Raw genomic sequence first — 71,290 nt, 5'->3', positions numbered from 1 at the left:
CCCATGGCTCACCAAAAGCATCCAGGAATGTTTCAAAGCCAAAAACAAGGCGTACGCCCAATGGAAGGGAGGGGCCCTCACCAAGGAGGACTATACCTCCATTGCTCAAGACTGTAGGGGGGCTGTTAGGAAGGCTAAGGCAGAGATGGAACTGGGACTAGTGACCCGGATCAAGGATAACAAGAAGTCCTTTTTTAAATACATAGGAGGTAAAAAGAAGGTACCAAGTAACAGGGGACCTCTGCAGCACATGCTTGGTAATCTGGTGGTAGCACCAGGTGACAAAGCTAATCTCTTTAAGAGTTTCTTTTCTTCCATTTTTCTGAGCAAGGACAGGGACATCCCCCCCACTAGGATCTTGGATGGACCCAGGAGAGATGCAGCCAGGCCCAGGGTCAGTGAGGACCTAGTCAGGGAACTTCTGGAGGGACTAGAGATGTTAAAATCAGCTGGTCCTGACGATCTCCACCCCAGAGTGCTGAGGGAATTGGCAGAGGTCATTGCGGGACCTCTGGCACAGCTTTACGAGCACTCGTGGTGCTCTGGTGAGGTGCTGGAGGACTGGAAAAAGGCCAATGTGGTCCCCATTTTCAAAAAAGGGAGGAAGGAGGACCCAGGAAACTACAGGCCTGTTAGTTTCACCTCAGTCCTGAAGAAGCTCTTTGAGAGAATTATCCAGGAGCACATCTGCAAGGGACCAGCAGGGGAGATTATGGTTAGAGGCAATCAACGTGGGTTCATTCGAGGCAGGTCCTGTCAGACCAACCTGGTTGTTTTCTACTACCAGGTCACAAAAGCCCTGGATCCAGGTGTTGTGGTGGACGTAGTATTTCTGGATTTTAGGAAGGCATTCCAACACTGTCTCTCACCCCATCTTTTTTAAAAAATTAGGCGACTGTGGTGTCGATGCCTACACAGTCAGATGGGTCACAAATTGGCTGGAGGACCGCACCCAGAGAGTGATAGTGGATGGGTCATTTCTGACCTGGAGGGACATGGGCAGTGGGGTTCAATATCTTCATTGGTGACTTGAACAAGGTGGTGAAAAGCACCTTGTTCAAGTTCTCAGATGACACTAAGATGTGGGGAGAAGTGAGCACACTAGAAGAGAGGCAGAGGCTATAACTAGATCTGAACAGGTTACAGGGGTGGGCGGATGAGAATAGGATGAGTTTCAGCACTGACAAGTGCAAGGTATTGCACCTGGGGAAGAAAAACCAGCAGCATACCTACAGGCGGGGAAACTCCCCTCTCGTCAACACAGAGGCTGAAAAGGATCTTGGAGTCACTATTGATTCCAAGATAAACATGGGCCACCAATGTGGGGATGCAGTCAGGAAGGCTAACCACACCTTGTCATCCATCCATAGATGCATCATGAGCAGGTCCAAGGAGGTGATCCTCCCCCTCTATACGACATTGGTCAGGCCGTAGTTGGAGTATTGTATCCAGTTCTGGGCACCGCACTTCAGGAGGGATGTGGCCAGCATCGAGAAGGTCCAGAGGAGGGCCACTCACTTGATCAGGGGGCAGCAGGGTAGGCCCTATGAGGAGAGACTATGGGACCCAAACCTGTTCAGCCTATACAGAAGAAGGCTGAGGGGGGATATGGTGGCCACCTACAAACTTGCCAAGGGGGACCAGCAGGCAATGGGAGAGTCCCTGTTGCCCTGAGCACTACCAGGAGTTACAAGGAATAACAGCCATAAGCTGGGAAGATCACTCAGCTAAATCTGAGCGGGCGCAAAGCTTTCTCTTGTGCGTGGATGACCTCTACCTGACTCAAGAAGTCTATGGGCCAACGAGAGGCAAAGCGCTGCTTGACCTGGTACTGGCTACGGGGGACAACCTAATCGGCGACCTAGTGATTGATGGGAAGTTGGGTGACGGCGACCACGAGCTGATCACCTTCACCATCCACCGTAAAGCTGGCAAGTCAGTCAGCAACAGTGAAGTCCTTGACTTCAGAAAAGCCGACTTTGACAAGCTCAAGAGGCTAGTCAGTCAGGCCCTCAGGGACCATGACCACAGGGAGTTCAAGAAGAGTGGTTGGTTGCTTCTCAAGGAAGCGATCCTCAGTGCACAAGCTAAATCTATTCCAACACGAAGGAAAGGCAGCAAGAAGGCACAGCAGCCCCCCTGGCTCTCCAGAGACCTAGCGGACCTACTGTGGCTAAAAAGGAAAGACTACAAAGGATGGAGGACGGAATTCACCTCCAAGGAGGATTACTCCACGCTGGTCCGGTCCAGCAGGGAGCAAACCAGGAAAGCCAAGGCTGCAACTGAACTCCAACTAGCTTCAGGCATCAAGGACAACAAAAAGTCCTTTTTCAGATATGTGGGGAGCCGGAGGAAAAGTAAGGGCAATGTTGGACCCCTGCTAAACCAGATGGGGCAACTGACAACTGACGCCCAGGAAAAAGCCAACCTATTAAATAGGTACTTTGCATCAGTCTTTCATCAGTCACATGGGATGCCCATGCCTGCTATGGGACAGGGAAATCTGGGTGAGGGGGATCCCCTACCCTCCATCAATGCTGACCTCGTGAAGGAACACCTTGAGAAGCTGGATACCTTCAAGTCAGCTGGCCCTGACAACCTGCACCCCAGGGTACTCAAGGAGCTGGCGAGCGTCATAGCCCAGCCCCTGGCACGGATCTTTGAAAACTCCTGGCGCTCTGGTGTAGTGCCCGAAGACTGGAAGAAGGCCAATGTGGTGCCGATCTTCAAGAAAGGGAGGAGAGTGGATCCGGCTAACTACAGGCCCATTAGCCTGACTTCTATCCTAGGGAACATCTTAGAAAAGTTTATTAAGGAGGCCATCCTTGAGGGACTGGCCCAGGCTAACATTCTAAGGGACAGCCAGCATGGGTTTGTTGTGGGTAGGTCTTGTTTGACCAATCTCATTTCCTTCTATGACCAGGTGACCTATGACCTGGACAAGGGAGAAGAGGTTGATGTCATAAATCTTGACTTCAAAAAAGCTTTTGATCTGGTATCCCATGATCACCTCTTGGCCAAACTGCCCAGTTGTGGCTTTGGCTCCACCGCGATCCGCTGGCTGGGAAATTGGCTCCGTGGTCGGACCCAGAGGGTTGTGATTGATGGCAGTCACTCATCGTGGTGCCCTGTGACCAGTGGGGTCCCTCAAGGCTCTGTCCTGGGACCCATCCTGTTCAACATCTTCATTAACAATGTGGACATTGGAGTCAGGAGTGGACTGGCCAAGTTCGCCGATGACACCAAACTTTGGGGCAAAGCATCCACGCCAGAAGATAGGCGGGTGATCCAGGCTGACCTGGACAAGCTCAGCAAATGGGCAGACGAGAACCTCATGGTGTTTAACACTGAAAAATGCAAGGTTCTCCACCTTGGGAGGAAAAACCTGCAGCACCCTTATAGGCTCGGCAGTGCTACGTTGGTTAGCACTACAGAAGAAAAAGACTTGGGGGTCATCATTGACCACAAGATGAACATGAGCCTCCAATGCGATGCTGCGGCTAGTAAAGCAACCAAAATGCTGGCGTGCATCCATAGATGCTTCTTGAGCAAATCCCGGGACGTCATTTTCCCCTTGTACTCGGCCTTGGTGAGGCCACAGCTGGAGTACTGCGTCCAGTTTTGGGCTCCACAATTCAAAAAGGATGTGGAGAAGCTTGAGAGAGTCCAGAGGAGAGCCACGCGCATGATCAGAGGTCAGGAAAACAGATCTTATGATGACAGGCTGAGAGCCATGGGACTCTTTAGCCTGGAAAAGCACAGGCTCAGGGGTGATCTGATGGCCACCTCTAAGTTTATCAGGGGTGACCACCAGGATCTGGGGGAACGTCTGTTCACCAGAGCGCCCCATGGGATGACGAGGTCGAACGGTCACAAACTCCTGCAAGACCGTTTCAGGCTGGACATAAGGAAGAATTTCTTTACTGTCTGAGCCCCCAAGGTCTGGAACAGTCTGCCAGCGGAGGTGGTTCAAGCACCTACATTGAACACCTTCAAGAGTAAATTGGATGCTTATCTTGCTGGGATCCTATGACCCCAGCTGACTTCCTGCCCTTTGGGCAGGGGGCTGGACTCGATGATCTCCCGAGGTCCCTTCCAGCCCTAATGTCTATGAAATCTATGAAATCTAACTGAGAGTAGGTTCAGGCTAGACATCAGGAGGCACTACTTCACAGTCAAGGCGGCTAGGAGCTGGAACCAACTTCCTAGGGAAGTGGTGCTCACCCCTACCCTGGGGAATCTTCAAAAGGAGGCTAGACAATTGCCCTTTTCTGCTCATGGCAGGGGGTCGGATTTGAAGACCTGCTTAGGTCCCTTCCAACCCTACCAACTATGAAACTATGAAACCTGGGACAATTTGCTGCAGAGTACAGCATGTGTGGACTGGTGTTCCTAGGAACAGATAGCAGCTGTACAAATATGTGCTGCTGCTATTTGTACCATGGGAAGCATGTGTCCCTGCACGTGCATGCTCATCAGGATGGGCCCATAATGTGTGGAGTGGAGATAAACTCTTCTTGCGTTACGGCTGCTCAAAGTTCTGTCAGTCTCCAGGTGGGGGCTGGAGGTTCACCCAGAAGATTCTGGTTTCCCTTCTTTCCTTCCCTTCCCAATGAAACAGATACATCTCTCCTTTCAGGCACATCTTTCCCTAGTGTCTTGCAAACACTGAAGGAAAAGGCATATTTACTTATAACAAATACTATGCCTGGTCCCTTCCAACCATCAGATTCCTGCAGCATCAGAAAACAGTATTGCACCCTACACAGACTTCACTGTGTAGATCTTATTTCAAAATTTCATGAGATCTTCCCTTCATCCATAGCTGAGGGAGCACACATCCCATATACTCGTCTTAACCTGCCTTTCCATTTCTCCTAATCATTTTTATGCTGCCCAGTGGAAGACTGTCTGCTTCAGTGAAAGGGTCAGCAACACAGAGGCTGAATGTTGGTAGTAAGCACAGTAGTTGACATTCATTGAGGAACCTGCATACAGACACAATTGTGAAAGGAGTCTGAATAGTCAGACAAACAGTTCTGGGATCTTCCTGGATGAAACATGCCATGGAAATGTGAAGTAATTTTGAAATATGGGAATGACTATACTCTGAACTATAAAGCTGTACTCTTCCATGGAGCAACAGTAGTCTTGGCAGTGGAAAGTGTGTGGCAGGGCACCTTTGGGTGCCTACCATTTTAAGGGCAGAGTCAGGCAGCTACCAGATGCCTGATGGTGGCAGCCATTGTGAGAGCATGGGATACAAGCTGTGGGGTAATGCAGGCACAACTGAGGATAGGGTAAGAATCCAGGATGACTTTGACAGACTGGTCCTATGGCTGAATCAGATGTTGTTCAGTAGGGACAAATGTTGGGTCCTTCATCTGTAGGAAGAACCTTCACCATAACTATAAGATGGGTGGCGGCAAGGTTCCCTCTAAGGTGTGTGCATGTGCGGCCGCACACAACTAAAAGTGTAGCCGTGCACAGCTTTTTCAAGGCCATGCACCAGGAAAGGCTGTGGCGGGAGCCTAGCGCAGGCTCTGCCGGCTCCAGGACACTGCTCTGCTCCTCCACATTGCCTCGGGGAGCCAGGAGGCATGTGGAGTCAGGGCTGGGGAGTGGAGCAGTGTCCCGGAGCCAGCAAAGCCTCACTCAGGGCAGGCAGCAGCTCCTCCCTGAGGTGTGGCAAGGCGGGGATGGAGGCTGGAGCAGGCAGCTGGCGCAGGCTCTGCCAGCTCTGGAGAAGTCCTCCACTCCCTGGCCCTGATGGGGGAGAACGGAGCACTTCCCCAGAGCCAGGGAGCCCACATTCAGTCTCCGGTTCTAGCCCGTAATCCCCAGCTCCAGCCCCCAGCCCCAGCCTCCAGCCACCAGCTTCCAGCTCCAGCCCCGGGCTCCCAGCTCCAGCCCCAGCTCCAGCCCCTGGCCCTGGCTCCTGGCTCCCAGCTTCCAGCTCCAGCCTCCTGCTCAAAGGCCCAACCGCTGGCCTCCGGCCCTCAGCCCCCTTCCGTAAGTGTCCCATGTCAGACCAAAGCAGCATGCTCATGAACTGAGGCAGCGCGCTCACTGACCACTGCTCTTTAGAGGGAACATTGGGTGGTGGTCCACTGGTTGACACTGCATCTGAAAGGGATCTGGGGGTGGCAATCGACCAGAAGGTTAATATGAGCTAACAATGTGATGAAATTGCCAACAGGGCAAATACAACTCGGGTGTGCATCAGTCGATGTGTTGCGAATAGATCCTGAGAGGTGATCCTCCGCCTCTATTCAGCATTGGTGAGGCAACAGTTAGAGTACTGTGTCCAGTTCTGGGCACTGCACTTCAGGAAGGATGTGGATAAGCTCGAAAAGGTACAGAGAAGGGCCTCCCATATGGTTAGGGGGCTGGAAGATAGGTCCTATGAGGAGAGACTCTGGGAACAGGATTTGTTCAGTCTCATAAGAGAAGACTGTGAGGTGACTTGATAGCTGCCTACAAGTATGTCAGGGGTGAACACCAAGATCTAGGGGAGCAACCGATGGAAGGTGCCTTTGACCCCCACCCATCTTTGGGTGGGCTTTGGAGGCAGTTGTACGAGCAGTGGGGCCAGGCACGGCAACTGGAGTGCCACCTGAGCCCAGCAGGGATGTGAGAACCCAGAGACTCCAGAGAGGATAGCATGGGGAACATAGTTGTGGGGCCCTGTGCAGAGTAGGGCTGAATGGGAGCAGGCCTGAAGGGCAGTCCCAGGGGCACATTGAGTAGGGCCAGACTGGGAATAAGGCTGAAGGGCAGTGCAAGGGCCAGCCCCATGAATAGTTGATCATGAAGAGAAAACCCCAGGGTGGAGCATAGTGTAGAGGCCCTAGAGGAGTTGTAGTAGGAACCTCATGTATGGGGAAGAGCCCAAGCCATAGTTGATGCCTGAGGCCGTAGTTTGGGCCAGAGGCTGAGTAGGGGGCTCAGCCAGAGAATTAGGGGCAAGTCCTGATCCTGGCAAGTCCTCCACTGCAAGGAGGCCAAGTGTGGGATGAAAGTAAGACTGGTAGTTTGAGCACAATGACCTGCTGCTCCAGAGAGGGAGTGAGAACCACCGTGAGACCCAGGAGCACCAGTCATGGTGCCGGTTAGGATTACATCATGTGCATGCCATCTGTGAGGCATGGGCTGCAGTGCAGGGGAGGTCAGAGCCACAGATAGCACCCCCTGGCATCAGGGCTGGGGATGGACAGCTTCCCGCATTATACCATCAGTTTATGAGAACAGCATGTGAGAGTGGGTGGACTGCCCCATAGAGACAGGTGGGCAGGCTGGCATGAGACCTGGCCCTGGGAGATGTCCCCTGTCACAAAGTACAAGCTCCAGAAACCCCAATCAGTATAATAGCTCACATTAAAATAGTATCTAAGGGGCCTCCAACCATGTTATGAACTACCCCAAAATATCCTGATGGGAGGAGAGGGCACTTCTTTGCCTCATGCTTACTCATTCCTCTTGGCTAAGACTTTCCAAAAATGTGCACATTTAGAGAATGGATACTTGTCCAGCAGGAAGTGGACTGAAGCTAACATTCATAAAGGCCACCAGATAGCTGACTAATGCTAACATCAGTCACTACTAATCAAGAAAAAGTTTTATCCAGTAATGTTAGTATCCTCCATCTCCTCACAATCCCTTTAATCATCCAGTCTCCCTTACTGTTACACACAGTTGGCCAGGACCCCATGTTATGCTAATCTAAATAGGTCCACAGCAGTTAATGGAATGACACTGATACATGTCACAAGATGATCCAGCCCATTATCTCAACATGATCCTGTCAAGATGAGCAGACTTTACTGGCCTCTTTTGACAGGGACAACAACTGGACAACCTCATTCTGTAGATTGTCTGTTTTTTGTCTAGTTTATTTCAAAGCCACTCCAGCAAACCAAACAACCCCACTCTTGCCTAATGAAACATGTCATGGAATCACGGAGGCATGGGCAACATTTCAATGCGTCACTGTCACTCAACTGCCAGCTCGATGCAGCAATGGTAATACAGTCTTTCCAGGAATCTTGAGATAAGCCAGCTTCCTTTCTTCCAGGAAGACTGGGTTTTTTTTCTTTCATGTGAAGGAGTTAGACTGAGAAGAGAGGGGAGTTTAAAGTGCCATTTGTTCTCAAATGTCAAATGCTTCTCTTTCTCAAAACCAAGCAGGGCTGATTGATATAGATTTGACAATTGTCAGCAAAAATGACATGGGGACCGCTGCAAAAGTGCTGGGTGATGCTTGCATATAGCTATTATGGTCCAATAAGAGAGCCTGTTACTTTACAACAAGTAAAATAAACTCAATAATATCATAGTGAACTATAAAATAATATTCTACATCTTTATTGTCATTTTTATCCCAGGACCTCTGAGCCCTTTCACTCCTACAGTGAGAAGTAGATAACATATCTTGAAACCCACAGGTAAAATCTACCTATCTCTGGAATAGATTACAACAGCACTTTCACAGCACAAGACAGTTTTGCAGTGAAACTTCAGAAGGGGGATCCTCAGGTGGAATTTGGCCAGAATCCCAATGTTCCTCTTCACTAAGTGCTAAGGAGCACTGAATTACCAAAACCAGTCATGGTCAGGCCTCTGTATCTCATTAGAAAGACAGCAACTCTAGTACTAGGTCACCAGCAGCAGACTGAAGGAGTGTTTTCCTATGGATTCAGAAGGTGGAAGGACAGCTACTGACCCATAATCATGGAATCATAGAACGTTAGGGCTGGAAGGGACCTCAGGAGGTCATCTAGTCCAACCCCCTGCTCAAAGCAGGACCATCCCCAACTAGATCATCCCAGCCAAAGTCTTGTCTAGCCAGGTTTTGAAAACCTCCAAGGATGGAGCTTCCATCACCTCTCTGGGTAGCCTGTTCCAGTATCTTATTACCCTCCTAGTGAGAAAATTCTTCCTAATATCTAACTTAAACCTCCTTTGATGCAACTTGAGACCATTGTACCTTGCTCTGTCATCTCCCACCACTGAGAACAGTCTAGCTCCATCCTCTTTTGAACCCCTTTCAGTAGTTGAAGCCTGCTATTAAGCCCCCTCTCAGTCTCCTCTTCTCTAGACTAAATAAGCCCAGTTCCCTCAGTCTTTCCTCATCAGTCATGTCCCCCAGCCCCCTCACCATTTTTGTACCCCTCTGCTGGACTCTCTCCAATTTGTCCACATCTTTTCTGTAGTGGTGGGCCCAAACCTGAACAGAGTACTCCAGATACGTAGCCTTCCTTAGCTTGCCCAGGAAAATGTTGTGGGAGATCGTATTAAAAGTCTTGCTAAAATCAGGATATACCACATCTGCCAGCAGGGCCACCTGGGGATGGGGGGAGGATGAATCCGGGTGACCACCCCAGGCCCTGTGCTTTAGGGGCATCCGCAGCACTGGATGGAGCGGCTGCAGCAACTCTATGCTGCTGTCACTGACCTTGCATCCAGCCACTTGTTACCCTCCCCCCCACCCCAGCTGGCACCGATGCAGTGGCAGTTTCTTTGGGTCAAGGGCATGTGGGATCGGAGTGGGGGCAGGGCCTTGCATGGGCTGATTTTTCCCAGGCCCTGCACCCTGTTCAGATCAGCTCTGCCTGCCAGTCTCCCCACCTCCACAGAACCTGTCATTTCATCAGAGAAGGCAATCAGGTTGGTCAGGCATGACTTGTCCCTGGTAAATCCATGCTGACTGTTTCTAATCACCTATTTCTCCTCCAAGTGCATAGAAAGGTTAGAAAGGAACTGACATGTTCCTTATAGACCCATCTTAGGAACAAAATTAACCTGACTATGCAAGATCTGGTATGGTTACAATGCAAATTAACATAATCTACTCTCTACAGGCAACAGTGCATCTATCTATCTTAGGTGCTAATGTGGCCTCCATTATTGTAGACCCCTAAACACAATCTTGAGCAGCTGGGGAGAATTTGAGGGGCTGAAGCAGTGAGAAAGAATTAAATTAGTGTTGGAGTAGCATACACAAGAGCAGGTGGTAAGTTAAAGAGTAGTGTTATGGGGAGTGCGCAGTGGTGACAAACTTCAGCTCTGTCACTTCCAAGCCTCCCATATCCATTCCCCTCTTTAAAAGTGTTCCCACTGACTCCGTTAGTGCCTATTCTGTTCCTGCCAAATCTCCCCAGTTCCTCAACCTAACACTTGTTTCAGGGCAGACACAAGAGAAAGGAAAAGGAGGAAACAATGTAGAGGTAGCAAAGGGGCCAGCTAATGAGCACAAGCTGATGAATATGTGATATGTGCGAAATTACTTTTAAAAACTTTTAAATTAAATGCCTGCAAGCTGCTATGATACATACAGGTTTCCCTCACTTTATGCGGGTTCTATATGTGTGAATTTGCTCCCATGTGATGACCCTTTTTATACCAAAAATTTGTTATATGTGAGGTAAATTCACTCTTATAAGATCGGTGTGGTGGAAGCCTGCAGTCAAGGGCTTTGTGCAGTACATTGTGGGAGTGACACGCACCAGAATATAGTCTCCTGTATGGATCTGTGCTCCTCGCTCACTGTCTGTGACACGTGTTTCTGTAGTTGCCATCCCTATTATGATAGTGCCCTGTGCTTGTGTGTGCTGCTGTTGGCAAGTAGTAAAAGTGGTAGAAATGGGTCTGAGGGTTTGTACAGTCGAGGTTTTGGAACATATCCCTGTTTGTTACATTTGTAAAGTGGGTTCCCCTTATGTGAATTTGAGTTATGCACCGTTTTAAGGGACCTTTCTGTTGCCGGCACAAGGTGCCCGAGGGAGGCAATAATTGGGTTTGTTGCCCGGTATGCATCGCGCTAAATAAACACACTGGGGGAGAAGCAGACAAAGTTTATTTGAGCTCAAGTAAAAGGCACAGGGAGACTGTATTGTCTCAAATCCTGTGCACCTAACCCTGCAACAGCGGGATCTTTATACCCCGGTCAGTTTCACTGTCAGTGATTTTCTACCAGCTGGCCTGCCTCTTTCTCCCCTTTCCCTCCTTCTTTTTCTCTCCAAGCAGTGCCCTTGCATTCCACAGATAAGTTTTAGCTTGCCTGCTTTCCAGAAGGACAGGAGATTGCAGGCGCCAAAGAAAGGGTTACAAAGGTTGGGCAAGGGGGGGTTTTGGCTCTTCTGAGCCTGGAGCAGAAGGACTTCCTCGACATTCGTGGTTTTCCATCCCTCTGAGTTACCCAGGGTTATGCCCAGTGACACCAACATTTCAATCAGTTGATTTGACCTCCTGTACGAAATACGATTTCATCTTATATTCCCATACAGAGCCTAATAACTTGGTTTCAACAAAGCATTTCTTAGAAAAACATCTCTTTCGTGTATAGAGGCAGCATGATAAGGAGGTATACCCAAACTGTGTCTTTAATGAACACAATTGTTGGTGTTATGGCTCAGGATCTCGTACTGTTTGTGTCTGACATTGTCTCATATATCTGATGTATCAGAGACTTAAAGCTGGAATTTAGCTTGACAGCCATTGTTTGTTAGCCCTTGGATCTTTCACTGCAACCTATGCTCCAGAAATAATTTCTGCATTTGTCATTAATTATTATTTTGACCTTTCTTTTCAGTTGGTTTTTGTGCTCCAGTTAAGCAAAACCTATTGCAGTAGCAGGATTCTTCATGACTCATGGTCACTTTTCCCAGTTATTTGAATTCTCTAGAGGCTTACTTTTCTCCGTAAGGAGTCAGCTGCTGCTTCTGCTGAAGTGCATATGGCACAGCTGAGACTCTCAAAATCAACATGTTCAATGTGGCAGTTTTAATCATATTGCTGTATTTCAGCTACTCAACAAGGTTCTTAGGCAGCTTTTCTCCAAGTTCTGGCTCAGAACTGTGCCATTTAGTTAGCAATGAGCATTCAAAAAGCACAAATGTAACTCTAATCAGAAAAATCAGGGGAGCATTGTTAACAGATGCAAGCAAGGTGCAATGCTGCAAAGAAAAATAGTCAGCATTTTCACCTTGCTATTTACAGAGGTCCATTTGAATAAATCAGCTAGAATAAATCAAATCTGACGACTCATAGGATGTGTCAGTCCTGATCAGCCCAGGGGCCAATCTACTCCAATATGGTTCTTCCAGGAGCAGCCATGCAATGCCTGTGTTTAAGGATGAAGCAAACTCCACACCACTGCTACCATCATCATGATGCACTAAGACAAAAGGTCCCATCTGAGTGAACAGTGTTCCCTCTAGAGAAAAAAAATGATCCTACTATTTGAGGGCTATATTGTACCTACACTTCTCAGAGTGCCAAAAGAGCTTTTTGCACTCTGAGTGTAGGAAGCAGATGGAATATGGCTGCCCCTCCAACACAAAGGCAGGGAAGCTCATGCATAGGGAACCTACCAAATTCATGGGCCCCAGCAACCAATTACATGACTGTAACACAACTGGGGGCCCCAATTTCACGGCCACATCATGGCCGGGGCTGCCATTTTGAAGGTGGAGCAAAATGCGCTCCTGCCACCACACTGGCTGAGGGCCGCTGCAAGTCCCCACCCCAACAGGCACTGATTGAAAGCCCTAGCTTTCAGTAATTATCACCCTCTTCACAGGACATAGGGCAATAATTACTAAGAAAACAGTTTAAGAAGGAGACTTTTGGGGGGCTTTCCCCTGCTCCCCTCTCCCCTTCTGGAGACAGAGATGGGAAGTCCCCCCCCTCCCCCTTTCAGGAGATGGGCAGTCTGCCTTTTTTTTTCCCCTTTGCTCCCTTCTCCCTCTCCCTCCCACTCTTCTGGGAGACAGCTTCTTGCCAGCTCTTTGAACATAGCTGTTTCCCCACACTCTTTCACAGGGAACTGGCTATTTCATGGGAGACTGCCAATTCCATGATTTCCATGAACTCATATATGTATTTGGTAGGTCCCTACTCACGCAACAAGAGGGGCAGTGGTTGAAGGGAAATACAAGTGGAAGGGACTTTGGAGGTTATCAAATCCATCCACCTGTGATTACAAGTAACCACGGAACAGAATTCTCTTCAAAAAAGGTTGATTCAGGAGAACATCCACTCTAGCCCCTTCCACACTCCACAAGCCTGAAACACCCAACCAGAGCACAGGCTGTTACCTTTTTGTAGGATGTTGCCTCTAATGAATGCGCCTTGGCAGCATTATGGCTGTCTCAGCAAATGTAGGGGCACAGATATGCTGCACCTCTCTCTCCATTCCCTCAAAGTGGCCACACATCTATGATGTAACTCTTAAGACTGCACAGCCCTTGGATTAGTGCCAATATTGTGGTCAGGGAGTAGCCCAACCTTTTTCTAGTGTATTTGGAGTGAATTCTACAGGATGATTGCATGCTATGAAAATAAGTATATTCTTTAGTGATTACCTGCCACCACCCACTCCCTGTTTTCTAATATCCAAACAAAAGGAATGGTCTGGTCTGGTTGGTTTTTATGTTGCCTTTTGCTTTTTAATAGAATACCTAACCCCCCCTCTGACTCTTTTCTTTTCCAGCCTAAACAATTGCTCTGTTTTAACAAAAGGACAGAAAAAATAATCCAAAGAGCTTTCCTTAATACATAGTCAAGGAAACATATCACAGGTAATTTTCCACTTGCTAGTTACAACCTTCTAAACTAACAAAATAATCAAATGTATGAAGACAGGGCAAAGACTACAATTATGATCCTAGGTCTCAGATAGACTTTTGATGGATGTAATAACACCTGGGTCTTAAAGGGACTTGAATGATAATTGTACTCCTTGGAATCATTGGTTTCAACCTTGAAAAGGCTTCAACATTTAATCCAGCAAAGGAAATCTCTAAGAACTCCAAAACCATGCACTGTTTTTCAGCGTGAAGAGGATGGGAATTACATTGATTACAGTGGCTTTTTAGTTGTAATTTAAATCTCATCTCTGGTAGCTCGGCAGAATTAGGACATTATGCCATCTGTTGTTGAAGCAGCAGTAATACACCAAGCTCTTCCAGCCTATGTTTATCATACAGGCTGACAATGCAGGACTGGAATGCAGGGTTTTTACCTTACAAATTAATTTTCTTTCTGGGAAGCTCCTTGTTTTGGAATTAACCATTCCCCTTGCTTTCTGGGGTTTTTCACCTGCAATCACTATACTACTTATTTTTGTCTGGAATTTGCACAACATTTAGCAATGCAAAAGTTAGGATGCTTAATAACAATGTGATAAGGTCTGTGGTTAGGGAGGGTTGGGGATTGGGTGGGTCCCATACAGAAAATGGATTTGCAAAATGACACCAAACTCTTTCTCCATGTGAGATGTTCCTAAAATACAATGGGCTGTGCTCAGCAGCATCTGTCCTAGCAGAAGGGGAAACATTAGAAACTAAATCACTTTGCCATGGACAGTAGCTCATGTGACTCATAAGCCTCAGGGGCCACTTCTTCAAATAAAAGTGCAAGTAAAGGCCTGGGATGAGATTCCAGTTGATCCCTAGCGGACCTTGATCACAGAGGCAACTTTCCTTGGCTCAAGACAAGGCCAGGTCTCTGCTGGAAGAGGCCCTCACGCCCAGGGCGGCGAGGGCACAGGCAAACCAGCACTTGTGTTCCAAGTAACCAGCCGCTCCTCTCTCATTGACCTAATTTCCCCCCTTCCTTGTATCCCTGGAGAGCTGCCTGATCTATGGCAGGGCAGGTCCTTTGCAGACAGCAATTGCCATGGAGCCAGCCGGGCAAGGGGGCTAGGAAAGGGAGGTGACAGGTTAGTTACCTGATCCCTAAAAGGGTCTTGATTCACATTAGCAGCAGACAGGTGCACAGTCCCCAAAGCCCTGCTGTGCTTGAGGGCAATGAGTAGTGTAGGGGAGAAATGTGCGGGGGCTGCTGTAGCGCTTGGCAACTGTAGGGTGAAGGACGCCTGTTCCCTCATGTACAGCCTGTCCCTGTCACGGGGGTGCATTAGGGCAGTGGTCTCCAAACTTTTTTGATCGCGCACCCCTATCAGTAAAAAATTTTTGAGCACCCCCCCAATATACGTATATTTATAGAAATAGAAATTCTAATATTTTCTTCCAGCACCCAAATGGATCGTCTTGCGCACCCCTTGGGGTGCGTGTATCCCACTTTGGAGACCACTCCATTAGGGTACGAGAAGAACAAAATCAAACTTGACCTCCAGCAACTAGCTTTGCCTCCTGATTAAGTTTGTCCCGAAGCCCGCCCGGTAGGCCGCGGTAGTGCGGGAAGCGGAAGGGCGCGCCGCGCGGGGCGCTGGGAGCGGTAGTTTCCCCCCTCCGGGCTGGTCCGTAGGCGCCCGGTTCCCAGCCCGCCCGGACATGGCGGCTCCCTTGGTGCTGGGGGTGCTGGTGGCGGTGACGGTGCGGGCCGTGCTCTATCGCTCCAGCCTGGCCGCCTTCATCTCCGACCGGGTCGAGGTGTCGTCCCCATTAAGCGCCTGGAAGAGAGGTGAGACCGGCGCGGCCTGCACGGGCGCGGGGAACAGCCCGACTGCCCGGGAGCCGCGCCCCCGCCCGAGTCCCGAGCGGCTCCTTGCCCGGCCACGTGCGCGGCCCGGAGCCCTGGAAGATATTGGCGGCGCTGCTGCGGCCCCTGCGGAGCGCGGTGACAGCCTGGCCGGCGCCGCAAGGCGTCTCCTGAAACGGAGACGGGTTCCCCTTTCTAGACCGGCCTGTAGCCGCCTCAAGTGAGACCGGCCTCCCTCTTCCTTCAGCCTCTTGCCTCCGTGCTGTGCTGCTTGCAGTGCAAACCTGGGGCTAGATGAGCCTGTGGTGCCACAGGCTTCCTCAGCGTGGGGTGCCGACCCCTACAACACGGAGCACAGAGGCTGGACCCAAGGGGAGGGGGCCTGTGTGACCAGTAAGGGCAGGGGAGGCTAAGCCTTGCTCTGTGGGCGTCAAGTCCACCTTAACCCTATGCGTTGAATAGGCCTGGCTCCTTGCATGCTCTCTGCTCCCCTATTGTCTGTCCCCATTTCATCCCAGTCCCAGGTCCTTTTCCTATGTTTCTTACCCAGTCTTACTCTCAGCCCTCCTCCTGTATAGATCCTTGTCTGCCTTCTTCTGCCCTGTATATCTCAACTTTTCTTCCCAGTCTCTCAAACCATTTCCCGTGCCCAGCTTCCCTACTGCTGGGATGACTGCATGTGTCTATAATATCTTCCCCTCTTCATTTGCCTGGATCCAGCAGCCCAGAGATGCAGTTGCAGGGAAAGTCCTGCCCAGCTGTATGCTGGAGCGAGCTCACTGCACCCGTTACTGGTAAATTTTTCTGGAGCTCTAACAAGTCCCTACAGAGCACAAGTGAACTGCAGTTTTTTAGAACATGGACAAATTTGGGCAACAGGGGAGGATTCTTGTGGGTAATACAGTATTTTTTATTGAATCAACTGCATGGTTGGGAGAGATTTAGAGTAGATTTCAGGTATAAGCTTTCTGAGGTCTAAACTCAGGCCTTACTCCTAAAGGCTTGTCTAAATCTCTCCCAGTTACGCAGTTAATCCAATAAAAGATATTACTTACAAAAATTCTTGGCCTTTACATATTTCCAGGACCATCTTAGCAACAGCATCACTCTGATGTTACCGCAGATTATTACAGGGCTGACAGAGGCATCTCTAACACAGAGCCTTGCCAACTTTTGAGTTCTGGCTCCAAAGTATGGGAGACTTGCAGCTTGCCAAAGGAAAGGTCGCCTGCAATCTTTAACCACGTGCAAAACATCTTCATCCCACTAGCTATCTTCTCAGATAGCTGAAGCATCTTAGCTGGAATTTTAAAAATATATCTTTTAGCTGGAGCTCAACATGTAATAGAAAAAGTTTTCAGTAAAAATGGTTAAAGTTCAGCAAGGTTATAGATATCTAAAAGGAGATATAATAGGAGATATGCAATTTTTATAAGACGGGAAGTTTTTCAGCTTTGCCTTAAAATTTAGATGCATAGTAAAATCATAATTATTTACAGGGGTGCACCGATAGAGATTTTGGGGGCCGATACCAATACCCGACTTTTTTTTTTAAGGAGGCATATCGGCCGATACTGATCCTATTTCCGATACGCAGCCTTGCAGCTTGAAGAGCTGCATCCAGCTGGTAAGTCTGTTGTGGTGGAAGGGAAGGGGAGGAAGGGGTGTGGGGAGGCAGCTCAACCCCCACCACAGTGAGGAAGGGAGTGGGACTAGGGCAGGTGGTGCTGGGGCATTGGATGGAGCCATGGCTCGTTGGGGGGGCTCTCCTGCTGCTGCATCCACCCCAGGGAAATGGGGGAGGAGCATGTGCCCACGGATCTGCACAGTGGGCTGGGGCCAGGCTATTCCCAGCAAGTGGGAGGGCAGGGGAAGATTTGGCCCTGGGCTGCACTTGGGGCAGGCGGCAGCGCTGGGAGTGAGCTATGGGTGAGGGGGCTTCAGTCACCACAAAATTTGCTGTAGCCCCCCATAGCCCCCTCTTCCAGTGCCACTACCACCCACTCCAAGTGCAGCCCTGGCCCAACTCCTTCCCCCTCCCTGACACACCGGAAAAGCCCAGTGCCATCCTGGCCCCAGCCCACAGCTGTAGTCTGCCCCACCCAGATCTGTGGGCACATGCCCCCCCCCTCAGGGTGCACGCAGCAGTGGAAGCTGCCCCCGCTCCTCCACAACCCTTGGACTCTGCCGCAAGCCGTGGCTTTGTCCTGCACCCTACCTTGCTGTGCCCTGGCTGGGCAGTGCCTACGCCAGCGCCACTCCCTCACTGTGGGGGGCCTTGAGCTGCCCCACCATGCCCCTTCCCGCCCCTTCTCCTTCCTCTTCCACCACAACAGACTTACTAGTTGCACACAGCTCTCCAAGCTGCCAGGCTATGCTCCTCACCACCTACGTGCTGCATTGTGGCTGCACGCGCGCATGGCCATTTATCAGCCAAATTATTGGCCACATCAGGGTGATTTCCAATGCAGTAAATTTTCTTTATATCGGTGCCGATCCTGTATCGGACCAATGTATCGGTGCACCTGTAATTATGTATGTTTTGTTCTGGTCTCTGAAAAAGATGCATAGAGAAGTGCCTTGTCTGTCTAGTACAGGGCTGTCACACTTATGGTCTGTAGGCTGCATTATGTAGCCTGGTTCCTAGAGGGGCCAGGAATTCGCAGTATGCCATAGAAATCCTAACATGCATGTCAGTGGTGGGGGGGGTGAGAAACAGCTTTAACCCCCATACCATCGCTCACCTTCTTGCAGTCCAGATCCAGTCAGGGGACAGAGTGATGTTGACACCTGTGGCCTAGGCAAACACAGTAGTCCAGAATGCCCAGTTTCCTTTCAAAGTGCATATCTTGTTAATGGCTTGATCCTTTGCTTAATGTTCTGTTCAGTGCAAACCATGTATTAATGTCTTTTATTTCAGAAGAAATATAATGTAAGAAAATCAAAGGTACTGGTATGCCTTTCAGTCAGACATGTGAAATCTGTATAGTTAATTGCAAAACATGCCAGCTGCAAGGTTTTTAATTGCCTGAAATTAGTTGTAAAATTGACACCATATGTTACAATTTGACAAATTTGCATAGTAGGAATAAACCAGAGAAGACCTAATTTTAGTTCCTCCTCCAGTTTTATGTGGGGGCGAGAGGAGTGAGTGTCTTCTTCAAACAGTGAATGTGAAATTGTTAGGATCACAGGTATTTTAATGCAGGTGTCCTGTGTGTTTCAGTGGTCGAAGGATTATCTTTGCTGGATTTGGGAGTCTCTCCATATTCTGGAGATATTTTTCATGAAGTAAGTGTTCGTTTCATATTTCTAGGCTTCTAATTCATATTATTATAGGGGGGAAAACTGCTGTCTTGAAAGCTTCTAGTATCTGGCTGAGGGTGTGTGAATTTCATAAGTAACTTAATCTAAAAACCTAAATGACAAGTCAAGTGTAGAGGTGCACTGATATATCGGTTCATATCATATTAGCACCGATAGATAAAGGGAAAATTGACATTATTGGCAATCGGCTTTTTCTGGCTGATGCGGCTAATGATGTCACCAATAAATGCCATGTGTGCGCATGCAGTCACAGCATGCACATAGCCGGAACGCAGCCCCCCAGTTTGGAAAGCAGCGTGTGGCCAGTAAGTCTGGGGGGGGGGGGAGGGGCAGATCGAGGCCTCCATGGTGAGGGAGGGAGGGTGCTGGGGCAGGTGCTGCCTAGCCAGAGTGGGGTGGGGTGTGGGATGGAGCTGTGGGAGGGCTGCTCCTGCAGCTGCATACACCCCTGGGGGAGGCATGGGGGGCATGTGCCCCCCTGGTTTATATGCAGGGTGATGGCAGATTGCTGCTGCAGGTAGCGCCAGCCTCTTCCTGGTAGGGGGTCTAGGCCGGGGCTGTGCTCGTGGCGGGCGAGGGCAGGGCAGGTGGCAGTGCTGGGAGTGGGGAGTATGGTGAATTTTGGGATGGCTTTAGCCCACCCTGTAGCCACCCTTCCCACATCACCGCTGTCTACCGTGCCCCTGCCTGCCCTGAGCATAGCTCCAGCCCAGCTCCCTGGCTAGGAAGTGACTGATGCAGCCCCCGGGCCTAGCCCACCCTCGTCCCACACATAAACTCAGGGGGCACATGCCCCCCCCCAAAGGTGCACACAGCAGTGGGAACTGCACCCCTGGGACAACCCACCTTCGGCTCCATCTTATGCCCCACCCTGCTCTGGTTGGACAGCGCCTGTCCCCATACCATTCTGTTCCTCACCATGGGGGCCTCGATCTGTCCCCCCATGCCCCTTCTTCCCCACAGATTTACCCGCTCGCTGGACACTGTTCTCTAAGGTACTGGCTTGCATATTGGCAGTCAGTTTGGTATTGGCCGATATGTCTGGTTAATAATCATCAATCAGTATTGGCCAAAAAAAATCTTTATCAGTGCATGTGACCTAGTCATGTGACCTTCTGTATAACAAATGCATTCATCTACAAACACCTGGTGTTGGCAGCACAGGTGTCTGCTATAAAAATTGTTGGACTTGTAATTAATGATTGATTGCTACTGCATGCAATAAAATCAGGGCCAAAGATATTCAGAAGAAACAAATGCTCTGCATGCAGATGGTCCTAGTAGTAAGGAAAGGAACAGAAAATTTAGAAATTTTCACTGGCAGTATAAACAGAATTGTTCACAGACAAATTAATGTTTGCATTTTCTAAATTTACTGATTTGCTGTAACATGAGAAGTACATTAGGTTCTAATTTCTTTCACAGGAGTCTCTGTGATGTCCGTATTGGATTAATAATGATCAAGTACAAGCAACCCCTGCTTAGTGCTCTTAATTGATTCCCTAAAAACTGAGCGTTAAGCAGAATAGCATTAAGCAAAATCCATTTTCCTATAAGAATTAATGTAAATAAATATAGTTCATTACTAGGATGCCTAGCAGCAACAACATGAGCACCTGGTAGCTCAGGGCCAGCTCAGCTGGCGCCACACCATTCCTACCTGCATAGGCATGGGCTGCAGAGGTGGTGCTGTTGATGCTCTCCATGCTGGGTGGTGGGAGATGGGGGTGGTCATGGCCAGAGTTACAGTCACTCCAGGCAGTGGGAGCGAGGCTCAGTGTCTGGGGCTCCCCCACCACAAGTCATAGCCCCGCTGGGCATGGGTGGGCTAAATTGTATAACAAGGCTGTGTGTCAACGATGTGCTGTGGTGCTAGTGTATGCTCCCTGCTTGATGCCCATGAGCAGTATAACAAAACTGGTTGAGCACTAAGTGGAATCAGGTATGAATGTTAAAGGAATGTTATAGCAAAATAGAGCTAAGTGAAACAGCGTTAAGCGGGGGTCGCTTGTATATGCCAGCTATCATCCATGGCAGCAGCCCTAACAGTGGGATTGTAGCTATGGAGCAGTCAGTTCTAAACATGATTACCTTTGCAGATATATCAGTGCAAGCTATAATAGGCCAGTGCTCTTCCTGTTCCACCACATGAGGGCATCATCCTCTAAGCATTTGTACATATGAAAAAGTTTGCAGATGTGGAGGGAGGGCTTTATTAAGCTCATACATAAACATTTACATGCAAGATCAGAGTTGTGGTCTGCTGAAGGGGAAGAATTAAAAAAAAAACTTGTGGTGCAGTAATGTAATGACACAATAAATGCATGAGTTCATTCTTGGGCATACCTTTCTAATGGTCTGATCTTGCAAACACTGCTGGGTCTAGTTGTAACCACTGCAGGTGTTACTAGTGAAATCAGTGGGACATCTCAGAGCAGGAAGAATTTAAGGATCAGGGCCTTGGTTGGTAGGGGTTCATTTTTGTCTTAAATTCTGTCTCTCAATCTTAAACTGTAATTATGCCTCGTTGATTGGACTGGCACATTTATTCAATCGGAGTCATTTTGAAAATCGTACATACTTTAGTAAAAGCCTTCCTGTTGTTTAACAAAGGCCTTATCCCCGTCTTTTCTTCTCCAGGTAAAATAAACCCCGTTCCCTTGGTCTCTCCTCAGAAGTCATGTTCCCCAGCCCCCGAACCATTTTTGTTAACCTGTGCTGGACTCTCTGCAGCCTGTCTGCAGCCCTTCTGTAGTGAGGGGCCCAAAACTGGACACGGTACTTGGCCAGTGCAGAATAGAAGGGAATAATGACTTCCCTTGATCTGATGGCAATGCTCCTGTGGCAAGGCATCTTTGGTGCTCACCACTGAAGGGCCAGAACTGGCAGCAGAGCAGCCTGCAGGTGGCTCCATCCCCAGCAGGAGGCCGCCTAATTGGGAAGTAGGACCAGCTGCCTGATATAAGAACAGGCCCTGAGTAGTAGGGCCAGCAGTTTACTGCTAGCAGCTGTAGGAAGAACATCACCTGGCTGGAGCTGCTGCTCATATAACATCTTGGAGGTACAGGGCAGGAACTGTGGTGGTGGTAGGAGGTTCCTGGTCCTGGGGCATGGTGTAAAACTACACTGTGCTAGGTTAGGATGGTGTGGTGGGACTGTCTGTTGGCAGGGTGGTGCCCAGGAAATACTATACCAGTTGCTTCCCTAGTGAAAGGCAAGTATGGGGTGCCTTGTAGCCTCAGCCCCCACAACCTGGTGGATAAGCTGGCGGTAGGGACAGGAAAGGGGCCAGGCATGCCTATGGACACCTAAGCCCTGTGGGGTTTAAAACCCCAAGGCCCCATTGAGGGGGTAGAAGTGTGGCCCCAGTGAAGGGATGTAAAATGGGTAACAGGCCGCTTGGAGTAGGGTTTGCAGGGACGGCCTGAAGGACGGTGCATGAAGGCGCAGAGTAGGGTCTATGTGTCCTGAAGGACAGCGCAGAGGCTGGCCCAGACATGAAGGCTGTAGCGAAAGGGCATGATTGGAGGTCATAGCAAGAGGGCAGGAGGCCCAGGCATGTATGAGGAGGCCTGAGGCATAGTTTTTACTTTGGATGCCATCTGTGAGGAATGGGACATGGTATAGGGGAGGTCAGAGCCGTCTATAATGCCCTTGGCATCAGGGTATAAAATGGCCAGCCTCCTGCATTATTACATCTTTCTTTATACATCAAAGTGTGGCAGGTGAGACGGGGCAGACTGCCCTAGACATGTGGGCAGGCCAGCTTTGTTCCTGGCCTTGTGACTGCCCCTTGTCGGTTCCTGTTAATGCAGCCCAGTATGCTGTTATCTTTCTTGGCAGCAAGGGCACGCTGTTGACTCAGAACCAGCTAATTGTCCATTGTAACCCTCAGGTCCTTTTCTGCAGAGGTGCCCCCCAGCCAGTCAGCCCCCAGTTTGTAGCGGTGCATGGGATTGTTCGGCCCTAAGTGCAGGACTTTGCACTTCTCCTTGTTGAACCTCATGAAATTTATGTTGGCCCAATCCTCCAATTTGTCTAAGACTGGTCACTCTGAATCCTAGCCCTACCCTCCAGCTTGGTGTCATTCACAAACTTGCTGAGGGTATACTCCATTCCGTCTTCCAGATTGTTAATGAAAATATTGAACAAAACCAGCCCCAGGACCAACCCCTGGGGCGCTCCACTTAATAACGGCTGCCGACTAGACATTGAGCCATTGATCACTACTGGTTCCGCCCAACCATCCAAGCAGCTTTCTATCCATCTTGCAGTCCATTTGTCCAACCCATGCATCCTTAGCTTGTTTGCAAGAATGCTATGGGAATCCTTATAAAAATCCTTGCTAAAATCAAAGTATATCATGTCCACTGCTCTCCCTGCATCCACAGAGCCAGTCATTTCATCATATAAAGCAATCATGTTGGTCAGGCATGACTTTCCCTTGGTGAATCCATGCTGACTGTTCCTGATCACCTTCTCCTTCAAATGCTTAGAAATGGACCTGCTTCATGATTTGCCTTGGGACCGAAGTGAGGCTGACTGGTCTGTAGTTCCCTGCGTCCTCCTCCTTCTCTTTTTTGAGGATTGTCACTATATATGCCCTTTTCCAGTAGTCTGGTACCTCCCCCAATCACCATTTAGACAATCCAGTTGTTTTAACATGACCAAAAGAGGAGAAAATAAAAATGTAATGCACACCCATGCACTTAAATAAAAGGAGATTAAATTTAGATTTATATATACATAAAAACACTGGATTAATTCTTGGTGCTATAGCATAACTGTAGATGTACCCCTTCTCTAGCCCTAACAAGAATCAGAAAGAGAGAGCAGCACGGTGATACTGTTACCAGCACAATTATTTATGTTTGCAAATGCTTTTCTCTTATCTGTTTTTATGCAAAAGACCCACATGAACAGATTAAACTGGATCTATAGGAAGGACTATCAAACATACAAAGTAAAGAGCTGAACAATGAGGGAAAATGTTTTATTTCCATTTTTAGTGTAACTGTAGTATTACTGAAGTAATGAAAGTAAGAAAGACGGTTTAAAACAAAGGGTGATTTTGTTTTGTTTTAAGTTGACCTGTATGCTTCTCTGCAAGCCCTATGAGATGCTTAGGAGAAGCCATTCACCTTTCAGCCAGTAGAACCTGATCTCTCACTCAGCTTGCAAACTCAGTTTCTATTGATTTTTGCATGTTGAATGACTCCCAGATAAGTCCCTCAGTCTGTATTGCACTGCAAGAACAGCAAGGAAATTAGCTTTTGGCGACCCCCACACAATAGTATTGCATTTTTTTTCCTTTCAAACTGGCAGTTGTATAATCTGAAGACAGCTTGGCAAGTTTTGACTTTGTTTTTCTCTTTCTCTCTCTCTCAGACCCCATTAATAATATACCTCTTTCATTTCCTGATTGAATATGCTGAATTGGTGTTCATGGTAAGTGCTGCTTCAGCCTTTTTTTGTTTTTTAAAGTCCCAGGAATGCCCCTTTTCTAGGGCAAAATCCTGTGAGCAGTTGATTTTGCTCAGTTTCAGCAACTATCATTGACTTCCAGGAGACTTAAGGGTCATCATCATCTTATAACTCAAGCCTTAAATTAGCTCAAAAGTCATTCAGGAAGACAGATGTGTCTGTGCATATGTCATGTCTTTCTGTGCCCCTAAGTCGGGGTGGACAATTATTTCAGCTGGAGGGTCGCCTAATGAGTTTTGGTGAACTGTCAGGGGCCACAAGGGTAGCCCTGCCCCTGCCCCTGGTTGCCATCTTGCGACCAGACGTCCTGCCTCCTAACCCCCTGACTTTTGCCACCAGAAGTCTCTTCCCTTGCCCCCAGAAGTACTCCTTTTGGGAGGGGAGGGTTGCCATCTTGTAACCAGAAAAAAAACTAAATCATGTACTAAAAGTTAAACATCTACTATAACATATTTTAATATTATTACAAAAAAACCCTTTGTCATGATTTGTGTTTATGTAGTGTATATAGAGGTGATTGCATAATAGCTCAAAATAAAATCTTACTCTTGTATATTGTGTGTGGGGCAGTGTGTGTGCATGGTGGGGGGTGTGGGTGGAGGGGATTGTGTGGGGGTGGCTGTGTAGGGGGTATAAGGTATGTTGCAGGGGAGTGTGTAGTGTAGAGGGGTTGTGGGGGCAAGGTGTGGGTTGGTGGGGTGTGAAGGAGGGTGGGAGCTGTGGGGACCCCCACTCACACACTCCCTCCTCCCCACCCCATGGCATATAGCCCCTGCCACCAGCAGTACCAGCAGGTAGCAGGCCCTTGCAGTGCTCATGGGTCTTGCAGGTACTGTTGTCCAGCAGTGCACAGCTTCAGCCAGAGCTGCACGTGGCAGCAAGGAGCGCAGCAGCCTGGCTTAGCTTTAGCATGCAGGGCTCCCTACAGCACACGTGCAGCTCCCGGCACTTGCCTGCCCGCTACTTCCTGTTGCAGTGCAGGGAGCTGCACGGGCTCCTTGCTCCTGTCGGCCCCAGCCCGTGCTCCCCACGCCTGCCCAGCTTCAGCTCCCCCGCTTCCCCTGCTGCTTCCCTACTTGCTGCCCAGAGCAAGTGCTGCAGTAGGGCGATGGGGAAGAGCCACTGAACACGAGGGAAGCTGAGCAGGCCCTCTGGCAGCTGCAGCAGTAGCTCCACCCAGAAGATGCATGCTGGCTGGGTTGGGCCCTTCTGGGCACAAGGATGGGAGCAAGGCATCTGGGCTGGGTGGGGTACAGTTAATTGGTGGGCACCTGCTGGCCAGATGAAATTGCCTGGTGTCTGAATCCAGCCCTTGAGCCAGATTCTGCCTGCCCCTGTCCTAAGTCTTCTAGACCCTCTTGGTTGGCCAAGTGTCACCTAGTAAGTAGATAAGGGACTTGCTGCAAATCTTTAAGGTTGCTTAAAGACATGAAAAATAAACAAAACAGTGCTTTATTTTAAACTTGGCATGCTCCTGTGCTGAGCTCATCCTGTTAGTTTGACCCAGCTCGCCCAGTGCTTGTATAAATCAGGTACTTCAGTGAGGCTCTTTGGCACTTTTATGTAATAGCTGATTGAATCAACTTTAGATAAAAGCACCAAAAAGCTCCGCTGAAGCACCCAATCTGTATGAACGCTAGTGGCCCAAATTGAACTATCGTGTTTCCTCTTCCAGTAAAGTTAGGGGGTTGGTTGGTTGGTTGGGTGTTTTTTTGTTTTTTCCACATCTGTCAGCAGCCTAAGTGACCTGAGAAGATAGGGAATGTATTGTGTTCTAAAGAAAAAAAAGGGACATGACCTTTGGTTCTGTTTCTAATGGAAATTGCGGCTGGAGAAAAATTTAGATATGGTACATTTGAGATTGTCCTTCTTGTGAAAAAAGAAATACATACATTAAGGAGGATCAAAACTTGTATGAACATGTCAGAATTAAAAATATCCACATCTACAGTCAGTGATTTTGTCTGTGCTGCTTAACGCACAGGTGCAAAAATCAGCCATGTAATGCATCTGCTGTTTGACTCAAAGTGGTCTCTGCCCTTAGTGCTGCTTTCTTGCACCTCTCACTAGTGCTAAAATCACTTGTATCGCACTTATGGTAACTGTTTTGAATAATTTTGCTGTGATCCCTAGACATAAGTCTGATGTTTTTCATTGTGTTAAGTGTTTTTAGTTGTACAGGCATTGTCCAACAAACTACCTCTCTGCTCAGCTAAATCTGTAGTTCCTTTACACTTTCAGTGGTGGGCAGCATGAGGAAAGACCTAACATACAATACATTCTTTTCTCTTCCAATCCTGATTTTTGGGGTTCTTAAAATTATTAATATCTCTGATACACCCACATGGGTATAAAGAACCAGGGTTAATTAGTTGACCATGGTTTAGGACTCACTTGGTCTTTAAAGATTTCCAACCTACTGCTACAGTTACTGATAATGCAAAGCACTGAATCAAAGTCCCAGTTTTCAACGGTGGTTGCCTTTGCCACTTTTTCATTATTTTATCCACCTGCCTGTCCTACCTTCTTTTCTTTAGATAACTGATGTGCTCACTGCTGTTGCCCTCTACTTGGCCATCCAGGACTTCAACAAAGTTGTGGTAAGCAGATTTTGCCACTTAGTTTGCTCAACAATTGCCCCATGTATGAAAATATGTGCAAAAGGGATCAGGTCAAGGTCTGTTCAGACAAAGAACTTTCAATACCTGCTGCTTAGAAAGGGATATGAAGTGTGATAAATAATGAAAATCAGGCAACGGGGGCACAGACCATGGGTGAACCCATGTGGGCCCTGTTATCATCTGAAGGGGTGGATTTTAAGCATATTTGAGGTATTGTGGCATTGCTCAAATTACTGTAATGAATGTGAGCAGTGTAGTTTAAATATAGCTGCTTTTATCTGAAAGGACTTTGAAGTGTTTAAGAAGCTAACTGCACTTGGGTCAACTAAACCATCAGTGAAATGCAACCAACTCTAGGGTGAAACATTGCAACTGCTTTACAGTGTACTGCAGTTGGTTGCAGCAACTCAGGACAAGAATTGAGAACTCTTGCTTCCAGCTGCAGTGGGAATTTTAGATGCACAGAATTTAATTACCAAAGTGTGAATTTGGTTGGGCTCTCAGTCTGAGCCCCTTTTCCTATAACAACTTAACCAATTTGTTAACTAGTTACTGGCCTGGTTGGCTGCAGACAGGTTTTGTATCCATTCATGGCAAGGTTAATTCACAGACTGAAAAGGACATAATGATACTTTAGATAGATAATCTCTGCTCTCTGTGACAGTAGCAGTGTGCTTCCCACAGTCATGCAGAGGCATTGATTAAAGGAAGGATGCTTCCATTTTCTTAAATGTCTGTGTCCTTTGGCAGGCTCCCATCCAAGTACGGATTTGGCCTTACCTTCCTTAGATGGTTTTGAAAATGCGGTTTCTCAGAAGGTACAAGGAAACTTTTTAGTAATTTAAATAATTCACAGAGATGGAAGCTGCCCTAGAAGGGAAGGAGCCCTGGTTCTGGGCTCCTGCCCCTGTAACTTTTCTGCATCTTGCATTTAATTTTCAGAGAATAAAACAGATAAATAGCAATGGGGCCAGTTCTGCAATGAAGGCAGAGGGTGGGGTAGAGCCCTGGCTCCCCCACCTTTTAAGTGAGGGGTCTATCTCATTGAGCCTCATGCTCAGTGTAGTAGACCTCCTGGCCCCTTATGTCTTCTCCGTTTGGCTCTCTAGTGGGCTAGCTTCAAGTGGAGGGCTGGAAAGTTTTCTGGCCAGTGCCTAGACTATGGCTTTGCAGTTAAAGCAAGTTGCTGTTAAGTGGAAAATGCAGGTTCAAATCCCTTCTTGGGCAAGGGGCTCTTGAGCCTATGTTTCCAATTCCCTGAGTAAATGCCCTAATCACTAGGCTTTGGGCAATTGTACATGTGCACAGGCAGTCCTAGCCACCTTCGCAGTTGGAAATAGTACATAAAAGCCATGTAAGTACATTTGTATTTGCATGGCTACATAAGTGGCATTTAGTGAGTAAAGGTGGAATAGGACTTGGCTGCTCATTTGTGTTTTGAGCACCATATCTCACCAATGTCTTTTTTTGGTTTGCAGAAATAGCCTACTCGGGCATTCAACCATGTTCTGTGGCTTCATGTAGAATGGCTTAGGTTGCTGAAAATCAGTACCAAAGGAGTTAAAATTAGGCTTATTAAATGAGACATTTTTTCATTAAGTGTAAGGGAGAAAGTATTTCTGTATAGAGACATGGTGGGATAGACAATGGCCCATGTGGATACCTACCATTCATTGCTCAATTATTACATCTGAAAGCAAGCACTCTCATGCTTTTCCCCATGCTCCCATCCCACTTTGGAAGAACACCTATAAAAATCTGCAAGATACCTCATTATCCTTCTGCTGACCCATCTTCAGAGCTCTACTTTGTTGTAGAGCCTAAACAAACTTGATAGGTTGGTGATGTGCTCAAGCATTGCTTACCATACTGATTTTCCTATTACCTTGTACTTGCCAATTTCCAGCTCTTTTCTTGTGCTTAGATTGCAAACGCTTTGGGAGAAGGACCATCTTTTTTGCTCTGAGTTTATACAGCACCCAGCACGGTGGAGCCCTGGTTTATGACTGGGGCTTCTAGGTGCTATTACAGTCATGCAAAAAAATAGTAAGATACAGTATATTTCTGTATCTGAGAGGTTTTGATTCTTCTTCTCTTGTTCAGTTTAAAAAGCAGAAACTCCTAATAGAACTTGATAAATATGCAGCAGATGTGGCTGAACTCATCCGGACACCCATAGAAATGCACTACATCCCCCTCAAGGTAGCACTGTTGTAAGTATTGCTTCTTTCAAGCAGATGCAAAATACTTAGGTTCCCAGTCCTCCTATGTTTTTATTGTGTTTAGGTGTTTCAGCCTTTCAGAGTTTTTCTTTTTCTAGCTTTGTATTTGCTCTTGGGTACACAAATGTACCAAATGTAGTATGTCCACGTTCTGTAATGGAAAGCTGATATTTCTGTTAACTTACACTGCACACAGTACAGAGAATTGGCTTCATCACAATAGAAGTGGATTGATAATGTACAATTACTAATATTACAGAGGAAAATATTTTCTCCATGGATGCAATAGCCTTCTTCTTTCATCAGAGTTGAGCCAGTACATTCAAAATGTCTTAGATGTGTTCCCCTTCTGGAGGAACCTTTTTTTGTGAAGTTCAGGAATAATTGAGCTACGTATTTTGTGGCCACAGCAGTTTGAAAACACTGAAGTCATTCTGATGCATAAAGTTTCTGAGAGCACTTCTAGCTTGTCAGCTTTAACGGCATCAAATGCAGTATTCATTCCATATGCTTTACATTCTGAAATAGCAAGACTTTAATTAAAACAAATGGCAGGTACTCAGATTTGAAAGAAACAGATCTGTTCTTGAGCTTTTGGATCTGAATAAATCAGATAAACCCTGTGTCTCATATTAAACAACTAAAAGGATTTTGTCTCTGATCTCCTTTTCCATTAATGTCCTTTGATCAGAGAAGGCTTTTCATAAAAGAGACATTTTTATTGATTTTTTTTTTTTCTTTTCTCATCATACATGATTTATATTAAGTCAGTAAATTCCTCCAGGGCAAGAAAGTATGTGTGGGGGTGGGGAGTTGTTGGGGTTTTATTTAATTGCAGATTATCGCATATTTTCATTACACACTTGATGCACAATGTCACCAAGGAATATTGGCATTAGATAATTAATATCTTGATGTAAGTACTATCTCTCTAGTATTTGAAGCAACTGTTAATTTTTCAGGCATTGAAAAATCTAGGCTTGGATTGAGAGAACCTAGGACTGAGATAAATATGATACCCTGAAGGAGATAAGGGCTTTGATTTTTTTCTAACTGTTGTTCTCATTATAGCAGCTGGTTTTGTTATAATGGAAGTTGATTGATCCATTGTCCTGCTTATTGAATCAATAATCTGAATGTTCCTTAGTGCTTTGGGATCCAGTTACATTAGGTCATTGCATCATTCATTTCAAATTTTCACAGGAACCAGTGTCTTCAAAGATTTACACTGTGGTTATATTCTAAAAAGTGACTCTGGAAGGTAGTAATATGGGGTTCTGTGTTTGCTCTCTGTGATTCTAGTTCAGATAGGCTTACTTTTTAAGGAGAAAAAAAAGGGGTTATGTTTACCATTAAGTAGTCAGTTTTCAGGATAGGACTGTATTTTAAATGTGCTTTCTCCCTGCTGCCATCTCCTTTTTTACCATCATGATCCCCCACAATTGCCCATGTTCTTCAACATGAGGAAGACTTGATTTTTTTGCATCATACAAAGACCCCAAGTTCAGCTGAGTTGTTCTTTTGAGAGGAACATGTACATATTTGAAAGGAGATGCCAGATCATTTCCCATTTATTTTAATATATCTCCTTTTGCCTTGGTATTTGCACTTTTTAATAGCATGAATGTAATTGAATTTTATTCTCTTTCAGTTATCTCTTAAATCCGTACACAGTGATGTCTTGTGTGGCAAAGTCCACTTGTGCCATCAACAATACCATTATTGCATTCTTCTTTTTGGCTACAATGAAAGGTAATACACTGGGAAAACTTGTCCCCTTTTGTGTCTTTAATGATTCAAACCTTGAGAGATTGTAAATGCGGTTAGTAGCTGATAAATAGGTTTAGGATAAAGATCTCAGCTAGTCCTACTACGGACTGGGTCAAAGCAATGTCAGAGGTCTTCTTGGAGTCGCAAATAAAAGGGGACTTCATAGGCAGACCAAGCTCTCCCATCCCGGTGTGCCTAAGATGTCTGGCCTGATCACTTCAGTTACTCAAAGGACTGACTGCCTCCTTGGACAGCTTTGAATAGTTTTCTGTTTAGAAACAAATCAGCCTCTATATATTTTCTGTCTTATTTTCAGTGAGATGCAGGGCTCTGTTGCTTTCTCTTATATGTATTGTTAAAAGTATTTGTTTTCAAATAAACAGTCACCTGCTTCTGATAACAGCAAAGGGTGAGATGATAGAACCTTATTTGAAATCAGCCAGTTGTGGATTCATAAGTAGCAGCCTACTTAATTTGTAATTTTATGGAAACTCTGAAAACCAGGTTTGTCTACAAAATCAACTTTAAAAAAACTTAATAAAAATAAAATGCTGACTCCCCAGCAGGGCCACATGAAGGGCAGCCATCAGACAAGGTGGTGGCTATCCTCCTCTTCCCGTGCCAGGTCCTCTCCAGCAATCAGTGCTGAGGGGTGGGGCCAGCAGAGCACATCCAAGAAATAGCTGTAAAATTTGCTCTTTATGCTTTTCTTATGTGCTTGAAGCAGGAGGGTTTTTCATTTAAACTACACTTGCAAAAATAGACAGCCAAGGCCTGTTTGAGTGAATTGCTCTTCACTCATTCATCTATTCAGAGATGCACAAAGCTCAGCTGTAGCATGTCTGTGCCTCCAGAATGGATCAACTTTTAGTGTCGAACAACAAAGTGCTACAGACACATATTATGACTGAACTTAGTATCCATAAATTAGTCATTACCATAAAAATCCCAAAAAATCTTCCAGCTATACTTGCAGCATTTTTCTGCTAATGAGTTACTGATTTCTGGAAATGAAGACTTTGCCCACACGCACCCCCCACCCCACACACACACACACACACTAACACTCAATGAAACAGAGGCCATATGGGTTTCTGTCTATGAGACTTCAAATGTGTAAGTGAGAAGACTCTTTGTTTTAGAGATCCTACAACCTCTTCTTTCTCTCAGAGGCTGGAAGTAGAGCTGAGAAGCTGATCTATTTCAATGAGGGTCATTATCCTAGAATGGGCGGGTGATTGGCACATTGGAGTCAAAACTGCTCTCTAATATCTTCTCTGTCACTAAGCTTGAGCAAGTTACGTAGACTAAATGTTCAAAAAGGGCCCGTGATCTGGTATGCTTTTCTTTTTTCAGTGTCCAGCTCGAATCACTTGAGCTTCATTTCTCTCCCATTTTTATTGGAATTGTGGGTGCTTGGCACTTCACTCAAATAATTGAGCAGCCAAAAATGGAAGCATTAAAAATGAAAGGTCACACTGAAAAGCTTGGCCATTCTTCTCTGTCCATTTAGTCTTTGTACCTGTAAAAAGAACGAGAAAAAGTGGGAGGTCTACTACTTCTCTGTCTCACCTGAGGACTGAAACTTGAGGCTTAAGTGGTGTGTGCGGAATGGGACAACAGAAACAGACTCTGTTAGCCACGGTGTTAACATAATGGCTGCTCGATGCATAAATGTCCCAGGTACATGCATTCATCTACCTAAATAGCAACTGATATTCTCTCTCTCTCTGTCTAGACTTAGGGTTTATGAATCTTTCTCTAAGTAGATGGTAAGGTTTTAAACCAATTACATAAATTGCTCTTTCTTGCAGTTAGGTGTTGTCAGAGCCCTTCTCCTTTGCAAAACATAATGTAGAATGAAATGGACTGAAATAGTTATTTTTACCCTGGTGCTCTGAATACTGTGCATAGGGACTGTGCCCAACTTTTGTATTTGACCAGTAGCGTCATATCTGAAGGACTGTTTGAATCTGACCTTCCCTCTGAGTTGCAGTCATTAAGTGAAATATGTTTGTTTCCTACAGGTAGTGCCTTCCTCAGTGCTATATTTCTGGCCTTAGCGACATACCAGTCACTGTATCCTCTCACCTTGTTTGCACCAGCACTTCTATATCTTCTACAGGTAAATACTCTCAAAAAGCAAGTCTGGTGGCTCTAACCTCTTATACATTATATGAAAACATTTGCTGCTGCCCAACAGTGAAGAAAAAAATTCAGTGGCAGTTTCTCAAGATAAAAAAGCTTCATCCTTTCCCAGGACAATGGGTGTTTAATATGTTCCAGGGGCCACGTGGAGGGAGAGAGGAAAACGAAAACACGTCTGCAAATTTGGTGTTCTGCCTGCCTAAACACACAAATGTGTGTGTGATGGATGACCAGCAGAGGGAGAATTTTGGAGCAGCAGTTTCTTCTGCACTGACCCAGCATCGCTGGCATAAGTTTTAAATGGTCCTTTTATCTGAGTCATGCTCAGAAATGCTCTGCTATTGGCAAAGATAACATGCGACCTGTCTCCCAGTGCTGAATGGAGTGTACTTGTGGCCCTTGAAAGCATCTGCTTTGCACTTCCACTCTCACTCCACCTCCGCTACCAGAGTGTTGATTGGATTCCACAAGGGTTTTAGAAGAAGATGATATCCTTAATTATTAGTGCAGCCCAAAGGCCCAGGAGATGAACACTGAGCTGGAAAATAGACAAACCCATCAGAAGACCAAGAGCCTCCTTCCAAAGTGTGGGGGGAGTTTGGGGGGAGTGAACCTGAGGCATCTCTTTGCTGGTGAAGGAAAAGAGATTTATGATTAGTTTCTGGAGAAATCTTACCAGGCTCTTTCTAGGGACTACCCTGTTACATCCTTCCCCAGGTTCCAGATAGCTGATGCCATTCTGTACATTTCCACTGACATGCCTCCCCATGTATGACTTCTACAGTGGATCTTGTTTTTTCTGTTTCCTGATGCACATTTCCAATTCAAAAAAAGAAAATGTAGAAGTATCACTTTTATGCTTACCCTTCTTCCCCCAACCATCAAATATAAATGTCTTCCATTTTCCTCCAAAACATCCTGGGAATTGCATCGCTGCTGTAGATCTTTGCAGTAATGGAACATGTAGGTAATCGATGCTACTTGTTAAATCTGAAAGGAGACTCTCCTTCAGCTTGGGCAGCTGTTAACTACACCAGAGTAGTATGAACTAACTCTCCCTCTCCCTCTCCCTCTGCCTCTCCCTCAAGTTGAATAATTTCATGCCAGGAGCAATGCATAAGCAGAGTGTTTTGCAGTTGTGGTGACAAGGGATGATATATGAATGCATAATTTGCCTTTGGATTTATAAGGGAACTTTTAAAAGGATTTGGAGCTGCCAAAATACATTCTGCTTATCAGGATTTGTAGATGAACTCCCTTGCTTTCCTTGGGAAGCGCTGCATAGGATTAAAAGGCTACTTTCTTGCATTTTCTAATCTGCTGTGTCCAAGGCTTCTGTGTAAATTGGCATGAAATGTCCAAAAAGCTCTCTGGTCTTAAGCTTGCTGCGGTTCAGAAGGGTGGAGCCTCTCCAAGTTGCAGCTACTTGTCTGTATTGTCTTTTGGAACTGTGCAGCAGGATGGACAGAGCAACCCTTGGTGCAAAAGGGAGAGGCAGCATCACAAATTCAGAGCACTGGGTTTTGTGGAGTTTCTGTAGGAGGCGGCTCATGTTTTCAAGCCTGCTTGCCTAGTAGGATGCATAGCTACTGATACTGCACATGTGATGAGGGCATTTCAGGCACAGACAGCTGGTTTTATGGTGGTTGAATGTAAAACTGCCTGGCCTTTGGGCACAGTCTTGAAAATATTGGACAGTGTCTGTGATGATTTCATTGGTCAGGCATATGAGGACCGTGTGTGAAAAAGCTCCTTCCACCATAGTGGTGCCGGTATTTGTTGCTTTCACTTGTCAGCATAAAAGGTAGATCTTGACATTCAACCTTTTGTGTGGCTTTCTAATTGACATGCAGTGTCTCCTGATTTCTGTTACATTTCCAGCGTCAGTTCATACCAGTGAAACTGAAAAGCAAAGGCTTCTGGATCTACACCATGCAATACGCGGCGTTGTATCTGTGCAGTCTGGTGGTGATAATCTGCCTCTCATTCTTCCTTCTCAGTTCCTGGGATTTTATCCCATCTGTTTATGGGTTCATGTAAGTATAATTTATTAAGTTTCTTTTTGGCTCTGTTCAACCTCTGTGCTGTGGGTTATGCACAGACAGAGCTTCATTGCAATCTCAGAAATTAAACCAAAACAACGCATACACATAACCCAAGTTCCCAAGTTTTAGTTAGCAAGGTGCAAAAATGTTTTTTTAGTTAGCAAGGTGTTAAAATGTTTTAACCCAGCTGCAGATAATGTATGTCTTGGTGTAGCTAAATTGACCACTAGGTGTCACTCATACTACACAGGAATAAAACTGCAAGTAATCATATCTGGCTATATAAAAATAAATCCTCAAGAGTTGTTTATGAAAAGCTTAGAGCCACTTGAGAAAATATGGACAATAATGGCCTATAAATATCTTGTGTAACACTGGGGTTCAGTGAATGACTTGTAGCCTGTTAGATATTCTGGACCAATTACAGGTATGGTCTAGAGTTGTATACTGCTGCAGTGGGCAATCTTGGCTTCCCCAAAAGGTTAAAGTATGGCTGGAAGTACTACACAAAAGCAGATTCTAATCTAATTGCTATGGTTATGGTTTTTATTTTGGGCAAAGCAGATATTTAGAAGAGTGATTCCATTTCCTTTTTTTCCCTCTTTATGGTTTCTTCCTTCACATCTAAGACACATCTCCTTCATCTAGTAGCACACAGGGCACCTATATATGTGGTGGGGGCATGAGGTGGATACTTTAATTAGAGCAGCTCTCGGGAGTGCCTGTCATCTCATGTATTCAGCATCCCACATTTCAAAATGGCAGCAGGGTCATTTTAATTAAAGTTTGTTGAACGAGCTTTAGTTAAAGCACCCCACCAGCATTTTGAAATATGAGACGCTGAATACATGGAATGCTGGAGCATTCTGATTAGAGCACTCCAGCGGACTCGGATTTTAATTTGAGAAGGAAAACAGAGTTCCTCATTTAATTGAGTCTGCTCTGACATGTTCTGATTAAAACGTGTTGGAGCATGTGTAAAAGTGCCCAGAATGACTAAATAATGAAAGGAGCAAGTAAGTCAAAAAACAACCACTTTAAAAAGTTACCTTGATTTTTTTCTTTTTAATTTTCAGCCTTTCCGTTCCAGATTTGACTCCCAATATTGGACTTTTCTGGTACTTCTTTGCAGAAATGTTTGAGCATTTCAGTCTGTTCTTCGTGTGTGTATTTCAGATCAATGTCTTCTTCTACACCATTCCCTTGGCAGTGAAGCTAAAGTAAGTGAGCTCATTTTCTGTCCCTTTGTCTCTGAACTGTCAGCCTGTATGCTTGCTGACATTCTGTCTCTGGTGGTGGGAGTGAGAATGATAGAGGATTTGGGGGACTGGATTTTCTTTTCCTGACATATTTGCTGCACCAAAAGGCTTCAAGATTTAAAACCTAACCAGCCATTATCTGTTCAAGGGGAGATCCCTGTGAGTCAGAATGAGACATCCAGGTCTGAGAGGGTGAAGAAGAACAAAATTAGATAGGTGTGTCAGTCCTTCCATCACATTTCCCAGAGCTGCTTTACTCTCCTTTCAGGAAGGGGGTGTGTACTACACTTCTGGTGTGTTGGAAGAGTACCTCATAATGTTTAAAAGCTCTGTATGGTCAGTATGTGTTTGTTTACTTGTTCCTACTTTTTGTAATGAAATAGTTTTTATAGTGGAGCATATCCCTTCATGTAATACTCTCATGCAGAAGATTATTGGAGTACCTATAATATTGCAGGGGGCAGTGATTTCAGTGATCAGAGCAAGGGACTTGGTGCCATGACCTTGGATTATTTCTGATTCTACTATATGTCCAAAGGCAATTTGCTTTCCTTCCCAGTGCCTAAATTTCCCCTTATAGAAACAAGAATAAGGACATTGCTTCCAAGAGAATGGTGCTCAAGTGTGAGATTTAGTCCTGTGTAGGCTTGAGAGCTCTTTCTTGTACTTCCCACCATTCTCCTCCTCTCCCAAGAGTGCATCATCCTTGTCTCTTCTGTTTGAGCTTTACAGACTGTTTCACTGCCTTATGGGCAGTTTTCTGAGAAGGTAGCAGGTGAGTGTTCCCTTCCTCCTCTGGAGGAGCTTTGCTGTGCTCTCCCTATCCATGTGTCTGAAAGGCTATAAGTACCATATGGTGACAGGCACTCATGTGGTTTCAGTATAAGGAAACACCTTTATATCTCCTGGGTGTAAGATGTCAGCATCACTGCTGGGCCTGAAGACTAGCTTTCCCAACAGACTCCCATAGTAAACATGACTTCTCCAGGTTATTTTACAGCATCCTGGTTCCTTCCTTATTGTCCAAAATAGCTGCAGTGGAATTTTTATTCACAGCTGCCTGGGAATGCTGTTTGTATATCGGGGTCCTTCTCATAAAAGGAAGTTGGTCTGGTTAGATAGTTGTTTTTTGAGGTGGATCTTAATGTGAGTTTGACGGTAAAACACCAAAAGCTTTGAAGTCCTTCTGTGAAAAAGTAAAGTAAAGATTCAAGGAATTCTTCCATTCTCTATGAACACAGTCCAGTGCCTGTCTGGACTTGAGGGGACTCTTGTGCCTGGGGTCTGGGGTACACAAACAAGGTACCATTGGATACATGGGGGGCAGGGATTTATATTACATCACTAGCTCTGTCGTAACTGCTGGCATCCATTAAGGATAAGTTACTGTGGGTTAGCTTTTATTTACAGTGGGATAAGAGTAAATCCCTGTTCATGTTTCCCTTCCTGTAAGGTGTGTGTTTGTATAGAACTGGGTAAATGCATGAAGCAGTGGGATTTGGGGCAAAAGTCTTTCAAAAGTAAAGCAGAACTGAGTGATCTTCTCATCAGTACAACATTGAACAGCTCCAGAAGGAAATGGACACACAGTGAGCTGCCTGTGGAAATGTATACAGCATGCATGTATTAGGCCTGTGCGAAGAGGGAAGTATTCGATTTGATTCGGCTGATTCAGAGGACAGCAATTCAATTTGGAGATTCGGATCGCTGTCCTGAATCAATTCAGCTGAATCAGCATCAGAAGATTGCACGCTGATTTAGATTGGCCAGGGAGAGGCAGGCACAGCTGGGTGGATGCAGGTTCTCCTGCAGCTCCTTTTAGCTGTGCCTGCCTCTCCCCAGGTGGGGGGAGCAGCAAGAGAAGCCCCCATGGCTGTCCTGCCCAACCCCAGCCTTGTCCCAGCACCTAAAAAAATAATAATAATAATAATTTAAAAAAAAGCCCCGCACTCACTGGCTGCAGCAACGGCTGTTGGGGCCTCTGAGGCCTTGTGGTGCAGGGCAGCAGGGATTGCTCCACCTCACTTGGCTGAGTGGTGCCAGGCTCTGGCTGATGCATGAAGCTGCCCCAGCTCCTTGACAGCACGTAGTACCCTGCCAAGCCACACTGAGCAGCTGCTGTGTGGGTGCCAGGTTGGGGGGAAGGGTGATCCCTACTGCCCCGTGCTTCACAGGAGGGCTCTGCCATGAGCACCCACAGGCCCAATCACCACTCCTGCAGCCGGTGAGTGCGGAGCTTTAAAATAAAGTGTGGGAGCGTGGGCTCTGCCCTGCCACAGCTTGTTAGCCAGCACAAGAAATACAGCATGCGGGCATGGCATTGCTGGGAACAGGGGCTATGCCTTGCTGCTGTTTGCTCCCTTCAGCCCAGAGTGAGTTGAGCCCGCATCCTGCCTGCCCCGGCTAGGCAAGCGGCAGAATGGCAGAGCCCCTGCTTCCAGCACTGCTGTACCCACATCCCCCACCCTGCTTCCTCAGTAGCATGACCTCCACCCTGGCTGGGCAGCTTGTCCCAGCCCCAATCCCTCCCTCCCTCACACCACTCCCCTCCCCCCTCCCCCAACCCCAGCAGACTTACCAGCTGGAGACAGCTGTGTCAGCTGCCTGTTTAGTCTATGGCCAAGTCTCTGAAGCGGCCAAAACTTTTCCAAAGCTTTTCCGAATCAATTCAGATGCTTCGAATTGATTCAGCGCTTTTAATTGGTCTCCCGATTTGATTCAAAGATTCAGTCCTCGAATTGGGCTGAATCTTCTCCGAATCAAATCAGCTACCGAAGCTTCACACGGCCCTGGTATGTATCCACATGGTGGTGCATATAGCATGCAAATACATTTTGATACATGCAGCTGAGCACTCTGAGAGATTTGCTGGGGACACCAGAACAATAAAGTGAAAACTTGCATGACTTCTTCTTGGATAATGTCAGCATGTCCCTGCAACTTGTTTACATCAGGTTTGAGACACAAATGGTGCTCTTTCAGTGCCTCCACCATCCAGTGACTGTCTGTTTCTTTCCCCTCTAGGGAACACCCCATCTTCTTCATGTTTGTTCAGATTGCCATCATTTCTATCTTCAAATCCTACCCCACTGTGGGAGACATAGCACTGTACATGGCTTTCCTTCCAGTCTGGAGCCACCTCTACAGATGTAAGTTCTGTGTGTTCGGTTCTGCCCCATGGGCAATCTTGCTCTACTTGGTGGTGGTTGGCATGTCCAAGGTGGGGCATTTAAGCATTAACTTGCATCATCAAATGAAACCCTGTGACTTTGCCTCTGGAATACAACTATATGCTTCAAGAAGCACTGTCTTTTTGGTTTGGTCAGCTGGATGGAAAGGAAGTCGAATTGCAGGTTGCATCATGAAGTGTCTTTGAGGGCAAGGGGAATAGATGAGTTGTAAATCACTCTCCCTCGCTTCTCTCCACAGTGTGATATGAGGATTAGTTGCTTGTTTGTTAAAATCCCCTGAGATCCTTGCACAAAGGGTGCCTGAGAGCAAAGTAGTTTTGTTTTATGGACATACAGTTCAACCACCTTTTGAATGAGGCTCAGGTGCATCTAATTCCAGTTTAAGGCTCTGCTAATTTAGACACCATTCCTAAAACAGTCAGGTCACCTGGCCCTCCACTGGCATTCTAACCCCATCATTCACAGCTGCATCTTGCTGTGTGTACAGTAATCTGGTAGGAATGTATACCAACTGGATTGAGCCTTTGTTCTTGCTTCTAGCTGGACCAGACCAAAAGAAGCCTTCCAAGCCCTTGTGCAGCGGACTTAGTTTAATTGCCATGGTAGCTTATTGCTGTTCTTCCTGGACTCAAATTGCAGGGCATACCATGCCAGAATGACTGTAGCTGCAGTGTGTCATGTCAGCAGGAATTTAATAAGCCTGGCAGTGTGACATTCCAGGAAGATTTGCCTCGCTTCCTGGAGTGACTGGTTTGAGGGTGACTTCTGCAATCACTCCAGTCCTGTCAAGCAGCACTCTGGATTGTCTCAGCCCATCTCCTATCTAGTTATGGTCCCACTTTTAGTTAAGTGATATAAGCTGTTACATATAAGGGGTCTAAGCAAAGCTGGATATGTAGACATCTCTAGCTTTGGTTTCTACTGGCTTCTGATAACCAAGCCAAACTTCTGGTTTAAAGGTCTCACTCCCTGGTCTCATCTTTCCTGTAATGACTTTTCAGTCACTTCCAATTTTCCATTCATTAAAAATTAGAGCTAACCCAAAGCCATGAAACAAGAGAAAGAACAAAGGCTGTCCTATAGTCAAGTTTATATTTAAAATGGCCTTTCACTGGGTCCTTGTAGTAGAACTATCCAGAGAATCATGAGGCATTTTACCTCCTTTGAGAGTAGCTGTCTTACTGGTTCACATTAACTTCTGATGAGGACAAAAATGCTTTGATAATACAACCGAGTAACCCTGTGGTTTAGACCTGATCTCTCGGGTCACTCTTGAGACATCCAGGTTCGCCCCAGGTAATCTGGTAGTTCCAAGCAGACACTGGCATGGCATCATAGAAGGAATAAATTTCTTTCAAGGCTTTGCATCCTGTAGCATCCTATTGGTTTTATTAAACAAGGAACGAACATATTAAATGGTATTTAACATATTACAAGAAAGAATTGGTTGTACTGTGGCAGGACAATATCATTAGCATCTTTGGTTCCAGGGTAATCGGAGGACTTTTGGGCAGCTTTCAGTAATTTCGGCTCTCCTGTAGGCAAGCACAGCAACCAGTGTGTTGGGTGAGCTGTAATACCATTTTAACAGGGAAAGCTACAATGGCTTTCTGGAAGGAGGCCTCCTCTAGCTTTTAAATCTGTAACAGTTGCAGCACTTCTGGACAGGGAGGTGTCCGATTTCTTCTCCAACTAGCACACACCAAAACAGACTGTACCTTATGCTGGCCACACTCTTACTTGCCCAGGCACACTTGTTTATCAAGAGACTTTGCCCATGCGGTATCCTGAAGTCTGATGTTTGCCATTTTGATGCCTCATTTTCATACAGCATTCTGAAATTGCTTAAAAGACATGATGTCACTTTTTTCTCCTACCACTCGCTCTCCATCTTCATTTTTCTTTAGGTGACAAGTTTGGCAAAGGTCTGAACTGACTCTGAGGCCTGCTGCTGCTATTAGGGTTCTCCTCAAAGCTGCTTGGTTCTGCTTGGTGGAGGTGGGCTAGGGGAGATGCATACCTGACAGTCTGCTTTAGTCAGAAGAAAGGACCTGAGGCAGAAGGACCTTGCTGTAATACCCAGGCCCAGCTGTTTCAAAGCAGTCAATTCCCATATTCCCCCTCCATTTCCTTTGTGATACTTGGTGATTTTGGAAGGTTCCCTGCAACAGTTGGACACCAGAGAATCATCTGGGGTGGATTCTTAAAGGGACAGATGAAGGGGGCTTTGGACAGACTATGCCCCAGCTGCTGCTTGGAGGACCCCTGCTTTTCCTGTTGTCAGAGCAGCACTTGTTTAAAATCTGGAAGTGGAGGCAGGAGTTGCAAGTGAGGGAATTCATCAAATATTATATGGGCACAAAGTATTGGTTTTAAAGGAAAATGCCACTTGGCTTATTATAGGACTTAATAGGAGGATTATTGCAAGTGTTTATCATTTTGAAAGGTCAGAGTGCTAGCAAGAAGCACCCTCTATACTGCTGGAAGGTGCTGTAGACATGCTGAGATGGCTCATTGGATAGCATGAGGTCAGCAGCTCGTTAGCATGTCCACTCCATTGTTCTAACCCTCTTTTTTTTTTTTTTTCTTTTTTTTTTTTCCTGCAGTCCTCCGGAACATCTTCATCCTTTCCTGCATGCTTATCGTCTGCTCCCTTCTGTTCCCGGTTCTGTGGCATCTCTGGATTTATGCAGGAAGTGCCAATTCCAACTTTTATTATGCCATCACACTGACGTTCAATGTTGGACAGGTTAGTAACATGAAGTGATGGGGCAACACTTGGGCTGAACTGTGGTTAGATGACTGTCGGATCACTAATATCTGGTGCAGACATTGACCATTGTAGCAAGTTTCTTGACTTTCCTTGGTACAGGTGAATTTCACACTGCCAAAGAGTTGGTTCTGAGCACAGGAATGAGAAGTAGAACTATCCTATCTGATTATTCAAACCATGTCTTAATATTCTGCCCAGTTTTGCTGTAAATACAGTTGCTTGATTGAAGAAGAAAGGTTGTGGATACTCGGTATGGAAGCTGGCAGACCAATAAAACCAGCCATGGCTTACAGTAAGTTAATGTCCTACAGAGAAAAGGTAGTACACAAAATCACCCAGATAATCTTTCTTGCTTCTCTTAAGCCTGAAGTCTTCAAAATGCCTTGCTCTTGTGAACATCAGTGGAATAGGAAGTGCTGAGTTCTTCAAAGGATCAGGATCCTTGTCCACAGTTTCTGCTACCTCTGATAATTTATTTTTCTTTAAGCTAACGTTTACTGGCAACAGATCTTCACTGAGCCCCACATCGAATTGAATGTTCTTTTCATGTTTAAATATAGAGAATTTCTAACAGTGCGTGTGCTTCACTTTGAGTTTGTATTCAGAGCCTGGAATTACAGAGACAGGCTTACTATGGGAATGGAAGTTAGCCACTGGTGCATTGAAAACACTGTAGATTTATAAAGGGGGAAACTCCTGGTCATTTAAAGCAGACATTCAATGAGAAATACTGATGGTTCAGGTATAATGAGGTAGAAGAGTCTAAAGATACAGATTAAAGGCTAACAGCAAAAATAAGGAACAGCTGTTAATTTTTTTTGGTTTGTTTTTTAACTAAGTGCCATGCTAATGTCTAGAAGAAGGAGAACTGTGATTTCAGGTAACATGCTCCCTGTTGTACTACATCACTTCAGATCTTTGTAGCATCTTTGTTCAGCTTTTCACAAAATACTTTCCTCATCCCAGAATCACCGGGAACCAATCCCTATTGCATTAGGCAGCATCTTTTTTCTTTTTGAAAGAAGTCTGCAGACCGGCTATCAAAAATAAAGTGAAATGTAGTGATATGGCAGCTTTGCTGTTAGTCATCACATAGTGCTAGAAGTAAAAATGTGAAATGTTCACAGCATGATATATAAAAAGCACAGATTTGACTTTCTCCTATATGCAGTTTGCACCCTTTATAACAACCTGTAAAAGAGTGTACAAAAATCAAGGCATGTTGGTTCCAAGGCTTGGCCAAACTGAAAGACGTTTGGGTGGAAGAGGACATGGTTTTGGTTTTGGCTCTGCCTCTGACAATAACTTTGAGGAAGTTGCTGCCTTTCTTTTTACCTCAGTTTTCCCCTCAGTAAAATGGGAATAATACCTATCGCTCAGGTAAGATTATTAATTATGATGACTGACTATTAATTAAATGTGCAAAGCACTTTGTGATTCCAGATGGGTGGTGCAAAAAACACAGAGAAATAGTATTGTATGCCACCATGCAGGATCAGCCATAGAGCTGGATACCACAAACACTTTTTTTTGACAAAAAAGAATTGCTCTGAGCTGCAGTATCTTGGATAGATGAGGAACTTCTTTCCATTAGATTTGTGAACGGTGCCTGAGCCTGGCATTTCATTTCTTTTTTATTAAAGGTGCCAGAAATTGAACTGGAATGTATTGGTTTGGATCAGACAGCGTTTTGTTTGATTTGGTACATGCATTTTTCAGCTCTTCTTTTCACTGAGGAAAGTAGTTTTCATTTTGGTTCAGTCTGAATCAGGAGGGGGGCGGGGTTTAATGGTGGACACACACCAAACCATTTGTTACTACACAGGTGTAGTCATTGGGTCAAAGACAGGTAGCAGCGACCCACATAAAATGACTTCTTTCTTTCTTTCTGGTGGGTGTGGGGGATGCAATACAATGTCAGGGCACCTTCTGGAGTTCACCAGTGCATCTAGAGGCCAGACACTGGAAGGAATGTGTAGACCAGGAGTGACCAGCCCGGGGCTCACGTGCCACAAGTGCCATAGGCAGCCTTTGTGCATGGCACAAAGCAAACTGGGGAAGGGACCAGCAGCACAGTGGCAGATAAGGCAGGAAGTAGACAGCAGGGCAGCAGATTAGGCAGGGAGCACAGAACAGGAGCAGAAAACAGAGCTCCAGATCCAGCACTGGAAAGGGATTTGGGGTGACATTCAGGGAAGAAACGGGGCTAATTTCATAGATTTCATAGACATTAGGGCTAGAAGGGACCTTGGAAGATCATCGAGTCCAGCCCCTTGCCCAAAGGTCAGGAAGTCAGCTGGGGTCATAGGATCCCAGCAAGATAAACATCCAATTTGCTCTTGAAGGTTTCAGTGTAGGTGCTTGAACCACCTCCAGTGGCAGGCTGTTCCAGACCGTGGGGGCTCGGACAGTAAAGAAATTCTTCCTTGTGTCCAGCCTGAAACGGTCTTGTAGTAGTTTATGATGGGGTTGAGCGGTCATCCCTTGGGGCGCTCTGGTGAACAAACGTTCCCACAGATCCTGGTGGTCACCCCTGATAAACTTATAGGTAGCCATCAGATCACCCCTGAGCCTGCACTTTTTCAGGCTAAAGAGCCCCATAGCTCTCAGCCTGTCATCATAAGGTCTGTTTTCCTGACCTCTGCTCATGTGTGTGGCTCTTCTCTGGACTCTCTCAAGCTTCTCCACATCCTTTTTGAATTGTGGGCCGCAAAACTGGATGCAGTTCTCCAGCTGCAGCCTCACCAAGGCCAAGACAGGGGGAGAAGGACATCCTGAGATTTGCTTGAGAAGCATCTATGGGTGCAAGCCAGCATTTTGGCTGCTTTACTAGCTGCAGCATCACATTCCAGGCTCATGTTCAACTTGTGGTCAATGATGACCCCCAAGTCTCTTTCTTCCGTAGTACTAGCCAGCGTAGCACTGCCGAGCCTATAAGGGTGCTGCAGGATTTTCCTCCCAAGGTGGAGAACCTTTTATTTTTCAGTGTTAAACACCATCAGGTTCTCGTCTGCTCATTTACTGAGCCTGTCCAGGTCAGCCTGGATCACCCTCCTGTCTTCTGGCGTGGATGCTTTGCCCCACAGTTTGGTGTCATCGGCGAACTTGGTCAGTCCACTCCTGACTCCAATGTCCACATCATTAATGAAGATGTTGAACAATATGGGTCCAAGGACAGAGACTTGGGGGACCCCACTGGTCACAGGACACCATGATGAGTGACTGCCATCAATTACTACCCTCTTGGTCTGACCATGGAGCCAATTTCCCAGCCAGCGGATCATGGTGGACCCAAGGCCACAATTGGCCAGTTTCACCAAGAGGTGATCGTGGGATACCAGATTGAAGGCTTTTTTGAAGTCGAGATATATGACATCAATCTCTTCTCCGTTGTCCAGGTGACAGGTCACCTGGTCATAGAAGGAAATGAGATTGGTCAAGCAAGACCTACCCGCAACAAACCCATGCTGGCTATCCCTAGGATGTTGGCTTTGGCCAGTCCATCAAGGATGGCCTCTTTAATAAACTTTTCTAAGATCTTCCCTGGGATAGATGTCAGGCTGATGGGCCTATAGTTAGCCAGATCCACTTTCCTCATTGGCCTTCTTCCAGTCTTCGGGCACTACACCAGAGCGCCAGGAGTTTTCAAAGATCCATGCCAGGGGCTGGGCTATGACGCTCGCCAGCTCCTTGAGTACCCTGGGATGCAGATTGTCAGGGCCAGCTGACTTGAAGGTATCCAGCTTCTCAAGATGTTCCTTCAAGAGGTCAGCATTGATGGAGGCCAGGGGATCTTCCTCACCTGGACCTCCCTGTCCCGTAGCGGGCATGGGTGTCCCATGGGACTGATGAAAGACTGACGCAAAGTACCCATTTAATAGGTTGGCTTTTTCTTAGGCATCAGTTGTCAGTTGCCCCATCTGCTTCAGCAGGGATCCAAAGTTGCACTTGCTTTTCCTCCGGCTCCCCACATATCTGAAAAAGGACTTTTTATTGTCCTTGATGCTCGAAGCTAGTTGGAGTTCAGTTGCAGCCTTGGCTTTCCTGGTTTGCTCCCTGCAGGACTGGACTGGTGCAGAATAATCCTCCTTGGAGGTGAATTCTGTCTTCCGTCTTTTGTAGACCTTTCTCTTTAGCCTCAAGAGGTCTGCTAGGTCCCTGGAGAGCTGGAGGGCTGCTGTGCCCTCTTGCTGCCTTTCCTCCCAGATGGAATAGACTTAGCTTGTGCATTGAGGATCACTCCCTTGAGGAGCAACCACTCTTCTTGAACTCCCCTCTCCCTGGGGTCATGGTCCCTTAGGGCCTCACTGACAAGCCTCCTGAGCTTGTCAAAGTCGGCTTTCCTGAAGTCAAGGACTTCACTGTTGCTGACCAACTTGCCAGCTTTACAGCAGATGGTGAAGGTGATCAGCTCGTGGTCACTGTCACCCAGCTTCCCATCGATCACTAGGTCACCTATTAGGTCATCCCCAGTAGCCAGTACCAGGTCGAGCAGCACTTTGCCTCTCGTTGGCCCATAGACTTCTTGAGTCAGGTAGAGGTCATCCACGCACGAGAGGAAGCTTTGCGACCGCTCAGATTTTGCTGAGTGATCCTCCCACGAGAAGTCCGGGTAGCTGAAGTCACCTGTGACAGCCATGGTCCTGGAGCATGTGGCCTCAGCCAGCTCCCGGGCAAACTCCTGGTCAAGCTCAGGACTTTGGGTGTGAGGTCTGTAGTAGCCTCCCACCATTGTCTCCTGTGCCATGTTCCCCATGGATTTTAACCCAGAGGGTCTCCAGTCATCCACCCTGGTTGCCAATATCAGCTTGCACGGACACGTAGTTTTCTTTAACATAGAAAGCTACACCCCTGTCCCTTTTATCTACACGATCCCTCCTGTACAGGGTATAGGCAATTTGTGGCATGCCCACTAAAAAGGTGGCTCCTACTGTTGCAGATCACAAATGGGGCCCTGCAGCTGATTCATACCGGAATAACTGGGTGCAAAGTAAAAGGAAGTAAAGATGCCAGGGAGGAAGGCAGATTTGCCAGAGGTTATGAATCCCACGGATGGCAGGGGGCTAGACATGTTGGAGCCATTTTAGCCTCTTTAGGTATGTTGCTGCCATCACTGCCAACATTTTTCCTCCTCTCTTTTCCATTGTATTTACTTAGTCTGCCTGGGCCTTCCACATTGCTGTTGTGAGTTCCTCAAGCCCTACTGGATTTCTTCTCTGCTGACCACTACTGTTCTGCCATCTGACTGTTGAGGCTTGCACTACTTGCTGGTGGGCAATTTTAAATCCCTGTTGGATTTGTTTTCAGTGCCAAAGCTATTAATCCACATCTCTGAGTGCTCTAGTTTGGTAACAGTGACAGACAGCACTTGGGGCCATGACTCCATTAGTGCTCATCTCCAAAACCAAGAAGCCCAAGCATAGAAGCACAGCTTCAGTTAGCACCAGCATCCACTAGCTGATCCTGGAGGACTGTGGCAATTAGTGAGGTCTTTGGTGGTGATTAATCATGCTGGCATCTTAATGGCTCCAACTGGGAGTGAAAAATTACAGTTGAGTCAGTCACTGGGGAAGTTTGTACCTCTTGTGTTATCATTTATCTGCTGAGGGAGGGATTCCAGAAGCATCTGTCAATCTGTGCTCCCTGTTTAGTTGCTGAGTAGCTGAGTGCTGTGCTGATCCAGCAGGATCTCCAGTGAGAGAAATGGGAGGGAGCTATCCTTTCCCATCCTATGAGTTGCTGCTGGTTTCTTGTTCTTAGCACAGTATGGGAAGATCCTTTAGATTACCTGAAGGACTGGGGTTGTAATTTGACTGTCCCTACATAAAATAACAAGTCAGAGCACAAAGATATGAAGGACAAGCTTTTCTCTTTACAGGGCAGTTCTATGCTACTTCATTACCTTTGAGGTGAAATTCATGAAGTTGATTTCAGTTCCCATTTTGGGAAGTGTAATTCTCAGTCCCCTCCAGTTCACCTGCATTTCTGGGAGTGTGCATGATCTTAGGATCCTGACCTTCCTTGCAGGGCAGAGCTGCCCCACTTCCACCGCTTCTGGGTTCTAAGAACTTAGAACAGGGGGTATTTACTCCTGGCTTCATTGGCTTATTAATAATTATATGCATTCAACAGCTGCTTTAAAAGAACATTTTTAGAGCTGCAAAGTCAAGCAAACTGCATGAGGAAGTGCCAGAAATAAGGATGCCTGTGTGACCTTAATCCAGCTCTTGGTATTATGACATAATCTTTAATTATGTGATCCCATCCTGGTTTTCTTAAGACCCTATCCCAATTTATTGCCCAAGCAGAGCAGGTTTAGCCTATGTACTGGATGAGGCTGAGACCGTATGGTAAAAATAGCATATGACAATCTAATTAAAGATAGTCTCATAATACATGGGCACATGGGGATCTGAGTTATGATTACACAGGCAAGCTTATTTGGGGTGTTGACTTTACTTTCAGAGAATATTGCTCAGGTTTGCGATGTTTTGGGTATCATTTGTAAGCAAACTCCCCCTTCGGCCTGCACAGCAATGCCATCATGTGGCATCATATTGATGCCCACATCAAGCAAGGGTCATCAGCAAGGTTGAAACCTTTCAACTGACTCTGCAGCACTTTACTCTTGAGCTGAAGGAATAAACAATAGCAACAGTAGGCTGTCATCCTCGGTGTGAGATTTTGATGCTAGTTTTCCCAGATGCTTACTGGCAGCATATGGGGTGCCGCTGAGACGGCATGGATTTTATTCCAAGCTTGTGTGTGCAGCCAGCTCCTATAGGTGCAGACACTTTTGCTATTTCTGCCAAGCTTAACCCCTTCTGTCCTATCCCAAATGTTTTTATTTATATCCATAATCTACTTGCCCAGTTGTTTCCAGTTCCCCCCTTTCCAAATGAACTTCCAGCTCGATGTTCCCAGTCTTCTTGTCCAATCAGTCCTGGTTACCCCACTCCTGTTCCCTGATCCAATCTCTCTCTCCTCCCTCTCCCCATCACTGGGCTCCCTTCTCTCTCCAACATAATACATTTTGTGATCTTGCTGGCTTCCAGTTTCACTTCTTTGGCACTCTTTCAAGATGTTCTGTCGTAGAGTACCATGCAGGTGGGCAGGGCTGCCCAGAAGCCCAGTAGCAGGGGCAGAAGCCCAGTGTCCCCAGCGGCCACTGCCCATGCCGCCCACCAGTAGAGGCTGCAGCCTGAGCACAGCTCACCCAGGTTCTGCTACCCAGTGCTACTGCCCCGCCCTCCCCCCCGCGAGCCGAATAAAATCATTTGGCAGGCTAAATCCAGGCTGTATTTTTCCAGCCCCTGCTATACAACCATAATTTGAACTCTGCATAAGACTTCCATCAACCCTGACACAACACTGAGCTAACACCTTAACCTGCCACAGGTAAAGCAGGGGAGCCACAGCAGCTAATGTCCTGCCTCTCTAAAATGTTGTCAGTATACAGAGGTCCCAGGTAGAGGGCCATACACCCTACTACAGAGGAAAGCAGAAATCCCCACAGCCCATACCAATCTGACCATGGGGTAAAATTCCTTCCCAACTCCAGATATGGTGATCAGTGTGACCCTGAGCCAGACAGACAAGTTCCTCTAGCCAGGAACTTCTGCCTTTGCTCCCAGCAGGAGCACTGGCACATCCCAGTCGAAGTCCCCGGCCTTGACTGTAGCCAACATGCAATGCCTCTGAGAAGGCTTAAAAACAACTGTAAACGTATAGCAGAAAAAAAGTGATGATGGGGGAGGGGGCATGGGGGCAAGCAGCAAAGCCCAGAAGCATGGGAAATCCCTATGGTAGAACATAAATCATTCGCAACCAGTGGGTGTTCAACCTCTTAAACACCACCAGTGATGGAGAGTCCACAGCTTCCCTAGGCAGTCTATTCCACTGCCTCACAGTTCTAACAGTGAACAAGTTTTTCTGGATATCCAGTCTAAATGAACTTTCCTGCAACTTTCAAGCCATTGGTCAGCATCCTCCTTTCTGCAGCAAGAGAGAAAAGGTGCTTTCCTTCTTCTTTATGGCAGCCCTTCAGGTATTTGAAGACTGCTATCATGTTCCCTCTGAAGGGCTTTTTCCGCAAGGTGAACATGCCTAACTCCTTCAGCCTCTCCTTGTATGACTTGCTTTCCAGGCCCTTGATCATTTTTGTTGCTCACCTCTGGACCCTCTCTAACTTTTCCACATTTCTTTTTAAAATGTGGAGCCCAGAACTGCACACAGTACTCCAGATGGGGCCTAACCAGTGCCAAGTAGCAAGGCACTGTTACCGCCCCTATCTTGCATCTAGTGCTTCTATTCATACAGCTCAAAACGACATTCACACTGCAGACTCATACTGAGTCAGTCCTTTTCCATAGTGCTGCCATCCAGCTAGGTGTCACCCATTTTGTATTTGTGTTTTTGATTATTCCTCCTGAAGTGTAGCACCTTGCATTTCTCCACTTAGAACTTCATCCTGTTAGCTCCAGCCCAGTTTTTCCAATCTGTTGAGATCTTTCCAAATTGCACTTGCATCTTCCAACATAGTCACAGTACTTCCCAGTTTTGTGTTGTCTGTGGACTTGCTCAAGAAGCTTTTTATGCCAGCATCTAAATCGTTAATAAATGTGCCGAACAACATTGGGCCCAGGACAGACCTCTGTGGGCCTCCTCTCAAAACCTCCTGTTAATAATTACCCTTTGCTTGCAGCTATTGAGTCAGTTCTCTCTCCACCTTAAAGTGGTTTTGTCCAGCCCACATTTCTCCTACTTGTGTATGAGAAAGTCATGTGGGACCTTGTCAAAAGCCTTCCTGAAGTCTAGGTAAACTCTTGCTGAAGTCCAGGTAAACTATAGACGCAGTATTCCCTTCAAGTAGTTATTTTGTCAAAGAAGGAGATCAGGTTTGTTTGACATGATCTGTTTTTCATAAATCCATGCTGGCTGCTTGCCATCAGCCTCTCCTCCAGATGCTTGCAAATGGTCTTCTTTAGGATATGCTTCAGTAACTTTCCAGGTATTGAAGTGAGGCTAACCAGTCTGTAGTTCCCTTGGTGGTGGTCCTTGCCTTTTTGAAAGACATGCATGATGCTGGCCTTTTCCAGTACCCTCTGGTACCTTGCCCGTCTCCCACAACTTCATGAAGATCATTGCTAAGGGCTCCAAGATTTCCTCTAGCAGTTCCTGAGATGAAGCTCTTCCAGCCCTGCTGGCTTGAATTCATTCAGATCCAACAAAAGCTCTCTGACTGTCTTTATCTCCTCCCTCAGCTTACCCCCTTCCTTATCCAGATAATCGCTATTAGATTTCTGGCTGCAGCTTAATTTTTTTTGTGAAGATTGAGGCAAAGTAGCTGTTGAGTAGCTCTGCCTTTGTTTCTTCATCCTTTCCCTCACCCCTTTGCCCAGCCAATGCCCATTTTCCCCCTGCACGTTGGTTTCTCATCACACGTGTCTTCTCAGAGTCCCAATCTTCTCCTTTAGCCCACTGGTCCCTTGTCTCCTTTGAGGTCACACTGGCTGATCTTAGTTGTCTTTTTGTGGCTTTAAAATTGATGGATCCTTCCATCCACCCAAGACTTAGTCTGTCTTTCCTAACCCAGCAACCAGCGTCCATTTCCATCTCTCCCTTCCCCCATGTCCTCCAGTCCCAGGTATATGTATGTTGTCAGGCTTCTCTTCCCTTCTGCATTCAATTTGGGTTACTTCCTCCTCCTCCTCCTCCTCCTCCATGAGGTCAAGGCACCTACAGCAGGGTCATGGAGAGCACAGAAGAGACAGCCTCCCTCCTCTGAGTTCCAGTACTCGGCCCCCATGCGGTTTGCATCTGCCTTGTAGAAAAGGTCTTGAGATGGAGTATAATTGGCAAGTGCAGAATCTCAGAAGGTTTTAGTTGAGGTCATATAGACTGATTGTTCCCCACCCTTCCCCTTTGCTGCCTTGTATCTTGGCCAAATTTGACACATTTTCCTAAAGGCAGCAGCAAGAAGGCATATAACAAAAAAAAGGTTGTGAGAATTTTTTTTTTGCATGGGCAAAACATTATTTTCACCTGTGGCATTGTTGAAAACAGCTTAACTCTTTTGGCTGAAATTTTGTAGTGAAAGGAAAATGGCAGAGACCTGAGGCCTACTGAATAGGAACAGGGCCTGTTGAATAGAAAATGTCAGGGAACCTTAACAATGGGTGGTGCTACAAATGCCTCATTAAAAAAGAAAGAAAGAAAAAAAGGGGGGAAAAAAGAAAAATAAGTCACAGAAATGTTACAAGCTCGTTTTGTTTTTTAGTTTAGTTTTATTGAGAGTAACTCTTCCATTTTTCACTTGCTTCTAAACAGTTGTTTCCTTTATACACCTCATTTTTCATGCTGCTGGAAAGCACAAAAGAAGCTGGTCTTACTCAGCTTTAAATAGTGTATGAGTCGCTTGTTCAGAAATCTGTAAGAAATGCCAGTATGTCTCTCTTTTGGGAGGAGGAATGTACTGAGTTGGCAATAACAGGGCATTTCCTAGGGTTAATAGCTCATTGGTTCCTCCTGTTAGATGTTTATTCCCTTGCAAATTAATAATGATTGCTGCTATATGCCAGAAGTGCACATTGATCTCCTAACTGATGTTGCTGATTCAGTCAGAATGGGTAGTATACACCTATATCAGGCCAACTTTTTCAAGGCTGCAGGCTGTCCTCCATCGCCTCCTCCACACCACTGCAGCATGGACGGCACCCCATTTCACTTTCAGTTCCTTGACTGTGAACTCCCCTGCTGCATCACACCATATGGGTCCTCTGGCCTGTTGGCTTCCCTCGCACCCTGTCTGCACGATTGTGCTCCATGGCATGGGGGCATGCAAAGAAACTGAAGGAGGGAGATCCCAGTCTCCCTACCTTCTGCTGCAGCCAGAGCAATAGGGGCAGCGGTGTCTGGGTGGAAGCCTGGGAGTTGCATATTAACCACTCGTGGGCCACCTGTGCCCCTCAGCTACCAGTTGGATAGTCCTCATCTAGATAGGTAAACACATGGGGCATTTATTATCTTGAATCCTCATGCAGCATCCCATGCAGTAGGAATTTGCTGTAGTGCTGCTAACCTGTGGCTAGAGGTTTGTCTGTTGTCTTGGTTGTTTTTATAAACTTATGTCATAAAGTAGCATTTTCTGTTGAAAACATTGGGAAGGAGGGAACTACAAAGACCTGCTTTCCTCCTGTGGAACATAGGGCACTGACATACGTGGGGGAAAAACGTGCTTTACTGAAAGCAGCAGCATGTTATTTTGACCTGGCTCTGCAGCATCTGTATAGATCAGGCACTTCAGCCCAGTTCAATCAGCTATTGGGTAAAAGCCCCACTAAAGTGCCCAATCTATGCAGATGTTGGGAAAGCTGGGTCCAACTAATGCAGTGCCTCTTTTGGGTATATGCTGGGCTCAGTGTGGGAGCCTGCCAAGTTTAAAATAAAGCGCCGTTTTGTTTTTTTTCCACATCTGCAAGCATCCATAGTAACATGAGTCACTGTGTTTCACCCTCATTGCACAGATTTCTTGAACTTTTTGTTCCTTCCTTCTACCCTTACCCTCTTCTCTTTCTTCTTGAAGTCTGAGAACCTGCTGGGTTACTCTGATCACCAAGTCATCCTTTGCCACATTCCACTTTGGTGTCTTTTCATCAGCCCTGCTTAGCTGGAGGGAACGTGAAGCAGTCTTGACTATGACCTCTGCATTCCTGTTCTTAGGAACTCCCCTCCCAGCCACCCCCCTCCAAGTTTTCCTAGTCTGATTCAAAACCAGCAAATATGGCACCAATATGGTCATTGTTCATGCTGGTCATTAGATACTATGTTATAATCTGATCACTGGCCCCACTGCCTTTTGTCCAGATCCATTCGTACAGTTCCAAAACATACCCGGCACAGTACCTGTTAAAATGTGAAACAAAAACAATTACTCATTTCAAGACAGTCTCTCATTTGATCTCTTTCTCCATCCTTTTGTGCATGTGTGCATGCATGTGGTATCTAGAGAGTTATTTTGCTGTTGCACATAGGAAAATAATTTGGAATTCATATTCCAAGCCCAGCCCTTCAGTGGATCCAGGTAACTGCATAGGATCATTCATCAACTCTTGTGTACTTTCTCCAGGCTTCACTACTAATGGCTTTAGGAGCTCTGAATTAAGTCAGCAGTACCATTTTGCCCTTCAGCCTTTCTAAATGGTCTGCACAGATCAGTACTGGACTGAGAGACCTCTCTGGGAAACATAAGTGCTGCAGATCTGGCACATGGTAATGCTCTTCTTTCTGAGCAAGCAAAGAATTAATCCATCAGCATGTGGATAGGTGTTACAGATGCTGTTGAGGGCCTGACCACTTGTGATCATTCCTGTGGAATCCTTGGTCCCGAGGGAATTGGTAACATGTGCCCTGACCACATTCCACTGGAAGTAAGGGTAATTATTGTCAATTATGTTCACTGTACTACCATATAGCTTCATCAACACATTCTTTCCTTACTAGCTGGTTGTATAACTTGGCTGTGTGCTATCGAGCAGCTTTCATGTTTCACCCTGCATCTTGGCCCTGATTTGCTGGTGAATTAAGTGCTCCTTCTGGAGATAATCTCCAAATGAGTTTCTGTTTGCAGCATGATTGGGGATTTTTTTTCAAGATGAAGGATGCCATTAATAAATACAGGAAGTGAATTGTCCAGGTGTGACTTCTGGTAGGCTGCTAAACCTTAAATCTTTTTTGTGACCGTAGCACATACATTTCCCAGCCAACAAAACAGCAGACCTTGAATTCAAGGCCACTCTAATTACTTTCCTACTCATTTGGTTGGTGGAGTTCATTGGTTTTTTGTGTCTCAGTAGTTATCCGGAATGGTTTTCACATGCGCTTAGATATAGCAGGTGTCCAGTCCAGAATTGTCCCCAGTAAGATGCATAACCAAGATTACTATTTTTTTTAAGAGCTAAAGCAGAAGGTAAGGCTACCTGGCCTTCAGTCTGTATATGCTGTGGGTTTGATCCTGCACCCACTGACGTGAATAGTGAAAGTCCCATAGACACGAGCAGCGCAGAATCAGGTCTTTGGAGACCTGAGGTAACATTTTCACAAGTTCTGAAGAGACTTAATGTGATCTCCAGAGCATCCAAACTTCCAGGAAAGCCAGTGGGTCTTAGACTTCTACATCCTTATGAAAACTGTTGTCCTTAGGCACCTCCTCACCTGTCTTATACCCAGGCTCTTCCCAGTGCGGGTTTATTAACAAAAGAGGATCCCCACTTGCATTTAATTTGTATTTTTGTAACTTTGTATTTAATTATACATTTAGTCAATTACTTGTTCTGTTGGTTCTTTTATATAAATCCTGAAAAGCCTTTCAGAGTTTAAAGAATGAGCAGAGGCAGAGAAATCAGACATTAAACAAGGGAGAAAGGGACATATTTTGAGGAAGTTACGAAAGGAGAGTGCATGCAGTAGTTGGTGGTGGAGAGGGGATATTTCAGGAATGCTGCAGGACACCAGAAGCTGCAGGACAAGGCTTTTATGTCAGTAGGGGTGAGATGACAGAGACTGGATCAGCAAACTTCCCTTTGATTATTTTGATGTTTGTGTCACGGTACTTTGATCCGTTGTATTTTAATTTAAGGTGCACAGATGCATTCTGTATGGCTTGAACTACTTTAGCTAACACTTACAGATATCAGCACTTGCAACACAATAACAGATCAGTTTATTTGTAACTTGAATCAGGAGCAAGTTGGAGGCTACAATCAGGAAAAACTGATGTCTTTACCTCAAGGAACAGCAGCCTCTGACACTGTCTAGTTTGAGCTGTGCAGGATGATCGACACTCTCTTGTCTGAATGCATCTCAGAATCATAAGGGATCCTAAAATCTCTACTTACTTGTATTTCTTTACTTGTATTTCTTTTAAACAGGAAGGATTTAGAGTAGTGATTCTCAGTCAAGAATCACTTTCAGAATAACGCACAGTATTAGCACTGCTAGGTGTGCAAGCACCTACACATGATTCTCAGGTTAAACCTGGAGTTTTCAAATAGGAATCCATTGTGTCAAAAACCTTCTAACCTGCTGTGGTCTTTCTGAGTTCTTTGCTACAGAAGAAATTGCTTTAGTATTTTTTTGTAGTCAGCAAGTGAGTGAAACCTAGGGGGTGGCATTTTCTGAGAGGAGCCCTGACTCTAACAAGGGGTGCCTTGAGCCTGAAAAGCTTGAGAACCACTGAACTAAAACAGCTGCTGAACAAAAACCTTCAGGCTCAAATGAAGATGCATGTTTTGAGCCTGTGTTTATTAGTGCAGCAAATGATTCAGATACATTGTACGTGTGCTGAAAATTACCTATTGAAATAAATGTGAATATTTGCTTCAGATTGCTTCCTCTTTGTGATTTGAGGCATGGGCACAGGAGCAAGCTAAGTAGCAAACTCCTTGTGTGTCAGTTAATCCACAGCCGGTGTGCATGCTGTTACCTGTGGTAAACGTAAGGTAATTTATCCCCCTTCCATTTGAAGGTCAAACTGCTTCACCCCTATGATAGGGTAAGCATGTGCGTGTTGGTAGTCACCATGGCCTAGTCTGAGCTGTAAGCTCACATCTTCCTTTACCTCATGTGCCCATGCCCTTCGATGCTTTGTTGGAAGGCACTCGCCCATTCCACTGGGGGTTGTGAGGTTTAGTAGCTTTCGGAGTGCCTTGGATACAGACAAAGCCAAAGGTCTGTTATCAGAGACCAATCTTGGCTTACCTTTAATGTTACTAATTTGGCATAGTTCAGTCTCTCTTTGGTTCAGCCCCTCCTCAAAACAAGAGCGGGTCAGCTGCAGCTGGGGCATCACTGCCTACTCCTCCTGCCCTAAAGCAGTTGTGGGGAGCGTCTCCATTAAGAAGGCAGGGAAGGTGGCAGTGGATTTTTGGGTGACTGTTTTGTTTGAATTGCCAGAGGCGTGGGGCTTTTCCTGACCCAGCAGCCAGGGCAGTGGCATGAGCACTACCAACACACTGAAACAGTACCCAGTTGCAACAACAGTTCCATGTATTAATATGGCTTCTTGCTGTGCCTAGGTTTGGATTTTCAAGGCATGGAAATCAAGAAATTCAGGCTTTGAAAAATGAGCACTATTGAAAGGGGCCTTGATTTGCTACTGGGGGGTTGAGATTCACTGGGACTGATCAGTCTGCAGGTATGGAAAGGGGGTGCTTTGGTTAATGGACTGGTATGGCAATGTAGTCACTTAGTCAGTCTGCCCTGGCATTTAATATGAACCAAAAGCAGCAGGTGGGGAGGTGATGAACTTCAGCATTGTGCATCATGTTACACTTGCTAGAAGGCTGAGAGGTGTACATGATATCAAGGAACTCTTGGCTATATAGCACTGAGATGCTGTCTCATTGCATTTATGATATCACACTCTCGCTCCTTTGAACACAACAGAGTAAATATAAAGCTCTGCTTTAGGGCAGGAGGAGTAGGTTTACTATTCTAGGGCAGTGTAGGTTTCTATACAATGCTTTCCATTTTTGTCATGCCTTCAGCGTTCCCTCTAAGCTGTGCGACCATGCAGGCATGCGTGGCTGCGCACACTGCACAGCTTAGAGGGAACGATGCTGTATGGCTTCCATATGAGAATTTTGCAGCACTTCAGAAGTGGAGTCACCTTGCAGTCTCATCATGACATTAACTAATCTGATGTGGAGCTGAAGTGACTTGTCCTGCAATTGCCACTAACTGGTTGTACAGCCTTCACTTCACTTCTCTTCTCCATTTCTAAAAAGAGAGGAAGACTTAACTCCCCCCGGCACTGTTGTCAGCTTTATTAGTTTGCACAATGCCCAAAAGAAGATCAGGCTCATGAGTACAGAAATGCTGAGCATCAAAATAACCAGGTTAGCATGTGAGGAAAACTGAGTCATTCCTAGTGACTCTGGGGTGTGTTAACTAATTGTCACGTCTCTCTCCCTTGGACAAGTGTGCTGCCTTGTCTGCCAAGTCACTAGAGTGGTAATGAGACTAGAAACACCTTGTGAATGATTGTTCTTTCTTTTCCCCTCCTGCAGGTATTAGCAAGGTGACAAGACAGGGAAATCATCTAAACATAAACCCTTGCAACTGCCCCGTTTGGACTTTACCCAGTTGAAAATGACCATGTCTCAGAGCATAATCAAATGCAGGTGGGGAAGAACCTTTTCCCTCTGAGACCATTTTCAGGGCTGAGCGTTATTTAAGCTGTTACAGTGCTGTAGCATCCTGCTTTGGCTGGTATATTGGCAATGGGATACCAGATCAGATGAAGTGTAAACTGCTCTGATGCAGCAGGTTTCCCTGCAGTGTTTGCAGTGGCAATGAGAGTGAATTATGTTCACCTTGATGCTGAAAAAAATAACATTCTAGAAAGAGCCTCCTGAATGGAGGATGTGTATGCACTGTATGTAAGGTAGAGACTTATATCTCAGTATATCCATGGCTATCAATCTAACGTGAAGTTTAGCAGAAGGTTCACATTGCTGCAACCAGCTACCGGATTGCCTTCCTGTAATGCAGTGCAGAAACGGGGGGATTGTCTGTTGTCAGCCTTTGTGCAAGGTGATACATTTTCTAATGCAACTTGAGCCTGTTGTAACAACAGATGTCTTGTAGGACTGCTGTTGCTGTCTTGCAGGGCTCTCCTAGTCTCTTTCACTTGAGACTATTAGCTCCTGCTCTGTTTCTCTGCCACAGTGGAGAGGCATGTCCAGGCAAGGTGTGCAGAAACTTCCCCCTGAAGGAACCAGTCTTGACTGGGACTGACATAATCATCTGCACTGCTCTCCATTGTTCTAGGCAGAGATGAGCTCCAAAGTGGCAGGTTTCGTTAGTAATAAAGAACATGGTGGGGGATGAGCGAAGTTGGGGAAAGGACACAGAAATGATAGGAGTGAGAAACCAAATTATTCTCCAGGTAGAAAGTGATTTGCAGCCATCCATGGAGATCTTGACCGCTGCTAGAGTTGAGCATGGGCTCGGGAGCCAGGAACTTGTCCATACAATGAAGGCTGTGTTGTGGAGACAGAATCCTGTCTGTGAAGCGCTCCTCTGACACAGCTTTTCACTGTACTCTCAAGCAAGGTATGTTAGCCATCTATGCCTTAGTTTTCACTTTTATAAAATCCCTCCTTTGAGGTATGGGGGGAGCTTTAAGTCCCTTGCCACTTCCTTCCATTCTAGTGAGGTGCTAGTAAGGGTCTCAGATCAAAGGGGTTGCCTGCTTATCAGCACTGTACCCACGCTGAGTTATGGTTGCTACTTTTCTGTTTCCTGGGTGCATCCAGCCTTCTTTGTCCTTCTCTTCTTCCTTCTCTTCCAGTCTTGTCTCGGCTCTCTGCAGCCTCCTTCCCACTCCACCAGCCCCTCGCATTCCACCCATTCAGCCTAGAATCATAGAAAAATGGGCCTGAAGAGGTTGCTTACTCCAACCCACTGCTTAAGGCAGGATCATCCAAGTTGAAACCATTCCAGGTGTGTGTGTCTACCCTGCACATAAAAACCTCCAGTGACAGAGATTCAACAGTCTCTAGAGGTAATCTGCAGGCTGTCTAGCTCACAGTCCACTCCCTTCTGGACTCGCAGTCCCCACCCATGACTGCATTCCCTCACTCTATTCAGCAACAACATGGTATGGCTGGTGAGGTGTCAATTCCCTGAATAAGAATGAATTCCCTGAATAAGTTGATTAATGGTTATCAAGTGCTCTGCAGTTGCCACTCACTAAGGTTTGTTGTTGGGACATTAGTGCAACCCGTGTGTGGAACTGAAAGGTCCCCAGCTCTAGTCAGTGGGTAGATATGACTCTTGTTACCATGTGGAGAAGATAGCTGTCCTGGGACACGCTCATCTGAAGGGCTTAAATGGAAAGTGGGTCATAACAAGCAGCGTTACCAAGGATGGGTGGGCTTTGTTGGCACTTACAAAATGTGGGTCCCACAAAAGCAGTTTCTCATGTTGATAGCTGTAAAAATCTAGTCCTTCAGAACTACTGGGCTTCAGCCCTATCCACCAGAGTGCTGCTTGAGGTGGCTTTTGTGCTCTTACACACAGTAGTACCTTTCCTGGATGTGTGTACAAATGGGAGGGGGGCCTTGCCACAATATGAATTATATTTATTTGCAGGGGGAGCATGATCTCTTAGTTAATGCAGAGACTCCTGTGTTCCGTCTCCTGCTCAGCCACTGGCCTTACAGCAGCATCCCATAGTCTGTCTTCACTTCCCCTTGCCTGTCAGTGCATTGCCTGGTAGTTGTGAGAGTTCCACAGCCCTTTTTCCTTTTTATTAAACAACAAGTCTTGCAGTCTCTCTCTTGTTCCAGTGCTTGAGTCTGTTGCAGAAACAGTCTCTCTAAAGCAGAGGTAATCATTCTGAAGCAGTTTGTCCGAATTTAAAGAAGGAATTTCATTGGGATTATCAGTTTTTGCATTACAAAAGGTTAGGTTGGAGTACTGCCCTACAGCAGAGGGGTGATCTGGGAAAGACATCTTGGGCTGGCAGGCTGTACAGCTAATGGATTGTTTGTTCTGCATGTCACTTCTGCAGATCCTGCTCATCTCAGATTATTTCTACGCCTTCCTCCGGCGAGAATACTCCCTCACTCACGGACTCTACCTGACAAGGAAAGACGGGACAGAGGCCATGCTGGTTCTGAAATAATCACTGTGGTTGGCACTCCTTGGAAAATGGACTCCATTAAGAAGCACGCAAAGCTTGGGGTGACTGGGGTGGGGTGGGGAGGGTTTTTTCAAAGAGGTCTGATTGTCAGGATGTTACCTGTTGAAAGCAAGGGCTGAAATTCACAGCTCATTAATTGTGACAGTGAGTTCTGTGCAAAGACTGTAAGAGCTGGCTGAAAACCTGCTGCTAAGGCCACATGGCCTCTACTGAAGTATCTCCCTGCTTCCTTCAGCTGTGATTTCTGCTACTGCACCAGCCATCATGTCTGGACAAGCTAGCAGGAACTGAAAGCAGTGCTTGGGCTGAAATCAGGGCTGCGTCTTGGGCCCAGAGAGAGCTGAGGCCATAATCTATTTGATTTATCTTCATCATGTTGGGGGAAAACCATTGGAGATGTTTACTTCTTTCTAGAAACAAACAACACTGGAAAACTCTTAGACTACTCTTCTGCTCCTCCATGGCTGTGCTACACACTCGCTCCTGCTTGGCACACAGCATGCTCTGGGGATGTAGTGATCAAGCCCCCACTGTGGTTGATATGGACATTCATTTTCCCACTCTGCACCATTTCTGGATCTGGATAACACAGGGGCTCTTGCAGAGTGGAGAGCACACACAAAATGTATAAGTGATCCTGGGTAAAAACCCAGCAGCTTCCCACTGGCAGAGGGAGAGTGACAGCTCAAGCCATTGGGGGTTGCGTACACAAAGGCACTAAGTCAGAACACAGTCCATCAGGAAGAGCTGGCAGCAGGGCCAGCCCCTCCTATCCTGTGAAACCTACATCTGCAAGGGGCCCTGCAGCCAAGAGGCCCCCTGAGTCCAGCCACCCACCTCTGTCATTCCCCCCTCACTGCTGCCATCCCCAGCTTCACGTCCGCCTCCTCACCGTGCCCCCCACGCTGGCACTGCTGGCAGATTCACATCTGGCCACTCGCTATCCCACCCCTAGCTGCCCATGCTGCTGCCGCTGGCTTCTTCAACTGCTTGCCCCCACCCCCAACCCCCATGTCAGGGGACCCCAAAACTATTTCTTGCAGGGGGGCCCATAAAATTGTGGATTGGCACTGGCTGGCAGTGAATTGAAATCACACCTAGCAGCAGGAGGGAGGGCAGGGGGGAGTTGTGGTTTCCATTTACTCTAAAGGAAAATTGGAGACTTTTCTTTGGGAAGTTGGACAGCAGCATTGTGGGGTGCATCAGAAGAAGGGGCACAGGGTGGAAATACCATCCCCCAGGAGGTGCAGAGCGTGGCTACATGTGAAGTGCAGACCATGAATTCAAGCTCTTTCCCCTCTCCCCTCATCCTCTCCATGTGTTTGGTGTTTCAAGGTTGCATTTGTGCTCAACCCCAGGGGTTTTGGCAGAAGGGCCAGGAAGCAGGAGAGTTTTCCCCTTGAAAAGTACAAACTGAAGCTGGAAGGAGCCTCTGGCTTTTTCTGGAGAGCTCAGGCTCCAAACGGTCCACAGCAGTTAAGCAATGAGAGACATTTACACCAAGTGTTATCCCCTCTGCTAGAGCAGCATTACAAATGACTATGCAAAAATGGCATCTCTTTGCTCCCCAGCCCATCTCCCTTCAGTCAGATTTGCTCGCTGTAAGGACCAAGATAAGATTTTGCTGCTGCTACTTGCACAGCAAACCTGATGCCACTGTGAGCAGCTGAGGCAGGTTTTTTTCTGGGACTGGCACATCAGCAATAAGAATGGTTAGCTGACTCCCAGGGCGAGAATCCTGCTTCCCAGGGGGAGTCTGGAAGGTTGGTAATTAAAAGAAACCTTTTTATAAACTTCAACTGAGCACATTCAGTGCCCAGTACCTGAGTCCATAGCTTTCCTGTCCCTACCACAGGCCACTTTCCCAGAGTCAGTGAAGGACACGGGGTCTTCTCTCTTCTACTTTATGTACCGTTGAGCAGCTGTTCAAATGGCTTTGCCTTTCCTTTTTTTTCCCTTTTTTTAAATGACAGTTTCAAACATTTGCCTTACTGCACTGCTGGGCTGGGGGGCGGGTTTGGCACAACACTCAGCAGCTCCTGCCTGGGGTCCTCCTAATCAGACCTGCATCCCAAGCTGGGAATGTGAAGGGCAGTTGGAGCCTGGTCTCCCCTCAGCTGCCACGTGTGTATGGCACATCCAAATTAATAATAAACTTTGCAAGTTTTAAGTGCCTTTTGTGTATTGTGTTTGGCAGCCCTGTTGGAGCACAACAAGGGTATTTGTTGTCCTCTGTCCCAGGTTATGACTTTGGGCTTGTGCTGGGTAAAGGAAAACCCTCCTTTGCCTTTTGTATTCTAATTTCTCTTTCCTCCTTATACTCTGCTTTCTATATGCCCTTTCACAGCATCTGACAAAGTGAGCTTCAGCTCATGAAATCTTGTGCACTGGGATGGGTCCAGGTGGAGTGCAGTGGCACCCTGCTTTGAATCCTGCTCCACCCAAAGTTTAAAACTACCTACCTGGCAGTGGCAGGAACATTTCTATTCAGGGAGCAGTGAGGCAGTCCGTTGACTTCATGGCTCATTATACTCTATTCCTTTTGCATTCTTCAGCCCACAGGTGTTAAGACATTCTCTGCTTTTCGTGTTTTTGATGTTCCTCCACTTATTAAGCTATTCTTTCTTCTGCAATTCTGTTATCTCTTAGCTGCTCTTGGAAATGTAGCTCCTATTTCACACCCTTGCAGACTGTAACTCTAGCTATAAACATTAATCCTTGTGTGGAAATAACTTTTAGTGAAGCATTGGATTATGAACTATCAAGATACTCAAGAAGCAGGCTTGATTTTGTTTTATGAACCTGAAAAAGAGATGTCCATTTAATTCTAATGACTGCAGGACTAATGAAACCACACACTTTGATTTTTTTTCTTTTGTTTGGGTGTTGTGTTTTTCTAAACATAATATATGATACAGCAAATTTATATTTGCTTTTGCTCCAATCTTAAACTCATAAAGCCCTAGGCCACTAGGTTATTAGCAGGGATCTAGGTTTTCCACTTGCCACAGAAAAATGTGGATTTTTTCCTTTAAAGGATCAGAGTTCTGGCCTGCAAGGAGCTGCTTGGGGCTGGGGGGGAGTGGGAGGAGGGCAGTTGCAGGCAGGGGACACTATGTACGCTCACACATGCACATAGGCAGCAATGCAGCCAGACAGTATGGTGGAGAACAGCTCCTGTAAATCCCTGCAGAAAAGTGGGGTGGCGGGAAGGCATAAGCAATGCATTGGAGGGGTAGGGGGGCATAGACAATGTTTCAGAGGAATGGGGGTGTGGGGGCATGTGCTCCCCTGAGATTTCTGTGCCCGTAGAGGGCATGGGGCTACACCCTGGCTGGACTGGCATGGGCAGAAGCCACCTTCATGGCCCAGCAGGTAGGGCCTGGCCTGGGAGGACAGAGCAGGGTGATGAAATTCATTGCGTAGCCAGCATGGGGGTCCTGGTGGCAGTGGTGGCAGAGAGTATCACTGCCTTGCTCCACCATCCCACACTGGGTCCTGCCTGCTGGGCCATGGAAGTGGCTCCTGCCCATGCTAGTCCGGACAGGCTGCAACCAAATAGCCCCACTGTGGGTATGCAAATCTGGCGGGCATGTGTCCCCCCATGCCCTGCTGACATAGTGCCTATGACCAAGCACCCCCTTGCTCCATACACTGGGGGGCTGTGGCTTGGGGGTGGGGGGCAGTAGGTCAGGAGTGAGGGGCACCTGGGTGGTGGAGGGCTATGGGTTGGGACTAAGGGGCACCTACAGGAATGGGGGGGCTGTGGTTTGGGGGTGGGGGGCACTGACAGGGTAGGGGCTGTGACTTGGGAGTGTGGGGTGCTGGGTATATCAGGATTGCTCAGTGCCACAAAGCAGCAGGGGAGATAGCCACAACTGCACCTGCATCTTAGTGAGTGAAAGGGGCAGCAAGAGCTCTAATTTTCTATGATAAACCAAAATCAAATGCCAAAATATATAGGTATTTACAATTTATTTTATTATAATGATTGAGGCACTGGTAGACTTCCAAATTGCTTAAAAATTGCAAGTATATCAATAAATTATTGTCTTCAACTGATACCTGAATATATATATAGTTGCATTTCAGGTTAAGTGTGACACATGCGCATTTTGGGGGGTTTAATCAGAGAATTTGGGATTTTTAAACACAGAAAACCAGGATCCCTGTTTATTAGTAAGCCTTCTTGTTTCTTGTTAACTTGAGAAGAATATGCATTGTGGTATATGTGGTGATGCACTGCACCATCTGCACCCCGCTTTCTAAAATCCTAGATCTGAGTGTAGGTGTACGTGTGCACACATTTGTCTGTATATTTACTTTGGTTAGTCTACAAGTTGCAAATCTGCCCTGCATTCTTCTGGAGGAAAACTCCCAGAATTGGGCTTATTCTCTGGTTCTAGTTCTTGCTCCAAGATTTGAAGAGCATTTAAAATCTAGTCAGTGGAAATCAGGCTGGAGATCCCAGTAGCTGCTGTTTTGGGCTGGGGGAGGGGCAGGGCAGGACTAATGCACTTGTCCTGTGCCTGGCAAGGCAGGGTACAAGAGGGTGACTTTAGGTTGGGTTCACTGGTGACACAATCACCTGGGAGGCAGCAGCGTCATCGTGCAAGCTGCGACCAGCCGCCCTTAGAACTGCCGTGACTCTCGGCGTTCCACACTGCTGCCCTTCCCTGCCAGGGCACGTTCTTTAGCTCTGCAAAAATGGCAGCCTCCAAAGACCCAGCAGAGCTATTGGCTGAGGAGAGCTCTGTCCTACAGGACACTCTGTGGGCAGGTGACTTCATTGCTTCCCTGTGTTGTGTGTCTAATTTGGCAAGGTCCTTTGAACCTCACTGGAGTTCTCCCTTTACGTGGTCAGGGCCTTGCAGGGCTGTTTCTTGGATTTTTATTACATGGCTCAAGTTTATTGTATGTGTGGTGAGTCCTTCCCCCACCAGGAACAAAGTCCCACTGGTGGCATCTACCCACAATGGAGAGTAAGAATAAATCCACTTAGGTCATGTGCCTTTGATGTTTGTGTGCTTCCTGGGCACTACAGTACTCATTACCTGCCAGTATGAAAGTCTCTGACTTGGGCATTGCAGAGGCACCATGAGGTTTGCTTGCCTGGCACAAGGTGTATGAGAGAGGCCTTTATTCTTCCCACCTGCAATAAACTGTGGCATCCCAAATCCTGCAGTCCAGCACAGAAGTTTGGGTGGATTATGTCGCCTGTGGCATTGGCTGCCCCTTTCTCATGCTTGGGTTCCTTCCTGTGTCGGACATCCTTGAAGTTTGCAGACATAGACACTCATGGTAACCCAGCACCTTTAATCTCTTCCCTTGCGTTACACAAGATGCATGTGCTCTCCATGTTCTCAGGCCCTTCTGAGATAGTGAGGGCTGAGCTGGGGGGTCTGCAAGCTTGCATCTCTCTTGGAAATTGAGTAAGAAACACCCACTTTCCACACACCAAAATGGTTGAAATATTTATGTATCCTGATGGCTCCCATCCTGTGCTGAGGACATGTTTCATACACTTGGCTTAAATTACTTTAAATCTACACCCTCAACTCCCATTACTGCCCTTGGAACAGAACGCAGCTGTAGGAAGTTTGTCTGGAAGATGAGGTAGGCAGAATAGACCTCAGCACAGGCCTGGCACAGGTCCCTCCACCCAACGTGCTGTCTGTGCCTCAGTGCATCATCTGTCGGTCACGCCGGCCACAGACTGCTCAGGGTCACAGTCAGTGCTTGTGCGGCTGAAGGTTTTCCTTCTGGGCAAGCCCTGGGGCTGGGAGCCTTTGTCCCTCACCAGGTCTTCCTCTCAGCTGCTGAGTGAATCAGTGTAAGTCATTTTCCTGCTCTCTACTTTCGTTCTCTTCCTGTGCTTGTCTTATGTGTTTGACCTAGTGGGATAGGGATTTGTTGTGTGTTCATCGAGTCCCAAGCACAATGAAGCTTTCATCTTGCCTGGGCTGTAATGGAGGATGATGGTAGTACATGCTGGTCTTTTCCAGGGGAAGTATTACACCCGAGGTAAGTACCAAGGGGCCCTTTGGGCATCACAATGGGGGGGTACCAAAGGCACCATTCAGAGGGCTCAAGTGCCTCTGTACTAATGCTCGGAGCATGGGGAACAAGCAGGAAGAACTCGCACTTCTGCCTGCAGATAATAACATCAATTTCGTGGGCTAACAGAAACCTGGTGGGACCCTACTCATGACTGGCCAGTACACACTGAGGGCTACAAGTTGTACAGAAGGGACAGAGTAGGGAGGAAAGGGGGTGGGGTTGTTCTCTATGCAAAGGAACATTATACATCTGCCCTAATCGAAATGGGATCAGAGGAAGAGAAAGTCGAGGCATTGTGGGTTAGGAGCTTGAGGGGAAAGGGACTTGGTGGTGGGGGTCTGCTCTAGGCCACCCCACCAAGAGGAAAAGCTAGACTTGGAATTCTTGAGGCAGCTCTCAGAGGCCATACAGTCTAGGGACGTGGTTGTCATGGGGGACCTAAACTACCCTGACATCTGCTGGGAGGCGCAGTCAGCCAAACCCAACCATTCACGTAGGTTCTTAACCTGCATGCAGGATGTTCACCTAACGCAGGAGGTATACGGTCCCACGAGGGGGAATGCCTTACTGGACTTGGTGTTGGCTACAGGGGAGGACCTGGTAGGGGAGCTGCAGATTTGTGGTCACCTTGGGGACAGTGACCACCAATCAATCGAATTCACCATACGGCGTAGGGTGGGTAAGATAACTAGTAGGGTGGAAGTGCTTGGCTTTAGAAAGTCTAACTTCAGTGTGCTTAGCAGTCTAGTCAATGCCACTCTGCAGGATAGCAGTATGGCGAGATGGGAGTCCAGGAAGGGTGGTCACTCCTAATGGAAGCCATCCTTCAGGCACAGAGGGAAAGTATCTCAATACGAGGGAAAAGGGGGAAAAGAGCCAAAAAACTTCCTTGGCTAAAAAGGGAAATCCAGGGGAGCCCAAGGGTGAAAAAGAAGGCATATAGGTGGTGGAAGCAAGGGGAAGCTACCAAGGAGGAGTATACCTACTCCGCCCACACTTGCAGTTTGGCAGTTAGAAAAGCCAAAGCAACTACAGAGCTGAGGCTGGCCACACACATTAAAGACAACAAAAAGTCTTTTTTTAAGTATGTAGGGAGTAAAAGGAAGGCACAGTGCAGCATAGGACCCCTACTGAACAAGAAGGAACAATTAGCGACAGAGAGGGGAACAAGGCTGAGTTATTCAATGAGTTTTTTGCCTCAGTGTTCCTGAACAGGGTTCAAGATAAGTCTCCTAATGGGTTCTTAGTTGGGCATCAGAGGGACGCCAGCCCACCAACTGTCGATGCTGACTTGGAGCAAAGTCACTTGGATGGACTGGATGTGTTCAAGTCAGCAGGACCGGATGAGCTTCATCTGAGAGTACTGAAGGAGTTGGCCAGTGTCATAGCAGAACCACTGGCACGGCTGTTTGAGCACTTGTGGTGCTTGGGTCAGGTCCCAGAAGACTGGAAAAAGGCCAATGTGGGCCCTATTTTCAAGCAGGGGAGGAAGGAGGATCCAAGTAATTATAGGCCAGTCACTCTCACTCCTTGGAAAGGTCTTTGAAAAGATCATGAAGGATCATTTTTGTGGGAGTCCAGCAGGAAATACAATGCAGCAGGGAAACCAGCATAGCTTTGTAGCAGGTAGATCATGCCTGACAAACCTGGTTTTATTTTATGACAGGGTCACAAAATGTTTAGATGTAGGAGTAGGGGTGGATGTTGTTTTCTTGGACTTTAGCAAGGCCTTCAACACAGTATCCCATCCTATTCTCATAAATAAGTTAAGAGGCTGTGACATAGATGTTTACACAGTCCAGTGGGTGGAAAATTGGATTAGCATTCGCACCCAGAGAGTGGTAGTAGGCAGGTTGGTATCATCCTGGAAGTATGTAGGTAGTGGGGTCCTTCAGGGTTCGGTCCTGGGACCTGTACTCTTTAATATCTTCATCAGTGACTTGGATGTGGGTGTGAAGTGTACTCTGTCCAAGTTTGTGGATGATACTAAATTGTGGGGTGAAATGCACACTCCGGAGGGTAGGGAATGATTGCAGGCAGACCTGGACAGGTTAGAGAAGTGGGCAGTACACAATAGGATGCAGTACAAGGACAAGTACAGAGTGCTGCACCTGGGGAGCAAAAATATCCAGCACAGCTACTGGCTGGGAAGTGACCCTCTCAGCAGCACAGAAGCGGAAAGGGATCTCGGAGTCATAGTGGACTCCAAGATGAGCATGAGTCGTCAGTGTGATGAAATCATCAGCAAAGCTAACTGCACATTGTCATGCAGATAGAATGGAGGTGATACTTCCCCTCTGAGGCATTAGTCAGACCGCAGTTGAAGTACTGCATCCAGTTTTGGGTGCCATACTTCAAGAAAAATGTTGATAGACTCAAGAGAGCCCAGAGGAAGGCCACTCGTATGGTTAGGGGCTTACAGGACAAGGCCTATGAGGAGAGACTGAGGGACCTGGACCTCTTCAGCCTCCACAAGAGAAGGCCTTGAGGTGATCTTGTGGCCGCCTACAAATTCATTAGGGGGATGTAGCAGGGGATCGGAGATGCTCTGTTCACCAGGGTGCCTCTTGGGGTAACAAGGACCAATGATCACAAACTGACAGAAAGCAGATTTAGGCCAGATATCAGGAAAAACTTCTTCATGGTAAGAGTGGCCAAAATTTGGAATGGGCTTCCAAGGGAGGTGGTGCTTTCCTGTAATTTGGGGGTCTTTAAGAGAAGGCTGGATAGGCATCTGGCTGGGGTCATCTGACCCCAACTCTCTTTCCTGCCTAGGCAGGGGGTCGGACTCAATGATATGTTGAAGTCCCTTCCGACCCTAGCATCTATGAATTTATTAATCTATTACCAGAGTGATAAATTGGGTGATCATGAGGAACTAGAGCATGGCATGAAATCTCATAGGTGCAGAGCCAGCATTGTACAGGCAGCATCTTTAGGATGCTGTGCTTGGATTAGGGGATTTTATCATTTAGCCTAACGCACTAAAGAAAGTGAGGTAAGGTACGTGACTGAGGAAGAGAAGAGCCTCTCCCCACCAAGCTGGCCTTATCCATCAGACCTGTATGCAATGGTTGGCAAATGTCAACTCCCAACTGTTTGGTGGCCTATGTCAAATGAGCTGGTTCCATTCAGCTTCATAGTTTCATAGTTTGTAGGGTCGGAAGGGACCTGAGCAGATCATCTAGTCCGACCCCCTGCCATGGCAGGAAATAATACTGGGGTCAAAACGACCCCAGCAAGATGTTCATCTAACCTCCTCTGAAAACCCCCCAGGGTAGGAGCCTGCACCACTTCTCTTGGAAGCTGGTTCCAGCCCCTAGCCACCCTGACCGTGAAGTAGCGCTTCCTGATATCTAACCTAAACCTACCCTCTGCCAGCTTGTGACCGTTATTCCTGGCCACTCCTGGGAGTGCTCGGGGGAACAGTGACTCCCCCCAATGCCTGCTGATCCCCCCTGACTAGTTTATAACAGGCCACAAGATCCCCCCTCAGCCTTCTCTTTTGGAGGCTGAACAGGTTCAGGTCCCGTAGCCCCTCCTCACAGGGCCTGCCCTGTTGTCCCCATTTCATGCAAGTGGCCCTCCTCTGGACCCTCTCCATGCTGGCCACATCCCTCTTGAAGTGCGGTGCCCAGAATTGGATGCAATACTCCAGCTGCGGCCTGACCAGTGCCGCGTAGTGGGGGAGGATCACCTCTTTGGACCTGCTCGAGATGCATCTGTGGATGCATGCCAAGGTGCGGTTGGCCTTCCTTACTGCCTCTCCACACTGCCAGCCCATGTTCATCTTGGAGTCAATGATGACCCCCAGATCCCTTTCCGCCTCTGTGCTGACAAGAGGGGAGTTCCCTAACCTGTAGGTATGGTACCAGTTGTTCCTCCCCAGGTGCATCACCTTGCACTTGTCTGTGTTGAAACCCATCCTATTCTCGTCCGCCCACCCCTGTAACCTGTCTAGGTCTGATTGTAGCCTGTTGCATCCTTCCAGTGTGCCCACATCCCCCCACATCTTAGTGTCATCAGCAAATTTGAACAGGGTGCTTTCTACCCCCTCGTCCAAATCACTGATGAAGATGTTGAACAGTGCGGGCCTGAGGACCGAGCCCTGGGGGACCCCACTGCCCACGTCCTTCCAGGTTGAGAAGGACCCATCCACTACCACCCTCTGGGTTTGGCCCTCCAGCCAGTTGGCGACCCATTTGACTGTGTGGGTGTCTATACCATAGCCCCGCAG

General features: G+C 46.7%; 1 protein-coding gene across 3 annotated transcripts; it reads left to right on the top strand.

Annotated features, from left to right (window-relative positions):
* Positions 1 to 15,236: 15,236 nt before the first annotated feature.
* PIGU (phosphatidylinositol glycan anchor biosynthesis class U) lies at positions 15,237 to 63,166 on the top strand. 3 transcript variants are annotated; one of them, XM_090064755.1, is made up of 13 exons: positions 15,288 to 15,426; positions 17,001 to 17,071; positions 18,671 to 18,735; positions 24,160 to 24,219; positions 26,793 to 26,855; positions 28,980 to 29,089; positions 30,750 to 30,850; positions 32,896 to 32,993; positions 34,898 to 35,052; positions 36,138 to 36,281; positions 39,345 to 39,469; positions 42,118 to 42,260; positions 60,862 to 63,166. In XM_090064755.1, exons 4-13 carry the CDS (start codon positions 24,217 to 24,219, stop codon positions 60,973 to 60,975), a joined length of 1,056 nt encoding a protein of 351 aa, XP_089920881.1. In that variant the 5' UTR covers positions 15,288 to 15,426; positions 17,001 to 17,071; positions 18,671 to 18,735; positions 24,160 to 24,216; the 3' UTR covers positions 60,976 to 63,166. The 3 variants fall into 3 exon arrangements, with proteins under 3 accessions (XP_089920880.1, XP_089920881.1, XP_089920882.1); XM_090064754.1 differs by lacking the exon at positions 17,001 to 17,071 and having other exon boundaries at positions 15,237 to 15,426; XM_090064756.1 differs by lacking the exons at positions 17,001 to 17,071; positions 18,671 to 18,735 and having other exon boundaries at positions 15,300 to 15,426.
* Positions 63,167 to 71,290: the final 8,124 nt, after the last annotated feature.

Source organism: Crocodylus siamensis, chromosome 10, assembly GCF_052110815.1.
Source record: "Crocodylus siamensis isolate JL-2025a chromosome 10, ASM5211081v1, whole genome shotgun sequence".
Classification (NCBI taxonomy): Eukaryota; Metazoa; Chordata; order Crocodylia; family Crocodylidae; genus Crocodylus; species Crocodylus siamensis.
This window is presented reverse-complemented; position numbering and strand designations above follow the sequence as displayed.

Coding starts and splice junctions, on each gene's coding strand:
- PIGU (XM_090064754.1), top strand. CDS start 15,297: ATGGCGGCTCCCTTGGTGCTGGGGGTGCTGGTGGCGGTGACGGTGCGG. Junction 15,427..18,670: donor ATTAAGCGCCTGGAAGAGAG/GTGAGACCGGCG, acceptor TGTGTGTTTCAG/TGGTCGAAGGATTATCTTTG. Junction 26,856..28,979: donor AGGACTTCAACAAAGTTGTG/GTAAGCAGATTT, acceptor TCTCTTGTTCAG/TTTAAAAAGCAGAAACTCCT.